General features: G+C 33.5%; 1 long non-coding RNA gene and 1 pseudogene across 3 annotated transcripts; one reads left to right on the forward strand and one right to left on the reverse strand.

The window, feature by feature from the left end:
- The first annotated feature begins 38,868 nt into the window (after positions 1 to 38,868).
- LOC105784445 (ER membrane protein complex subunit 8/9 homolog) lies at positions 38,869 to 50,259 on the forward strand (annotated as a pseudogene).
- A 14,447-nt stretch (positions 50,260 to 64,706) lies between these two features.
- LOC105784418 (uncharacterized) lies at positions 64,707 to 66,854 on the reverse strand. 3 transcript variants are annotated; one of them, XR_001130505.2, is made up of 3 exons: positions 66,279 to 66,853; positions 65,850 to 66,181; positions 64,707 to 65,064 (listed from the first exon to the last, which is right to left on the reverse strand). It is a non-coding gene; the product is annotated as an uncharacterized LOC105784418 (long non-coding RNA). The 3 variants fall into 3 exon arrangements; XR_008192608.1 differs by having other exon boundaries at positions 64,707 to 65,088; XR_008192609.1 differs by lacking the exon at positions 64,707 to 65,064 and adding an exon at positions 65,095 to 65,400 and having other exon boundaries at positions 66,279 to 66,854.
- Between the last annotated feature and the right edge of the window lie 5,235 nt (positions 66,855 to 72,089).

Raw genomic sequence — 72,089 nt, forward strand, 5'->3', positions numbered from 1 at the left:
AATCAGCTATAAAAGCCACACATTGCTGATCATTCAACTCATCCCTCACACTCTCATTCTCTATTCTCCTCTCTCACTTTCTCTCAACTTTTCCTTCCCTTTTTCCCTTTTGTTCAAGTGTCTATTTCTTCTCTTGGGAAAGAGGTCCTCATCAGCCATTTTTGAGCAGAAATTAAAGTGTTCGTAAGCCACCTTGATAGCCAAGGACAACGGAGAATGAAGAACAGAGAAATCAGTCAAGCCACGGAGAAACACCAGATTTGCTTCTTGTTCCCTATCTCTTTAAATTTCGTTGTTGTTTTGACAAACATGTTTATGGATATTTATGCTATTTAAATGGTTATTTTAATCAATCTAGCTTGAATTTAATATGTGTTGGGTTGATTATATTTTGCCTGCTTGAATTACTGAAATTGTGTTTGTGTTGTTATAGGCCTCGGTAAGATGCTTGATTAAGTAAAATCATGCCTAAATTATTCTTGCAATATTAATTGTTAGATAACTAATGAGTTAATTATTAAATCGTATTGAAATTGTAATTAATCGACAAAATACTTAATCAGTGCATGTTTATTCTTCTAAGGTAGCTGAAGTTAATTTAGCATTGTATTTGGCGATACATATGCCTTGCATAACTTGCAAGATTATTGTGATTTAACTGTTTCAAGGTAGAAATACTCTATTACCTCACTTGATCTTTTATATGCTTGTGAAGATTGATTAATCGCTTGGATTGACATTGAAAAATATTCAAGAGATTGATTAATTTAATAAGTATGTATGAACAGTAGTTAGCAGATTACCGAGTTGCCGTGAATTTGTTCGTAGCAGTATAAACACATAAGTTTAATAATTCTAAGTTAAATGAATGTAATTAATCCAACACAATTATTTCATCTTGATTAAACCTTATTTGAAATCATGCATTAGAACCTTTTTATTTTTAATTTTTTTACTTAGTTTTTAACCCTTAGTTTTTAATCATCTTTAAACCAAAATATTTTCCATCACCAAAGTGTTTTAACATTAATTTCATAAATATTCCTTTTTACAGTCCCTGTGGGTACGATAACTCAACATTTACTTGTCACTTTATTACTTGTTGCGATTGTGTACACTTGCACATTTTCGTCATTCCACCATGCCATATGCACGTGTATGGCACACAGTCGTGTGCCAGGCCGTGTATCTGGTCATGTAACTGCATTCACATGTGTGCATAAAACAAACTATTTTATAAAAAAATTTTAAAACTTGGTTTTACTGCAAGCATGCAAGTTAGTTGTAATATTTGTAGTGTTACAATGGAACACTAAAGTATTCCAAGGATCGAACCCAAAGAAGATGAGAATTGAGTGATAAACAACGTAGGCTATAGAGTCTAAGAGGCTACTGATATGATTTTATAATACGGCAAATCGTAATAATAAATTTTTGCAAGAAAATTAAATATGTTAATCTAGGGACCAAATTATAAACAATACAAAACTAAGAGATTAATAAATAAATGACTATGGTGGTTGGTTGATTTCGATGTGGTTCGTCGATCTTCAAGTGAGGGACTTAAATTGCTTAAATTACTAAGTGGCTCCATTTCATTTCTAGATTTTAATTTTACTAATTTAGACAAATTAATTTGATTTATCGCTTTTCTCACCGATTAATCTGTGACGAATAAAGTGGTGCACAACAAGATTACCTCTCAGTTTTACTTGTCTAGATATTCCATTAGGGGCATCACTTCCTAGGTTTTTAGGTCTATTCAATTTAGTCCAATTTACTACAATTTAGTCCCTTGTCCAAAAAAATCAACTTACCCATATCTCCATCAACCAACCTCCTTTTTAGGTTTAGCTACTCATACTAAAAATAAATAGAATGGGCATGGAAATGAAAAACAAAGAAAATATTAAATTAAAGTTTAAGAAAAATATAAAAGTTTGGATTTTTATGTAAGAAAACTTAAAGAACATGAAACTAAAGACATTCAAAAAGATAATCTAAAGCAATAAATATAAAAGGAACAAACTTTAACTAATTTGAAGTAAAAAAATAGAAATACATTAAACTAAAGCTAGAAATATCTTACAGCCAAGTTACAGGGACTGAAAGTGTAAATAAACCTAAGCTACAATGATAACTAATTTAACTAACACTAAGAACACTAAGAACACGAAGTAAATGCAGAAAAATAAACCCTAAAACTAAGAAAGAATAAAAGAAAATAAAAACCCTATAAAAGTTGAAGAAAAACTAGGAGAAAACCTAGAGAAACTAAAGCTAAGAACTAAACTAATGTGTATCCCGTTCCTCCTGAGCCAAAATTGGTTGTTTTAGGCTGAATGCTGATGAATTTTCATTGCCAAAATTGTCCTTACATGGGCCTTGGGAGATCGGTGGATCGGGTGGACAAAGACTACCCTTTTTGTCCAATTTTGTCCCCCTCATGATATAGGTGTCGCGATCCGCAAAAGAGGATATCGTGATACCTCAAGCAGTTTCGAACCTTGGGGTTTTCTTTGAAGGGTGGATATCACGACACCCAAAGTGGATATCATGATACCCTTTGCTTTGGTGTCGTTTGTTTTCAACCTGCAACATGTTCGTACACCACTCAACCACATGTTAGGCCCCCCAATGGCATCATTGGCCAAATTGGGTCACAAAATGAGTAAAAACGAGACATTGATACATATTAACTTAAAATCTAAAAATTACAAAAAAAACTATGAAAAAGACACTACTTTGCTTAAGAATAAGCTCGTTAAGTATACCGAAAAAGCCTAATTTGCCATATCACATTATGGTAGATCACTGTGTCTACTTTTAGTTACCTTCCAAAATAAGCTTTTTTACCCTAAATCATTTATACCACAAGCAACACTTTAAACCAAGTTTCAATCAGTTCAAAAGAATCATTATTATATCAAAAACATTTCTTATATCGACCAACCTATGTGTCTAACCAATATGCCAAAATTGGCACCTGAATCCAACAATTCAAATTCAAACATGAAATCATATTCAAAACAATCCAATGTCTTCCAAAGCACCATAATTCCAACATTTAACCATATATAACAACCTATAATGATTCACTATCAACCATACAAGCATGTACAAATCCTTACCAAAACCATTCAACCATAGCATATGAATACCATTCATTCACTAAGCTCACTTCAAAACATGTCACCTTATCACCATATAAGACTTATAACATACATACCTAACAATCCATAAAGATTACCAAATATAAGGATCATTACCAACTTATTACTATATATCACTAGACATTCAAAATGTCAAATTCATCCTAAACATAACATATACAACCACATAAATTTCTGAGGAACATGGCATGACCAAACCAAAATTTTCACCAACTCTTGAGTCTCAGATTACCACTAGATGCTGAAGTTGATGATCGAATCAATAATTACCTAACCTGTACATGGGAAACAAAATCGCACACTGAGTATAACTCGGTGGTATTTCTATAATCTGAACATTTAAACAATATATAATACATTCAAATGCATAAGTTAAAAATAATAATAAATGATATGCAAATCAACATGTAAACTTTCACTTCTTCATAGCATCATTAATCAATCTTACAAAAGTTCAAACATCACACTGTCATTTCACATTCATTGAAATATCAAGCAGTAATACCCCATTACATTTCAATTTCCACTGTATGCATTCAAAAGTCATAATCATCCTTATTCTAATTTGTTTCACATACCGTAATTCTAATTCCCATTTTCATTTCCCTATTAACATGACTCGGACTCGGATGAAAACACGGATCTAACCAACACACCAATTAGGCACCCAGTGCCTATTGGATAAATCCAAAATAACACGTTGCACCCTGTGCTAGTTGATAAAAATCGACAAATAGATTTGCCTAGTACTGTTCGACATAATCGACAAATGGGGTGCCCAACACTCCCCGACACATAGTTGTATAACCTTGAACTCTTTCTATCATATGCTATACTAATTATACCTGACCCTGCCCGAACAGTTAATAGGCTAACAATTTCTGACATTTATTTTCAACCAATTCTTCATTCCAATATCATAATCTCAATCAACCAAATCCATAATTCTCATATATATAACAACATAGTTCATCACAACATAAGCCTAATTTCACATTTCAAATAGCATTTAATATTTCTAAATCTATTCAATCCTTAATACAAATGACCAATTCAATCACATCATTACAACTCACTGAATCGATAATAGCTCACCTTATAAGCTTACCATACAATGCAATGTAACAATGCAACAATTAAGATATATCAGATTATAGAAACACAAACCGTAAACTCCAAGCTATTTGTCGATAACTTTACATTTTCCTTTCTTTTTTGAGGGATCCCAATCAACGTTAGCTACAGATTAAAACAAACATACAAAATTATTAATACACATCCAAATTCAAATTTAATATTTAATTTATGTAACTTTTTTTTATTTTATTCAATTTAGTCCCTAAAACCAAGACTAACATACCTTTCAAATTTAGCTTCAACCTTTCATTTTGATTGCGCTTTAGTCCTAATTGGACTTCTTATTTTTCATTTCTATCACAAATTTTGAAATTTATGCATTTTAATCCCTATTGAACAAAACCATCAATTAACTTTACAATTTAATCATTTTTCAACTCTAAACTTAAAATATATCAAATTAACCCCTAGAACTTCAATTTGCCATCAATGGAAACATTCTCAATCTTTAATAGTATTGAAAAATACAGCATGGGCTAGCTAGCTTAAGCTATCAGGATTTTAAAAACATAAAAATTACAAAAAAGGACTAAATTTCACTAACCAATTTGAAAGCCAAATATTGAAACCCTTGATATTTGAACTTTCCGTTTTCCTCTTCTTCTTCTTCTAACTTTCATGAGTTTGGGAAAGAAAAGAGATTATGTTTTCTCTTTTATCCCACACATATGTGTTAATTATGTTTTATTTTATTAATTATCATTATTTTATTAAAATTTTAGAACATTATACATATATAAAGCTTACCAACTAGCCATTATAACACTAAGGGGGTTTCCTTGATGTTGTGGTTACGCCATAAAACTTTCACGAGTGGAACACGTTTATTTCATAATTCTTTTAGCTCAGAAGCTAAAATTTCAACCGGCTCTTCCCCGTATGACAAATCGGGCTGAAATTCAATTTCTTCCGTTGAAATGACATGAAACGAATTCAATCAATATCTCCTAAGCATGAACAAGTGAAATACATAATGTATTTTCTGTAACTCCTCTGATAATGCCAACCAATATGCAACTGGTCTAACCTCTTCAACAATTTCATACGGTCCAATAAATCGAGGACTCAACTTTCTTTTTCGGCCAAACCGTAGAATTTTCTTCCATGGAGATACCTTCAGAAATACTTTTTTGCCTCCAGCAAACTCGATATCTTGATGTTTTAGGTCTGCATAAAATTTCTGTCTATTGAAAGCTGTTTTCAATCTATCTCTGATCACTTTAACTATATCTTTTGTTTCTTGGATCAATTTTGGCCCAACTATTTTTCTTTCCCCAAACCCGACCAGCAAATAGGTATTTAACACCTTTGACCATATAATGCTTCATATGGAGCCATTTGAATGCCTGACTAGAAACTGTTATTATAAATTGATTTAGCTAACGGTAAAAAACTTAGTCTGATTCAAAATCAATTACACAGGTTTGAAGCATATCTTCTAAGATCTGATTAACTCGCTCCGATTATCTGTCCGTCTGCGGGTGAAAAGTAGTGCTGAAATTTAGTCTTGTACCTAAATATTTATTTTACTGTCTCCAGAATCTTGAGCTGAATCTAGGATCCTCGTTGGAAATAATTGACATAAGCACGTCGTGCAATTTGACTATTTCTCGAATATATACTTTAGTTAACTTTGGAAGTGACCAATCGATTCTAACTGCAAGAAAATGAGCTGACTTTGTAAATCGAGAAACTATCACCCAAATGGCGTTTCTTTTGCTTGGAGATAATGGTGACCTTGTCACAAAATCCATAATTATATGCTCCAATTTCCATTCAGGAATTGAGATAGACTGAAGAAACTCAATTATCTCTCTTTTCATACTGGGCCACCAATACATTTCACGTAAGTCGCGAGTATTAACTCTTTTAGTTCGGCAATATCTGGATCACAAATTTGATTACGAAACCTTAGACAATCACAATTATCAATGCTGATGTTTTCTACCAAGCCACGTTGGATTATTTCCCTTTTTCCCGACAACATGAAATCAACAAGTTGCGCTTCTCTAATTTGTTCAAACAATGCCGACTTGATTTTCAATTCGGCCAACAAGTTACCAACACTGCTAATACTTAGCTGAGCGAACATCGCCTGTAATTTAACTACTGCCTTTCTGCTTAATGCGTCAACGATGACGTATATGTAATTACATTTCCATCTTACGTCAAAATGTAGCCCAAACCGCTTAACGAGGCATCACTGTAAACCTCAAAAATTTTCCCCAATTCAGGCAAAGTTAAGATCAATGCTTCGATTAACATTAATTTTCGCTTCTTGAAACTCTCATGACATTGTTCATTCCAAACAAAATGGACATTCTTTTGAAACAATTTCATCATCAGCATAGCTAACTTTGAAAACCTGTTTACAAATATTCGGTAGTAATCTACCAAACCAAGAAAACTACGGACCTCTGACACATTTTTTGGTGCTTTCTACTATAAGATAGCCTCGATCTTTTTAGGACCAACACATATCCTATCTGCAAAAAATACATGTCCCAAAAACATGACTTCGTGTAACCAGAACTCACATTTATTAAGCTTCCCATATAGTTGTTTCTTTAGTAAGACTTGCAACATAGTTCTAAGATGCTACTCATGTTCAGCCTCTAATTTTGAGTAGATTAGGATGTCGTCGATTAATACTACCACGAACTGATGCAACTAGGGTTGGAAAATGTGGTTCATGAGTTCCATTAATGCTGCATGAGCATTTTTCAAATCGAAAAGCATTACTAAAAATTCGTAGTGACCATAACGCGTACGAAACATCATTTTAGATGCACCACTATCTTTTACTCAGATACTAACTTGATCTCAAATCAATCTTAGAAAAGATTGGAGCTCCTTTCAATTTATCGATTAAGTCATCGATACGAGGTAGGGGATACCTATTCTTAATCATCTGTTTATTCAATTTTTGGTAGTCTATACAAAGTTGCATTGAGCCATCTTTCTTTTTAACGAATAAAACTAGATATCACCAGGGCAATATACTAGGACGTGTAAAGTCACGATCCAGTAAATCTTGCAACTGAACTTTCAATTCATTTATCTTTGTTGGTGCTATAAATAAGGGGTAATTCATATTGGTGCCGTGCCAAGAAACACTTCGATTATGAATTCCACTTGTCGATCTAGTGGTATTCCCAGTAATTCCTCAAGAAAAACATTAGAAAATTCACACAGAATCTGAATCTTACACAATTGGTTATCGTCAATGTTTGAATTAATGACATAAGATAGAAAAGATTTACAACCTTGATTTAAAAGTTTATTAGCTTGAACAGACGAAATGATCCTAGTTGAACCACTTGTTCTTATGCCATTAACTTTCACGATCTCAGTATTCGGGCCCTGAATAGAAAACTTTTTCTTACGGTAATTTAGAATCACTACATGCTCGGTTAACCAATCCATACCTAAGATTAAATCAAAATCGCCAAAAGGCATAATAAACAAACCTACCAAAAATGCTAGGCTTTGAATTTCTAATAGGCAATGTCTACCATTTCATAAACTAGCAATGTTTGACCCAAAGGACTCGATACAAACATGGCTACTTTTGACATTTCAGGACTCCCAGATTTAACCAGATTAGCATTAATTTATGAGTGAGAATAACTAGGGTCCATCAAAGCATAACTAGGTGTAGAGAATAGTAGAAATATACCTGCTGCGATAGCGGTAGCATCACCTTCCTCTCGAGTTCAAACTACATAAGCTCGTGCCGAAGCTTTAGCCATTGATTGTTGTACCACAAATTATTTTCTCTTTCTAGCATCACCTCTGGCTACTGAACCACCACGACTAATACCACAACCCCTAATTGTAGGTGTAGATCTCTAAGTAATAGTAGGTGCAACATTTTCATCTCTCAGACTATCAAGAGAGAAGTGCTCCAATGATCCGCATCGAAAACAAGCATTTAATAATTTTTAGCATATCCACCAATGTTTCTTCCCACAATACTCACAACTCGGCACTTTAAGAGCTCTAGTTGGGCCTTTTACACTACCAACTTAAACTTTCAATTGACGATCTCACATTCTTTTCAATGTAGCCGATCTGCAGGTGCTTTCCAAGGCTTACAAGATTATCTAGTTTGTTTAGGCATTGGATGTGTGCTAGGGGTTTCAAATGGTTTTCTCGTAACACGAGGAGGTTCAAATTTCTTATCTAATCCCAAAGACTGTTCAACTATCTTTGCCCGCTCTAAAAAATTAGCAAATTCCTTTATCTTCAATGCCACCAAATGTGTTCTAATTTTGTCACGCAACCCATGCAGAAAACGTTTACAACTCGCCTCTTCAGTCAGTATAAGCTCTAAAGTATATTTTCCAAGTCAAAAATATTCTCGCTCGTAATTTATGTAACACGTAGGTTTATAAAAGAGTTATCGTCTCCACAGGGACTGTATTTAAATTGATATTTGTAAAAATTACTATTCACAAATTGGTTAAGAAAAAACTATAATTTTGAGTGATAGGAGTTAAATTAAGTTAATTAACTAAATAAGTTAATCTAAATGCAAATGAAATGAAATGCAAGGTGATCGTTTAGCAGCGATTTTCACGAGTTAACAACAATAACATGAATAAGCTAGAACAAGTACAACATTTGACTCAATTCATTTTTCATCATGCTTAAAAATGTTCCAAAAAAATTCCATAGCAACTCAATCACTCATTAACTTGGAATCTGATATAAGTTCTTTTGAAATCTTATACTTACAAAAACATGTATATTTCTATGTCCATATTTAACTAAGGATTCCTAAGAATTTATGTAAAGTAACAAGGGCGGGTTAGGTTTGAAACAATTTAAGCACACAAATCTAAAAGTTATGCAAGGTAATAGAGCTCTTTCGAGTTATTATGAACCTTTAATTTAATTGGGTTAGGATCTAAATTAAGCATGCACCTACCAATTATTGTGTTCATTAATCTCCATCTAGTTAGGATCAATCAACTAATTCTAATGCATTCAAACATATTTTAATGCATGAAATACATAAATAATTTTAATTGGAAGCATGAACGGCTGAAGCACAGAACGTCAAAAGCATGAATCAAAATGAACTTTATCAAATTAATGTAATCATTCTAGCTAAACAAAATTAAGTCATCATTGTTAATGGGAAAATATCAAAATAATTTACAAACATATTGAATAAAATAAGATTAAAGAAGAAGAAACTCCTAATAATTTTGGCGATTCTCCGAAGATTGATCGTGGTGGCTTCCTCCAATTCTTATGATTGGAAAATGATCCTCAAGGTGGCCAGCTTAAAGTGGTTTTCCTCAAGGGAAAATGCTAGCTAAAGGAGATGGGGAAATAGGAAGGCTTATGCGTGAAAGGGAGAAAAGAAATATGATAAATGTTGTGAATTGAGGAATGTAAGATGAGATATGGTATTTATAGTAGAGAGATGGCTAGGGAGTTTGCTAAAATAGCATGGAGATCCCTTGAAATGCTCCCTTGATTGGTCGTCCATGAAATATAGAGGAAGAGGTTGGTGGTTGCTTGATTCATGCTTGATTTCATGCATGAATCATGCAAGAGGTTGGACAGTTTCTTGGGTATTAGTTGGGGGATAATTTCTAATTTTTTTCACAAGTGTAGGGACCTCCAAATTAATTATCCAAAGATAATTTGGGTTACTCTTGATGCCTTAGCCAAATTGGACTCGTTTCCCCCTACTTGAATGGTTTTGTGACCTAAATAACTATCATACTTGCTCTTCTCAACATGGCAACTTCAACCGAATCAAATTGACTTCTCTTGACTCAATTTGTTGCCTTTGTCGTCCAATTGAGGTGTAGTATAACTCATGTCCATGTATGATTTAAATAAGCTCCCACACTTATTAATTCAATGGTCCCACTGCATCAATTAAATCACATAAATTACTATGCAACATAAGATAGTTAAATTATGCAAAATTTAATACATAAATCCATAAAATTGCATACTTTACTAAAATTATGCCCATTGTCTCAATATGAAAAAAAATTACCCAATTAAATATCCAAATACTCAGGATTAATATAAATTTTAAGTAAAAGGAGATAAAAAAAGTTATAAAAAATCTATATAATTTAGATTTTACAATCTAACACAGATAGTTCTCATTATTTTAGCAGAAGGAATTTTTGTTTTCGGTCCTCTAAGTATAGTTCCACGACATACTTTTTCTAGAACTTTGACTAGAAGAATTCATAACGAATAGAATTAGCAAGAATGTGATGCGTAACAGTTTGCCACCAAGTATAAGCTTCACCCTGTAACAATGAAACAACACAAGTTACACTTTCATGGGAATTATACTCTAGTTTTTGAAGTACTTAGGTTGTTGATTCTAGCCACATCTTGGCTGTTAACGGGTCAACCACTTTAACTCCAGTGAATTCATTCCCACCATACCTCCACAACTATTTAATTAGAGCCCGTCAAACCACAGGCATGGGTACTACTGCAGGAGTAGCTCCCACCACTCTCTGAAGAGCTTCAACTATAGTACATAGTATGTTTGAATCACCTTGACCCTTTTTATCACCTCTATCAACCTTAGGTTGTTGAGCACTAGCTGAATCAAAGTTCGATGCTATCGATTCGACTCTATTTATTTTCTCAGTGGTGTAACCGCTACTATGAATATCTTGATTAACTTCGTTTCTTGATTCCCCCAACATATTTTGATTATAAAATTTAAAATTTATAATCAGCATCCAAATCCTAACTCAGACTCGACTGAACATTGGCATGTGCCTCTAGACTTAATTTTGAGCTTGATTTAGTCCGAGAATTGACTAAACCTATAGCTCTAATACCACTAACAGCACGTTTGGTTCGCTGTATTGGAATAGAGGTAATGGAATAGAGACGTAATGGAATAAAGACGTAATGGAATAAAGACGTAATGGAATAGAGGCGTAATAGCAATTCAAGTGTTTGGTTGAATGTAATGAAATAGAGGCGTAATAGTATTCTTGTGTTTGGTTGAATGGAATAGAGGCGTAATAGCATAAGGAAAAAACTAAAATGACTAGAATACCCTTAGCAGAATTTTTTTTAGGTAGATGATTTATTGTTATTGTTATTAAATTTTAATAAGATTATTAATATAAATAATAAATAATTTAATAATAATTTAAAATAATTATTATTAAATATAATTTAATAAAAATATATAATTTAATAAAATTTCGAATATAATTATTCTTATATTAATTTACTAAAATCATAATATATAATAATATAAAAAATATTTAATCTCAATTATTATTTTTAAACCGCAATATCATTAGTGAATAAAATAATTTAATTATTCTACAAAAAAATTAAAAGTAATAAATAACTTGAGAATTATATTTTGCATAAATATAATATTCAAATATTAACAAAAGGTTACATGATTTCATTAATTTATATGTCATAATCCATATGTTATAAAATTTTACAACCTCAAAAAGTTACAACATTACCATTGAATTTCTTCACAAAATGATGATCCAAACCAACAGGGTCAAATAAACATAAATAAATACATAAGCATGGTCATTAGAGCTCGAGAAGGCACCCTCGTGTTCCATTCAGAATTAATAATAAAAAATATTTCATATGTCATCCATGATGCATGTTGATCAAAACAATTCAACTTTTCTTTTTCCCATTTCAATTGTTGGAAACTCCATCATTCACGTTTGTTGTCCTTTAATTTTCAATAGTAGCAAGCTGCTTCAAATGGCATTAGTGTGGACTGGATGATTGACTTTGCCTTGGAGCTGATATGAAAATTCATCCATTTGCCTCAGCTTTGTAATTTATTTCCCAGCAACGGCCAAATGAAGGTGGATTCCATGTCTTTAATTTTCAGACACTGAATAGATTGGTTCATTTTTAGACAGATACTTGCTCTCTTCACTTTTTCCTAGGATAACCAGATACAATCCAAACAGCTAGAGCTATTTTTGCACTTTGTGCCTGAGGCAATATAAGGACAACCAAATGAAAATGGAATTAAATTATCAAAGAGTCTCACACATATACATATTGTGCTTTACTTCACTCAGGCTAGAGCTATTTTTGCACTTTGTGCCTGAGGCAATATAAGGGTTTTGGAGCTTAGAGTGCGCCTTGTGCCCTTAACAACACTGAATAATATTGAAATGTATTTAAATATTCGAAGAATATTAATATTATAATAGAAAGAGTAGCAACATTTCTTTTCCCTTTTAATTCACAGGCAAGATAAAGAACAACCACTGACCCACTAGCATGACTTTGTAGAATAACAGACAGAAAGTACCTTTAAGGAGTTTCCACGCCATGCTGTTGTGAAACATAAATAATAAACAAGTCTTTCAAGAACCCGTCTTGTCGTTACAACAGTGGTCTAAGTAGTCATAAAACATAATGAAGTTCAGATATTCCTTAAAATTTAAAACAGCAAACGATTGTCTCAATTGGAGAGCAATGTGGTTCAAATATGGAGATCCAGCAATCTACAACAAAAAGACTTTGGTCTGGAGCTTAGATTTGATGAATACCACTAAAAGAAGAACCGAACATATTTGTTATGTGTAAATATTAACTCCGTATATGTTTATTAACTTTAATTGCTTACATTGATGAATTATACAAATATCTGGCTTTTTGCCTATCACTTGTTGAAAGAACATAAGAAGACTTCATGTAAGCTAGGACTAATAAAGAGAGAGGCAGATGAACAGTATCAAGCAATCTGTAGATTTCAGGATCTCAAGGGAAAGACCAAAAGAAAATAACTCACCTCATGGATTATTTGCTTCACCGACTTTTTAAAGGGAACAACTAAATCCACATGTTGTTCTTTAGGAGTGTCCTGCAGGAAATCTTCATCATCCTCTTCTACGTTTGTGGCAGGCTCCAACAGAGGCAAGTAGAACATCGAAATGATCTCAAAGTTGTCATAGCAAATGGCCTCAACTCAAAAGTGAATAAAGAGGCTTCAATTCAACCTTATACTCCTTCACAGCAGTATTTGAGAGCATCATTTTTAAGTTCTTAACATTCTTAACAATATCTTCAGATAATCTTTGTACATTTGAAATGTAATCTTTAGGGAATGCCGCAAAGAAAGACATCACAATGAGAAACCTTAGGATTATCTGCAGCACAATTACTAGGCTAACAATGTCAAATTTATGCACAAACATGTCACACATTTACATCAATAATTTACTAAGCAGTTATAACCAAAGGAGCTGCCTAGTACAGTAACAATAACCAAAATTTGAAACTATTGAACTATTCTAACATAAACCCAATCCTCAGCGCTGTCAATTTTCCAATAACCAAAGCAAATACAGGTATTCTTACACACACAGATGAAGGCATGTAGCCTTCAAAAAATACATCATACATGTACACATGAAAAACGTATATGAAACCGAAAAAAAACCAATTTCCTAAATTCAATGAACAACTATTATACAGTCCAATCAAATTATCATTGTTCACCGAGCATCAAATTCAGTCATGACTCGTGCATACACATACGGACGATGAGAGGACCACTGATAAGTTTGCCTAAATACCATCAACAGCCAAAATTGTTCTGCTAATCACCACTGTCAACCAAGCAAATAACAAAAGAACCACGAAATACACGGATATGAACACACCCAAAAGGAACCGGAGGCAAAAGGGTTCCAAGAAAGACAGTAGCGGCGATCGATGTGGCGGCAATGAGGGAGAGAAGAACCGGAAGAGTGGAAGCTTTGTTGAGAGCAAAAGCTTGGGTTTTTCCTGTATAGATCTAGCAATATTGCTATCCCCACCATTGTTGTTTAGCTAAAAACAATAACAAAACAGACCCGCTTTGATTTATATCACAACCATAGGCTTTGAGGATTTTTTAAGCTTTTGATTAAAAAATAATTACCTCTGGAAATTGATTTCTCCTTCTTGATAAAATGAAGAAAATCAAAGAAACGATGAACAATAACTGATGACAGAGTGAGTGGAAGAGAAAAGAAATTACCTGTGCAAGTAGGCGTCAGAGAATCAGAACGTTGAGGACGAGGGCAAAAAATGGAATAGCAGAAAAGGAAAAACGCGGAATGGGTAATCGGTGCTGAGGGGATGTATTACCTATTACGCGTAATCAAGGTATAGGGAAGTAACTGATTCGGGGGGGATTGGGATTACAGCGAACCAAACGGCCGTTTCCTAGTGGGCCCGCTGCATAGGGGGAATACGCATGCATTCCCCCAACCAAACGCGCTGTAAATGTAACACCCCATACCCAGTCCAGTTGTCAGACTCGAGTTATAATGTAACCTCCTGAACCCGGCCTAGACGTTATGGCTGAATCTTGAAAGCTACATCGACCACCAAGAATAACTACTAAATTGGTTGGGTTTTAAATCGAACTTTGTAAAATGACTAGATTTATGTTGAAGCTAAAATTAAAAAAAAATATATATTTGTTTCCAAAACTTGTTTGCAATTTGAATTCATCATTGTTCTACAAAATTTATTTTCAAAGTTTGTAGCGAAATAAGTTAAAATGGTCGTATTTTTACTCTAAAACATCTTTTGTGTGATAAAATATTTTTTTCAATAAAATAATAAAAATTTTAGAAATCATATGTCATGCATGCAATCAAATTCCAAATTAAAAACCCCATGCCCTAGTCCAAAATAACTTAACATGGTCCAAAGTCCAAAAACAAATCCAAAAAAATTTCAAGTACTTTTATTTGAATAATTCTGAGAATCTCCACTAGATGTTGTGCCCAAATCTTATCCACGTGTGTTATCTAAAAAGTAAAATAAAACTAAATGGTGAGCTAACAAGCCCAGTGTGAGTCTTAACCATAAAAATAAATAATATAGTACAAAAATAAGAAGATCACAGAGAATTTGTAACGTTCAAATTCACAAAATTCAAAATGCGTGATTATGACAATGCAATGTTTTTCAGAAAAATAATGCAGAATCACATACTAGCTGCCAGAACAGATATATGTGGATAAACCACCAGATGGTGCTGATTATTAAACTGCCAAAACTTCCTCTGTACAATATCGTTCCAACCCAATGCAATGTGACATGACATGCCGATACATAATTAGAATAGTAGGCATGGTATTACATGCTTTTTGAAACATAAATAACAATTTTCATGATATAACATGATAACAAATTATCCAAATCAAAACCGAGCCATAATGTCACATGTCATATTAGACAATATAGACTAAAATCAGGATACATACCTTAAGTCCATTTTAATCAATCATTATGGCACTTTCGGACCACATTATCATTTCAATGATATTAATCCATAATATATTATATAACCAAAAACATCATTTCACACAAAGTGCTTAAAGTAAGACGCACACCTTTAACTATTGCCCAAAATGTAATAATTTAAATTGAAACCTGAACTCTTTAGATTTGATTAATCAAGTTTGTATTTGTACTTATTGTAAACAAATCGAAAGTCAAATATCACTTCACACCCAAGTCCATTCAGCCAAAATTAATAGTATCCCTAAACTTATGAAACTTGCTTGAAATTATCACTTACCCTTACTCTACTTTAGTCGGAAACTTTTATTTTGAAATCACAAAAGATTTATGGTATCTGGATTAAATCCTCCAATCTAAACAATCTCATGGTTAGAATTATACTCAACCAACCCAAGAGTCAAGATTTTCAAAACGAAATGGAACTTATGTCTTAAAATACTTACACTTTTGTTAACTAAGAGTCTAGAAATGACAACTATGATAGATACTGATCTAAATTAGTAATAGTAGAGAATCTAGTCAACACAAAAAAAGAAACAAAGTAACATAGAGAAGTTATTTCTTATGAATGGCATGATGAAAAAAAAGGAGAAAGGAAAAGAAAAGAAACTAATAAAATACGGTGGTTGATGGTAATAGACAGTGACATTGAACGGCAGTGGATGACTCAAAAGAAAGAAAGAATGACAAGTTTATTGTAGCACAAGAGAAAAAAAGAAAATAAATTAAGCAGAAAGAATAATAATGGAGTGGAAGGTTAAGAAAAGAGACGATAATAAATGATAATTAGATAAAAAGAAAAAAGGAACAAAGAAATGGCAAAAAGAAGTTCAAAAGTGGAAGAAAGTAGTGGTAATTGTGGTGTTGTGGTGGTGCTAGTGGTGGTATGATGGTGGTGAATATGTGAAAGGGTGGTGGTGGAAATGTGACAACTCAAAATGTTCAAACAAAGAGAAGCAAAAGGAGGAAAGTAAAGGAAGGGCTAATTGACTAGGGCGGCACAAGGTGGAGAAGATGGAGGAGAAAAAGAGAAAAATGAAAAAAAATCAAAAGAAAACATGAATATGGCTAGGTAGGGATGACATTCACACTATAACCAACACAAAAGGAATTCATGAGGGGAAAAATGAGTTAGAAAGAACAAGAAATTAATAAATGAGTTACAAATAAAAAATTAAACAATGAGTTACATATGCTACATGCATTGACGGTTTCACTAAAGATGTTGACCAAGTTTGTTCAAAAATTAACAAAATTTTGAGAGTGTAGAGGCTTAAAATTGGTTCACAATGGAGTTCCATAAGCTACTTAACCACTATGCCATAATACTTGCTTGTTAAAGAACTAACATCAACAACTTAAGACTTGTGGTGTGACATATAAGATGTTATAAGCAAAAACAGAACGTTGATTACATTTCATAGTCCAAATATCAATTATATATCAATTTATTAATAGATAATCAAATTCAACATGAAATCAAATCAATTTTGGGTTTCCATCGAGCTTATGAAAGATTAAAACTAACTCGGCAACAAACAAGGATCAAACTAAATCAAAAACAAAAAGATAGGAAAATTCTATAAACAGGGGTCATATGCCCTTGTCCCCTGACTGTGTGAAAGGTTGAGGTAGCGTGGGATGAGACACACGGACTTGTGGGTAAGCTGTGCAACAAACTAATGTTGTGTGGAGCTAGAGTCACATGACTGTGTCACCAGGCCGTGTAACACATTGTGGCCGTGTGCACAAAAATCACCCTAAACGTGAAGACCACATGGTTATGCCATATGCCCATGTATGGCACATGGCCGTGTGCCAGACCATGTATCAGGCGATGTCTACCTGTAGTTACCTTCCAAAACAACATTTTTAACCCTAAATCACTTATACCACAAGCAACACTTTATACTAAATTTCAATCAGTTCAAAAGCATCATTGTTATACCAAAAACATCACTTCTATCAACCAACCTAAGTGTCTAACCAATATGCCACAATAGGCACCTCAACCCAACAATTCAAATTAAAAAATAACACCATATTAAAAAAAATCCAATATCTTCCAAAGCACCACAATTCCATTTACATGACATACAATAATTAACCATTTATAACAACCAATAATGTAACACCCCGAATTTAGGCCTAGATGGAAATAGGTATTGAGTGTGGGAACACATAAAAATTTATGTGTACAAGAGAATGACATAAATGAATGTTTGCTTCAGTGGTTAAGTGATTTAGGAGTGTTTAGGAGTGTTTGAGAAGTCTTAGGATCAAACCTAGGCTCTAGCAAAATTTTAGTTTTTTCTCTTGAGTAAACCTTGACTCTGAACTGTAGGCCTTATAAATAAGTATTGTAGATTTACGTCACAAATGAGCTTGTGACCTAGTGGTGGTGGCGTGACTTGGCTATTGTGAGAGCTTGGGTTCGAATCTCATGAAATGCAAGGGGATATTTATTTTATTTCTTTGTGGTGAGAGAGGTGGAGTCTGACTGAAACTCTGTGAGGTGAAGTTTGAATTGGTCTTGGAGGGATTTGTGGACCAAATCAAGAAGGAGATTGGGGAGAAAATCAAGGAAATTTGAAAATGGGAGATTGGTAGGGTGTTATGGCTGATTGAGACTCTAAGCTTAGTAAAATTCGGCTAAGGGAAAGGAAGGGGGCATTTTAGCTATTGAGGTGACCAAAATTGTTGCTATTTCCTCCCTTTCTACATTTGCCAAATAGGTAACTTTCTTTTTGTCTCATTTTTCTTTCTCTGCCGAACACTATATTCTGTTTTCTCTACTCTCCTAACAGTGCCACACGCGCTTCTCTTCTCTTTTCCCTCTATTCTTCTATTTTCTTTCAAAACCGAACCTACTCACCATATTCTTCTCTGCTTCCCACTCTCCTCATCCCAACCGATTTCTTTAAGGCTCTTTCGTGTACTTTCAGTTACCATCCTTTCTCTATTGTGCTTGGCCAAATATACCTAAGCTTTTCTAACCGATTTCATTATCATCAATTTTGGGTGTTAAAATCTCGAGAAGAGAAAAGAGGATTCTCTAGTGTGTAGAGGCGTTCCAAATCTTCCCTTCACCAACCGTTTGATCGTTAGGGTAAGTTGGTTGGTAGGCCAAGTATGTTGTGATTTTGTTATTGGATTTTATTAAATCATATTCGAGTAATCATGTCCGGTTGATAAAAATCACTGCTTGAGCAGATAATCATCAAGAACGTAGATTTGTGCCTTGGCCAAGAATCTTAGAAGAGTAGGCAATATTTCTTATAATTGTGGTAGGTTATGATTGTTTAAGTGTGGTTTAAGTACTTGAAAATATTTTTTATTGAAGGGCTGGCTGAATATTCAAATCAATGTAGGTTGGTACCAAAAGGTGTTTCGCTAGCTTTCGTGAAAAGGTGTGTAATCATACTGTCTCTTCTGTGAATCGGTAAAAGTCAAAAAGCCAAAAAGTTAGAAATACGGCCATTAAGGCCACATGGGTGTACGAACGCTCATGTGGTGAACCGAACCCACAAAACATAGTGTTAGACTGTAGAGGCCACCATGAGCGTTCCCGTGCTCTTGGGCCGTTGTGGGCCTCGTTGGGCTAAAATGGGTCATGTGGGCCTAATGGGATCGTGAGCCCCACATGGAAAAAATCCACGTTAAGTGGCGAATACTGGACTGGGTTATGTAGTTCACATAGTCGTGACTGAATTTGGGCTATATGGGCTACACGAGCCTGTGGGCCCACTTGGGCCGAATATGGGCCTTAGGCCCATTTACACCATTATGATTATTTAGGTTTTCTATGTCGTATGAGGCGAATTTAGACCTTCGAAAAGGTTGTTAAATGACCGCAATGCCCCTGAAGGGTAAATGATTATTTTTCTCCTCAAGGGTAAATGACTGATTTGTGCTATGGTTTGATTGACTTGACTGTGAACAATATGACTGATTCTGAGCATGACATACTACATACATGACATATTGCATGGGGTTGAGATCTTGTATTGGAGGAAGTGATTGATATGTGAGGGTCGCACAGGTCACATGAGACGACTGTGGACCCATCGATGGCTTTTAGCCGATTATGTGATTGGCAGCTCTTCTGCAATATTGGTTAGTGCCTCAACCGGTGCTACATAAGGAGTGTAGGGATGGTTGGGTCGATTTAATCCCCACAGAAGTGTAGGGTTGGACAGGAGATGGAGTGCAGTGTTGGTGTGGGTATTTATGCATTGCATATACTAATTCTGATATTGAGATAGGTTTAGGCCCAGATATATGTGATATGTGCCATTTGATATGGGCTCAGGCCCAACCGAGGCTGATGGAGGGTTAAGGCCTTTTGCCACAGTTACCGTAATGGGCTAAGGCCCACACTGATTCTGTTACTGTTAAGGGCTCAGGCCTAGACTGATTCTGTTTCTTTAATAAGGGGATTACACACTGAGTTTTCGTAAACTCACCCCTTTTTTTTAACCTTTTAGGTAATCCCCAGCGTTAGATGGTTCGGAGCTGTGAGGGACTCAGAGAAGGCCACACAACTGCACATGTTTTATTCTGTTTTGCTCATTTACTTAAGCAATTTGATTTTGATTCGGGTTGTAATAAGGCCTCTATAATTTCTGGATTTTAAATTTGGGATTTGTTATGATTGTGATTTATATCTGCTAGAAGTAGAACACGGTTTTCTAAAACAATAACTATTTTCTAACATTACGTTTCCACACCTCAATTTTTAAATATCACATTCTCGTAGATCATTTGTTTTAAATTAAGCTTTCTTTAACAATAAGGTTTTAAAGGTAATAACTTTTTAATAAACCTCGATTGAAAATAAACAAATGCAAATTGAGGTTGTATACAAGTTTTAAATGGAAAAAAGTTTGAAATTTCAAGAACGGTTTTTACTGAAAACATGGTTTTCGAAAAACACTTCAATGTGGCATGCCAGATTCAGGACTAACTTCGAGGCCGGGTTTGGTGTGTTACATATAATGATTCACTATCAACCATACAAGCATGCACAAATCCTTACCAAAACCATTCAACCATAGCATAAGCATACCATTCATTCACTAAGCTCATTTCAAAACATGTCATCTTATCACCATATGAGACTTATAACATACATACCTAACAATCCACAAAGGTGATCAAATACAAGGATCATTACCAACTTATAACTATATACATATTTACAAGACATTTAAAATACCAAATTCATCCAAAACATAACATATACAACCACATAACTTTCCTAAGTACATGCTATGAAAAAACCAAAATTTTCACCAACTCTTGAGTCCGTGATTGTTGTTAGATGCAGAAGTTGAAGATCAAATAAAAAAGTACCTAACCCACGCACAGGAAACAAAACCGTACACTAAGTATAACTCAGTGGTATTTCTATAATCTGAACATTTAAACAATATATAATACATTCAAGTGCATAAGTTAAAAAAATAATAGATGATATGCAAATCAACATGTAAACTTTCACTTCTTCATAGCTTCATTAACCAATCTTACAAAAGTACTAATATCAAACATCACACTACCATTTCACATTCATTGAAATATCAAGTAGTAATATCCCATTCCATTTCAATTTCCATTATATGCATTCAAAAATCATAATCATCCTTATTTCAATTTGTTTCACAGATCATAATTCCAATTCCTATTTTTATTTCCCTATTAACATGACTTAGACTCAGACAGATACACGGATCCAACCAACACACCAATTTCGCACCCAGTGCCTATCAGATAAATCTGAATTAATAAGTTGTGCCCTGCCCTGACTGATAAAAACTGACAAATAGATGTGCCCAACACTGGTTGGTATAATCGACAAATGGGGTGCCCAACACTCCCCGACACAGTCGTATAACCCCAAAACTCTTCCTATTCTATGACATGCCACAATTAAGAAGGTAATAATTTCTTACATTTATGTTCAACCAATTCTTCATTTCAATATTATAATCTCAATTAACCAAATCCATAATTCTCATATATATAACAACATAGTTCATTACAACATAAGCCCAATTTCATATTTTAAATAACATTTAATATTTTCAAATCTATTCAATTCAATCACATCATTACAACTCATTGAATCAATTATAGCTCACCTTATAATCTTACCATACAATGTAATGTAAAAATGCAACAACTAAGATAGTTTGAATTATACAATGTAATGTAAAATGCAACACTTGAGATCATTCGGATTATAGAAACACAAACCATGACCAAATAAAACTCTAAGCTATTCGTAAACAACTTTATCTTTTCCTTTCTTTTTTGAGATATCTAAGTAGACTTTAGATACTAATTAAAAAAATATAAAATTATCAATACATGACCAAATTCACATTCTATTTTTAATTTATGTACCTTTTTCATTTTATTCAATTTAGTCCCTAAAACCGGGACTAACATAACTGTCAAATTTAGCTTCAATCTTTCATGTTAATTGCACTCTATTCGTAATTGCACTTGCTAGTTTTCATTTCTACCACAAATTTCAAATTTTATACATTTTAGTCCCTATTAAACAAAACCATCAATTGACTTTACAATTTAGTCATTTTTCAAATCTAAAATTAAAATCTAAAATACATCATGGGTTAGCTAGCTTAAACTACCGGATTCAAAAACATAAAAATTACATGAAAATGACTAAATTGCGCTTAACTTTCCTTCTTCTTATTCTAACTTTTATGAGTTTGGGAAAGAAAAAAATTATTTTCTCTTTCATCCTACTCATAGTTTTTAATTATGTTTTATTTTATTAATTAACATTATTTTATTAAAATTTTATAACATTATACATATATAAAGCTTACCAGCTAGCTATTATAACATTAAAGGGGTATATTTTCTATACAAGACCCTTTCATTAAATACTAATAGCATATTCCTTAAGAATTAAACTTTTGACACTTTTATGATTTAGTCCCTGTACTCTGATTAAACATTAATTCAATGAAATTACATGACCGAAATTCAATCCACTTTATATATCACCCCATACATATTTAATAAAAATATTTACGAGTTTGGTTTACGAAAATAGGGTTCCAAAAACACATTTTTCAACACCTTTGAATTTTAGGTCGTTACATACGTGGCATGTAACAGCTCGTTTTTAGTGAAATCAAAACAGTGGTTTCGAGACCACAAATCTAAGTCCAGAAGAAAAAAATATTTTAATATTATTTCATGCTCTGCATTATGATACAAAAGTCGTATGAAAATTTTGTTAAGAAAATTTTACTGATTACATGAATAATTTGATGAAAAGGACCAAATTGCATTGAATGTAAAAGTTGAATTCTAGTAGCTAAAGGGATCAAATAGCTAAGAAATTAAAAATTTGAGGTTATTATATGGCAAATAGACCAATTAGTGGGTTAGTAGATAAGTATTATGATTCATCATTGGAAATTTAAGAAAAGAAAAGGATTAAATTGGAAAGATAATAAAATAAAAATGATAAATTAATTAAATAACAAAATATCATCAGTTTTCATCATCTTTCGCAAAATTAAAACCTGGAAATCCTATCCATGGAAACCTAAGCTCAAGCCAAATTATTTTGCTTAATTAGGTAAGCATTATTGTCCCGTTTTTAATAATTTTTATATTTCCGATATCGTAATAACTTAATCTAGCTATCTTGGGGATTAATTTGTAAAGGTATCAAAGTATTAGGGTTTTTCCATGGATGAATATGTATGAATTATGAAGTTTTATGGTAGAAAATGAAAGGTTGTTGATACATAAACAACTTCTGTAAAGCGAATATTGATGAAATTGTGATTTAGGGACTAAATTGTAAAGATGGAAAATTCAAGGAAAAATTCTAAGTTTTGTGAAATACATGGGCTGCTATTGTTACATGTAAAAATCAGCAAGGCTTGGAATAATGATTAAATTGTATGAATTTTATTTTCCAAGCCTAGGGACAATATCGTAACTAATCAAAAGAATAAGGGCAAAATGGTAATTTTTCCTAATATGTGAATTGGATTTAATTGAATATGAGTTATATTAAATTGAGCTATATTTACTCATATAGATTCGGATAAACTAGAACGAGAAAAAGAAAAAGTATCGGATTAGTAGCTTACAAGTCTACGAATACTTATCGAGGTAAGTTCATGTAATTAAATTGTAAATTTATATGTTTGAATTGAATGTTATGTATGTGAATTGTGTAATGGTTATGTATGAAAATCAATCATATATCCGACGATGACTGACAAGTATTAAGTCCCATTTGAATAAATGAAATTCGATGGATACAGGGTTCCCGAATTGGTTGTGGTCCTACATGTGTTGTGGACACACCGCAGCTCGCACGAGTGTCCCGTTATTAGCTCTTATGAGCATTTCGATATTGGCACTCTTGAGCTTCCTAATATATGGCTTTCATGAGCTTCCCATTAGTAGCTCTTCTAAGGATTCCGATCGGTTGTGATCCTGCATGTGTTGTGGCACACCATAGCTCTTATGAGCATCCTGTTATATGGCACTCTGGAGCTTCCTGATTAAAGGCTCTTTCATGAGCTTCCTAATTAATGGCTCTCCGGAGCTTCCTGATATTGGCTCGCATGAGCTTCCCAATTATCGCTCTTATAAACTTTTTGTTACATGGCTCACATGAGCTTCCCATTATATGGATCAAAAGAGCTTCTCGTTTACATGCTTGTATAAACATGCATGTATAAGAATTGACGGTTTACATATTTGAATGATTCAACAGGAAATTTTCTGCTATAAGAAAATGTAAATCCTATGCGAATTATTATCAGTATATATTTGAAATATATGGATATGACTTATATATATTACATGGACAGTTGATGTGGAAAGTACATATGTATGAAAATGTTATTATTATGAGCTCATACATGTCTTGATATTCTTATGAAATACATGACTAACATGGTTGATGAGGATATGTGTTAGGGCTTTTGGCCAATTTGATTTGAATATGCATTGAATACTTATCTTTAATGTGATTAAATGGTAAGTATTAAACTAGATTTTGGCTTGGTTTGAATGCTTTGGTGTGGCTTGATGATATGTTAAAGTGTTAATGTAGGTTGATGTCGAGTTTGGATGAGAAATGTGGTCCTAGAAATGACCTATTTTCGTCCACATGGGCAGAGACACGGGCATGTGTCTCAGCCATGTGTGAGACACGGCCTAGCACACAGGTGTGTGGCTTGGCCATGTGATTTCTGCACCTATTTTTTACAAGCCGTGTGTCCCGACTTGTTTCTAATGCAAATTTTGAGCCTCAAAGGCTCATATAGGGGACAATATGATTGAATGTGATTGATTTATGATATGAATGTTAAATGATATGAAATGTCTGTATTTGATCTATAAATTTTGGTAATGCTCCGTAACTCAGTTCCGGCGACGGATATGGGTTAAGGGTGTTACATTTATTGGTATCAGAGCTACAGTTTAATCGATTCTCGGACTAACGTGGCATATACGAGTTTAGCTATACATGTCATTATATAACCTGTGATAGTGTGATATCTCTTAACCATTTTAAAATATGTTTTTCATATGGTAATGTCATCCAACCGAGTTGATTACGAAGAAGTTGAAAGTAATGCTCAAGCTTCTATGCAAAGAGCAGTATCTAGTAGTAGAAGGCCCATATCTCAGGGCTGAGGAGGAGAGGCTAAAGAACTCTTCTTTCAAATGATGAACGAGTGGTTTACAGAATTTGTAAGAACAAATTCGGCTGTACAACAACCTCCACCCCCTCTTGTTTCCCAACCGGTTCCCGATATGCCACAAGGTACAAAACTTATTAGAACTGGTAAGCCTCCTGTTGATAAAATCCATAAATACAGTGCTGAAGAATTTAGGGCTACAATTGATGATGATCTAGAAAGAGCTGAATTTTGGTTAGAAAATACCATTAGAGTTCTAGATGAATTGTCTTGTTCACCGGCTGAATGTCTTAAATGTACGGTGTCCCTGTTAAAAGATTCGGGTTACCAATGATGGAAGACTGTAATTTCTATTATACCGAAAAAAGGGTTACATGAGAAATTTTTCAAACCGAATTTCGAAAAAAATATATCAGCCAGAGGTTCCTTGATCAGAAATGTAAAGAATTTTTAGACTTTAAACAAGGGCTTATGACAGTATTTGAATATGAACAGGAATTTGTCCGACTGAGTAAATATTCACGAGAATGCATTCCGATTGAAACTACAATGTGCAAGCGGTTTGAAGATGATTTAAATGAAGACATAAAATTAATAGTCAGAATTCTTGAATTAAAATAATTTGTTGTACTTGTTGATCAGGCATATAAAGCCGAAGAGACTAGTAAAGAGAAAAGACAGGCTAGTATGGAAGCCAGAAATACAAGTAAGAGAATGACAGGAAAGTCATATCAGTCAGCCTCGAAGAAATCAAAGAAATATCATGATCGTTCTGTTACCCCTGTGGGATATTTAGGTAGAGACAGATGTACCCGACGCTCTAGTGCAAGATCTCAAACTACATCTATAGCAAGTGTTGGTAGTGTCAGAAACACTAAACCCAGGTGCAAACACTGTAACAAGTTGCATTTTGGTGAATGTAGAATGAAAACTGGAGCATGTTTTAGATGTGGTTCCTATGACCACTATCTCAGAGATTGCCAAGAGAAAACTGAAAAAGATATCATTCAAACTTCAAGGCCGAGCAACCCCACAAAAAGAGGTAGACCACTACGTAATCCTGACAATGTGATTAGTAACTGAGGTACAAAAAAAGATTCAACCATAAGATTTGAAGCACGAGCACCAGCTAGAACATATACTATTCGTGCACGTGAGGATGCTTCTACACCCGATGTTATTACTGGTACTTTCTCTCTTATTGACAATGATATAACTGCTTTAATTGATCCCGATTCAACTCATTCATATATTTGCACGAATTTGGTGTCTAATAAAAATTTACCTGTTGAGTTTACTGAATTCGTGGTTAAAGTGTCGAACCCCCTAGGCCAGTATGTGATAGTGGATAAAATTTGCTAGAACTGTCCATTAATGATACAGGGTTACTATTTTTCAGCTGATTTGATGCTATTACCATTTGATGAGTTTGATGTGACTTTGGGTATGGACTGGTTAACTTAGCATGATGCCATGGTAAATTGTAAACAAAAGCATATTATGTTGAAATGTTAAAATGGTGAAATGCTTTGTATTGAATCTGATAGATTAGATGCGTTGTCTAATGTAATATCAACCATGTCAGCACAAAAATGTGTCAGAAAAGGTTATCATGCTTACCTTGCTTATGTGTTGGATACCAAACTGTAACATCTTAATTTTGGGCCTAGTCGAAAAAGTGGTTTCGGGACAACAAATTCGATGAGAAAAAAATATTTTATTATATTTTTATGGTCTATGATTTCACAAATGGTTTTGTGAAAATTTTGTTCGAAAATTTCAATGTTTGGGCACTCAATTAAGTCAAAATGACTAAATTGTAAAAAGTGCAAAAGTTGAGTTCTACATGTTAGAGGTGTCCAATTGTTATGAAATTTTAAATTGGAGGTCCTTATATGGAATTAGACCATTTTTTAAGTTGGTAGACAAAAATGGACATGGTTAGGCATGTTTCCAAAGTTTTTCATTCAAGGCATTTTGGTAATTTAGTTATTAAAATGAATTAAAAACAAAATTAAAAGCCAATTTTTATCCATCTTCAACGCCATGGCCGAATTTCACAAGGGGAAACCATGTCTAGGGTTTTTCAAGCTTCCAAGCTCGATTGTAAGTCTACTCTAGCCCCGTTTTTAATGTTCTTTACGTTTTTGGAGTCCTAGTGACTTGGTTTAGCTTATTCTAGCAATAATTTAACCTAGGGTTTATATTTGGAAAAATACTAATAGGTGAAATGTGTTTATTTTGATGTTTTATGGTAGAATATAAAGCTTGAAATTATGTTAAACAACTTTTGCTAGTCGATTTTAAGTGAAAACGAGTAAATTGACATAATCGGTAAAAAATACCTAATGTTCATAAGTAAGTGTTAGAGTGGGAATTTGATGTTTCCATAGAAGGGAAAAATGTTCAGCATGTCATAAAACATAAGAATAAGGGATGAAGTTTAATTTCCGAGCTTTGGGACAAAAGTGTAAATATGTAAAAGTTTAGGGACAAAAATGTAATTTTGTGAAAGTTCGAGTTAAGGAATGTTTTGATGAATGTGAGTATTAAATAAGCTAAATTTTCTATTATAGATTAAGAAGAACAAAATCCAGAGTTAGACCGGGGAAAGAAAACGGTTGAGGACTAAAGTGCTAGATTTGATCATATTTTGTACCGAGGTAAGTTTACGGTAAATAAATACAATATTTCTATAATTATTATTAATATTTTTATTTTCCAGCAATTATGCATTTATTTTATGAATTTATTTAATGTTGACTCAAGTATGAGATGACAGAGAATCAGTGTTAAAAGTCTCCGTTGAAACATGAGGAATGTATTAGATACAAATGTCATGACATTTGGGTAAAGAGATCTCATGTAAGACCATGTCTGGGACATGGCATTGGCATCATTGAGATTATGAGAGGTCCCATGTAAGACCATGTTTGGGACATGGCGTTGGCACCGAGATGAGAGGTCCCCCGTAAGACCATGTCTGGGACATGCCATGGGCACTTATATGAGAACTCCCATGTAAGACCATATTTGGGATATGGCACTGGCAGTACAAGTAGCATCCTATGTAAGACTATGTCTGGGACATAGCTTTCGCATGTTATTTTCAGACAGGAGACCCAAGTATCCTTAGTATTCCAAGTGATTCAACGGGCTAGTAAATAGACGATGTTACATGAAAGTTCAGGTAAAAGCCTAATAGACAAGTTTAGGTGAGTTAATAAGATTAAGAGTATCTCAGTTATCAGTTGAGAAAAGAAATTTCAGCAACAAATGAGTAAGTTAAGCAAGCAAGTAAGTAAACGAGTAAGAGAGTAAGTAAAGAAGAAAGTAAAGATCTTAATGCTTAATGAAAATTTATGAATATAATTGTTTATGATAAATGTTGTTATTTATTTACTTGTAAACTTACTAAGTTTTATGCTTACTTCTTTTATTTCTTTTTCTTTCATATAGTATTATCAAGCATAGTCGGGATCATGAAGACGTCGGAGAGCGTTCACACTATCAACCACCACAACTCAGTATTTTAAGATGATAAATGTTTTGAGCTATGGCATGTATAGGGACTTGGTCATTTCGATTGCATATTCTTAAGATATGACCAAAAGATTAAATGTAAATATTTGATGACAAATATTTATTAAAATGGCTAAGTATGAAGGTGTTTGTTGTTATAAATGTCTAGGTGATAAATTATGCATAGAAATCATGAAAAAGTAAAACAATTGGTAGTGAATCAGTTTTGAGACAGCAGTAGTGACATGATTTTGAAAAATCACCAAGGATAGTAGAAAATGAATTAGAGGGTGGATGAGATATATAATTAAAGCTTATTGAGTCTATTTTCATAGAAAAATGATGGTGTAGACAAAGGAATTATGTATTCTCAGATATTTTCATTTTTGTTAGACAAGGTCAAAGTGGTTTTCGGAATCCCTTGTTTTGACTTTGGAAAATAATTAAAAATTGTATAAAAATATTTATGAGTTTTAATTTATATCTATATATTCCTTATTGAGTCTATTTTCTGTAGAAACAAGTGAGAACACCATATGAAGTCTGTACAATGAGATAATTGAATTTTAGTGACAAGAGGTAGGACAGTCGATCAGTGAAACAAGGGAGACTTTAACTAATAAACTATACTAATTGGATAAACTAAAAATTCTGAAAAATTTATGGTAAAAATACATATGAGTCTAGTTTCAGGGAAAATTTACGGATCTAAATTTTGAGTTTCGTAGATTGAGTTATAATTGATTTAGTGACTACCGCGCAGGTGGACAGTCTTACTATGAACAGTGAAATAACTTTTAAAAGTAAATTTTATGCCCCAAACTTTTAAGTTAAGTCAAGTAACGCCTCATGCTCGACTCTGACAACGGTCTCAGGTAATGGGTGTTACACAAAGTGTCTGAATCAAAGATTAAATTAGTGTCAGTTGTTTGTGAATATCCTAATATATTTCTAGAGGAATTACCTGGATTACCATCGGTCAGAGAAGTTGAATTTTCTATAGATATTGTACCAGGGACAACACCGATATCTATAGCACCATATGAATGGCTCTTACAGAGTTAAAAGAGTTGAAAGCACAGTTGCAAGAACTGATTGACAGAGGTTTTTCTCGACCTAATTTCTCACCATGGGGTGCACCGATTTTGTTTGTTAAGAAGAAAGATGGATCGTTAAGAAGAAAGATGGATCGTTAAGATTGTGTATTGATTACCGATAGCTCAACAAAATTACAATCAAGAATAAGTATCCACTGCCCCATTTTCATGATTTATTTGATCAGCTGAAAGGCACCATAGTGTTTTCAAAGATTGATCTCCGTTCTGGTATTATCAGTTATGAGTGAAAGACTCAGATGTGCCAAAAACAACATTCAGAACTAGGTACGGACATTATGAATTCCTTGTAATTTCATTTGGCTTAACCAATGCACCTTCGGTATTTATGGATTTGATGAATAGAATTTTCAGACCGTATTTGGATAGATTTATGGTGGTATTTATTGATGTTATTTTGGTATACTCCCGAGATGAGATTGAACATGTCGAGCATCTGAGAATTGTTTTTCAAACTCTGTGAGATAAACAACTGTATGCTAAATTTAGCAAATGTGAGTTTTGGTTTTGAGAAGTTGGCTTTCTTGGATATACAGTATCTGCTGAAGGCATTAGAGTGGATCCAAATAAAATTTCAGCAATTGTTAACTGGAAACCGCCGAAAAATGCATCTGAAGTCAGAAGTTTTTTTGGGATTAGTTGGTTATTACCAGAGGTTTGTAAAAGGGTTTTCGATGATAACTACACCATGACTCGATTATTACAGAAAGATGTAAAATTTGAATGGATGGATAAATGTCAGTAAAGTTTTGACCGATTGAAAGCCTTATTGACTGAAGCACCAGTTCAAGTTCAGCCTGAATCGAGTAAGGAATTTTTCATTTATAGTGATGCGTCATTAAATGATTTACGCTGTTTTTTGATGCAAGAAGGTAAAGTAATAGCCTATACTTCTAGACAGCTAAAACCACATGAAAAGAATTACCCGATACATGATCTAGAATTAGCAGCTATTGTTTTAGCGCTGAAAATTTGGCGACACTACTTGTTCGGTGAAAAGTATCATATATTCACCGATCATAAAAGTTTAAAGTATCTGATGTCGCAGAAAGATTTGGATCTAAGGCAACGCAAGTGGCTTGAACTGCTGAAAGATTATGATTTGGTTATTGATTATCATCCGGGAAAAGCAAATGTAGTTGATGATGCACTGAGTAGAAAGTCTCTGTTTGTCTCACGAGCAATGAATACCCAATTATCATTGTCTAATGATGGCTCAATCTTAGCTGAGTTAAAGGCTAAACCGATATTTCTACAGCAAATCTGTGAAGCTCAGAAATATGATAATGAGTTGCAAGCTAAACGAGTACAGTGTGAATTGAATTTATTCAAAATTTCAAGTAGGACCCAATGGTTGTCTGTTATTCAGAGGCAGAGTTTGTGTATCAAAAAATTCAGAGCTTGTATAGAAGATTTTGCACGAAGCTCATAATGGAACTATGTCTGTCAATCCGGGGAGTAATAAAATGTACAATGATTTGAAAAAGATGTACTGGTGGCCGGGAATGAAACGTGATATTTCTGAATTTGTATCTAGATGTTTGATATGTAAGAAAGTTAAAGCTGAACATCAGGTACCTTCGGGATTGTTACAGCTAGTGACGATACCAGAATGGAAATGGGAAAAAGTTACTATGGACTTTGTATCGGCGTTACCCCTATCTCTGAAAAAGAAAGATGTCATTTGGGTAATCGTCGACCATTTGACGAAGTCTGCACATTTTATTCTGGTACGTATGGATTTCTCAATTGAAAAATTGGTTGAATTATATGTTTCTGAGATTGTCATATTACATGGTGTGCCAATTTCTATTATTTCTGATAGAGATCCATGGTTTACATCCCGATTCTGGAACAAGTTACAAGAAGCTTTGGGTACGCAATTACATTTCAGTATCGTATTTCATCCTCAAATTGATGGTCAATCCGAACGTGTGATATAGATTTTAGAAGATATGTTTCGATGTTGTGCTTTATAATTCGAAGGCAATTGGGAGAAATATTTGTCGTTAGTCGAATTCGCATATAATAACAGTTATCAGTCACTGTATGAAACTCTATATGGTCATAAATGTATAACTCCATTGTATTGGACTGAGCTCAGTGAGAAAAAGATACATAGAGTTGATTTGATCCGTGAGACAGAAGAAAAAGTGAAAGTGATCCAAGATAGCATTGAAGCAACTTCTGATCGTCAGAAATCCTATGCAGATGTTAAATGAAAAGAAATAGAGTTTCAAGTTGGTGACAAAGTATTTCTAAAAGTTTCAGCTTGGAAGAAAATTCTTCGGTTTATATGTAAAGGAAAACTCAGTCCACGATTTATCGGGTCATATGAGATCACTGAGAGAATCGGACTTGTTGCATACCGATTAGCCCTAACAAAATTCACAATGTTTTTCATGTGTCTATGTTACGACGGTATCAGTCAGATCCTTCACATGTTATCTCTCCAACGGATGTCGAGATTCAGCCCAACATGACATATAGTGAGGAACCGATCAAAATTCTAGCACGTGAGACGAAAGAACTGAGAAATAAAAAGGTAACTTTAGTAAAAATCCTTTCGCAACGACATGGAATAGAAGAAGCTACTTGGGAACCTAAAAAATAATTAGAAAGCAATATCTGAACCTCTTTACTGATAAGATTTTCGAGGACAAAAATTTCTTAATGGGGGACAGTTGTAACAGCCCGTTTTCAATGAAATTGGAACAGTGGTTTCGGGACCACAAATTCGAGTCCGGAAGAAAAAAACTATTTTAATATTATTTCATGGTCTCATTATGATAGAAAAGTCGTATGAAAATTTTGTTAAGAAAAGTTTACCAATTACATGATTAATTTGATGAAAAGGACCAAATTACATAGAATAAAAAAGTTGAATTCTAGTAGCTAAAGGGATCAAATAGCTATGGAATTCAAAATTGGAGGTCCTTATGCGGAAAATAGACCAATTAGTGGAGTTAATAGATAATTAATATGATTCATCATTGGAAATTTAAGAAAATAAAATGATTAAATTGGAAAGATGATAAAATAAAGATAATAAATTAATTAAATAACAAAATATCATCATTTTTCATCATCTTTCCCAAAAATTAAAATATGGAAACCCTAACCATTGAAACCTAAGCTCAAGCCAACTTATTTTGCTTAATTAGGTAAGCATTTTTCCCCATTTTAATCATTTTATATTTCGAGATCATAATAACTTAATCTAGCTATCCTAGGAATTAATTTATAAAGTTATCAAAGTATTAGGGTTTTGCCATGTATGAGTATGTATGAATTATGAAGTTTTATGGTAGAAAATGAAAGGTTGTTGATAGATAAACAATTTTTGTAAAGTGAATTTTAATGAAATTGTGATTTGGGACTAAATTATAAAGGTGGAAAATTAAAGGAAAAATTCTAAATTTTGTGAAATACATGGGTTGTTATTGTTACATGTAAAAATTGGCTAGGCTTGGAATAAGGATTAAATTGTATGAATTTTATTTTCCAAGCTTAGGGATAAAATTGTAATTAATCAAAAGTATAGGGGCAAAATGGTAATTTTGCCTAAGATGTGAATTTCTATGTTATACAAACATACTAAGCATTAAATGCTTACTCTGTTTCACTTCCTCTGTTTTATAGTAATTCGGAAGCTCGTTGGGTTGGAAGCTTGGTGGAGATATCTCACACTATCCATTAGCTCATTTCGGTATATAAAGCAAACTAAATTTTGGTTATAATGGCATGTATAGGTTAAATTTAGCCAATGATGGCATGTAAATGTTTTGGTTGTAACTAGCCATTGGAATAACTTGTTATGGATATGTTTTGAAGTGTACATAAGAGGCTATATCATGTTCAATGTGTGTTTTAAATGATTGAATGATGGAAATCACATAGTTATATTGATGTTGGGTTTAAGGTAGTCAGTTTTGTTATAAATAAGCATATATGTTTATATGATCAATTAGGTAAGTATAATTACTTGATTATATGTGGAGTTATCATATGTATTAAACTAGACTTTGGCTTGATTTGAATGCTTTGGTGTGGCTTGATGATATGTTAAAGTGTTAATGTAGGTTGATGTCGAGTTTGGGAGAGAAATGTGGTCTTAGAAATGGCCTAGTTTCATCCACATGGGTAGAGACATGGGCGTGCGTCTCAGCCGTGTGTGACACACGGCCTAGCACATGGGCGTGTGGTTCAGCCGTGTGTACCCTGTATCTTTAAAATTGCACAACAGAATGCTCAGATATTTTCAAACGGCCTAGCACAAGGGCGTGTGGCTTGGCCGTTTGACTCCTGTACCTATTTATTACAAGTCAGTATGCTCACACGGTCTAGCATACGGGCGTGTGGTTTGGTCGTGTGACCAAGTCAGAGAGCACCCTAATTTGGACACGGGCTGGGACATGGCCGTGTGTCCCTAATTCGAATGCGCACACGGCCTGGCCACACTGGCGTGTGTCCCCTGCACCTTGAAAAAGTTTTGATATTTTTCAAAAAATTTCCTAAGTGCCCGGTTTAGTCCTGACTTGTTTCTAATATAAATTTTGAGCCTCAAGGGCTCATATGAGGGACAATATGATTGAATATGATTGATTTATGATATGAATGTTAAATGATATAAAATGTCTATATTTGATCTATAAATTTTGGTAATGCTTCGTAACATTGTTCCGATGACGGATATGGGTTAGGGGTGTTACATGGCAGGCTTGAACGACCCTTAAACAATAAATGTAACAACCTATTTTTCAGTGGTAATGAAATAGTGGTTTTGGAATTACAAATTTCTATCGTTTCAAATCATAAGTATTATTTATAGAATATTTATGGAGTCATTAAGCTCAGTATTAAATTTTAGTTAAGAAATTTTTGCGTTTAGATAATTAATTAAGCAAAAAGACTAAATCGTAAAAAGAGTAAAAGTTGAGTTCTTTTAGTTAAAGGGATTTAATACATTTGAATTTTTAATCTAAGGGTCTTGAGTGGTAAATATACCATTTAAGGAATTAGTGCATGTGCATGGGCTTGGTTTTATTGAAATTATTCATTAGTGATAAGGGTAAAGTAGTAAATTAACGATTAAAAATAAAATTAAGTAAGAAAAGATAAAAACAAAGTGATCATCTTTATGTTTTTTCCTTTGGAGAACTGAAATTCACCATTTAAGAGGAAATAAGCTTCGGTTTGGATTCTTCTTGCATGATCAAAACTTGGATAAAAAAGACAATAACCGAGGAAAAGGGAAAATAGCAGATTAGTCCTTACGTGTTGTTCGGAATCGAATAGTAGGTAAGTTCATAGCATTTAATTACTATGAATTTCTATTTTTATTTCTATATTATGATTCTTTAAATATTATGCTCATAGAAAATATTTGTATGATTGCACATATGTGCCCCTATTTGTACTTCAGTACCCTTAAACGCACATACGTGCCCTGTTTGTACTTTGATACCCCTGAATGCACACACGTGCCCTATCTTTACTTCGACACCCCTGATTGCACACGTGTGCCCATGTTTGTACTTCGGTACACTTGATTGCACATACGTGCCCCTATATGTACTTCGGTACCCCTGAACACATTTACGTGCCTTAATTGTACTCTGGTAACCCTGAAATCAAATAGTATATGAATTGTGTCTAATTGTATTAGATTAAATGTTATACAATGTCTTTACTAAGTTATGTAAACTTATTGGTTCTTCTGGATTGTTTTGTAGATAACTGTTGCTGACATTTTGGAACGATCAATCAATCGACTCACACTATCCATCGAAGTTGGTAGTTTTTGTGTCTCTTAGGGTAGTGGAATGTATATGTGGCTAAATGTGTTGGTTTGGTACACTTTGATACTTTACTAAACTATGACACTAGGTATTTTACATACTTGTAAATAGGTTCTTTTTGGTGTAACTAGAACTGTATGAAAATGAGTACTTGTGGTATGTTTTGGTATATGTTTGAACTAGGTTACTATGCATGAAATGAAGCAATATTTATATATTTTGATAGTTGATGTTTTGATGTAATTGTGGTGTCTTTTAATGGCACATTGGTTGGTTGATTTTAGGGTGTTAAATGGCATGCTCATGTAGTGGTGAATGTTGTTTAAGTCCCTTAGATGTATGCTAAAATGTTTAGATTTGTTAAGTATGAAATTGATTGTGAAATGGCCTGATTTTAGGTAAATTTTGGGTCACACTGCCTGAGACACAAGCGTGACCTTGTGAGGCACATGGCCTGGCAACATGGTCGTGTGCCATTTGAAAGTTATTTTGTATACAAACACGACCTAACACACAGTCTGTCATACGGGCATATGGGGTAACTCAGAGAGTTACACAGCCTGGCACACGGGCGTGTGACACGGCGGTGTGACCTTACTCAGAGAGTTACATAGGTGAGGACATGGGCTGAGACATGGCCATGTGTCCCTAGTTCAAAAATTACATGGCCTGAGACACGGGCATGTGTATCGGCCGTGTGCTGTGACCCATGTTTTGTATATTTTGCATCTTTTTCCTAAACTTTCAAATTGTTTCCAAGTAGTACCGATTTGCTTCTAAGTTATTTTTAGGGCCTCGAGGGCTCGATTTAGGGACAATATACATGTATGGTTTATGATATATTTAATTTATTGAACGATATTACGTTGCATGGTTTTTGGTTAATCTTTAATACTTCGTAACCCTAATCCGATGATTGATACGGGTTTGGGGTGTTACAATAAACCAACCACCAACAAGTCGGGAGGTCACCTATGAACTCACCCTCCTGGGATGACTACTCGTAGAATGGTTGACCTAATATTTTTGGGAACATGAAGTCGTTTGGTCACCAAACATCACATGGGCTCAACAACTTTATCCCACTAAAGTCTAAATGAATGACAGGATCTATCCCGTCACAAACATTCTCGTCCCATCGAAGACATCCCTCTAGCGTGATTCGTAATGATGGCTAGATGGAAAATCCAACACGTTAAGACCATATTAAATGAGACGTCTGCCTATAAATACCCCTAGAAATGATGAAGAAGGATTAACCCTTTAAGAATACCGAGCCTACTCCTTGTCAATGCATTCTCAACTCTCAATCTTTATGTTCTCTTCACCACCACTCTCCATAACCTTCGGCTCTTCGCCCTAACTGGGTGACTCGACCTCTATAGCAACCAGTCTCCTTTCTTCAGTACTTCTCCTTTGTTGTACATTGTATCAACAATACTTTTAATAAGCATTTATAACCTTTTATTGATTTTTATAGATTTTTTTTTATCATTTTAATTATTTTTATAGAATTTTCTATAATTTCTATTTTTATAATATTTTATTTTTTCATAACATATAAATAATATTTTAGAATATTTAATAGTTTTTGTATTTTTTTTAAAATTTTATGATATTTAACCATTTTCATTGATTTTCTATGATTTTAAAATTTTTATAATATTGTAATAATTTTATAATATTGTAATAATGTTTAGGCTTAAATAATTAAAATAAATAAATTAAGCCCTCTTCAAAAAAATTAAAAAATCAATTAAGCCCTCCACATCAACATCTTTCCATGTTAGCCACCACATAATCAAAATTGTCATCTCAATCGCCATGTCACCTATCACATAAACACTTAACAGTCCATCAGGGGCTTTGGCAGAAAATCATATTCAAGGGGCTTAATTGATTTTTAAATTATTTTCAAATGACTTGTTTTTAGTACTTTAGCATTTTATATTTTGATAAATTTTTAAAAAAGTTCGTATAAAAAATGAGAATAATGAGATTTGAACAAAAGAGACATTATAATCATCACCATCTCAACTTTACCATTTCAACTAAAACCTAATTTAATTTTTATATAAACTAGAAATCCTAATCACATGGAGCAGAGACTACAGATCTAGAACACAGATATGTGTTTTAAAATAACATACAAGAAATAGTGAAATGTATGGTTTGAAACTAATTAATCATAATAACACATAAAATATGTATGATATTAAAATAAAAATTAAATTAAGTTATGAGTAAAATGAAATTTAATCACATAACTACATAAGATAAACAATACTAAATGTACTACAATTATTTATCATGGTTTTATTATCAATTGTGAGTTCTTGTCAAATTGACTTGTTACACTAACTCAATTAACATTATTATTAATATATACAACATGTGGATATAATAAATTGTGCATATTAAAAAAGGAAAGTATTTGCTACATTACTAGTGAAGTTTTTAGATTCCACGAAAGCAGGATGAGAGGGTTAACAAGTGTCCTATAAGGGTATAGTAAAATATTTAAAAAAGAAAGACACATGATAATTTTTAAAGCTACTTATGGATTAAAAAAAGTATACTACCAATGTATCAAATACTAAAATTGTATAAAAAATATTAAAATAAAATTTTGGTTGAGTGGTAAATTTAAAGTTTTATTAATCTAATTAGTGCGTGTTCAAATCTCATTATATGATTATTTTTCTTGGTTTTGTTAAAATAAAAGACTAAAATACCCTCAAATAATATGACTCATTTTAATTACGAATGGGTATTTTCGTAATTTCCTTTTTGTTAAAATGAAAATATTAAAATACTTCAAATAATATGACTCATTTTAATTATGAAAATACATTTTCTTAATTTTTAATCAAGTTGGTATGCGATTAACCCAATGGCACCCATTCCACTAGAAATTTTATCAATAGTATAGATTTTTTTTATAATTTTTTTAAATAAATTATACTATAGAGATTAAATTCGAAATTAACCATTAATAATTGAATGAAAAAAAAAAGAATTTTGTTGTGGTTTGATATTATCTAATAAATTCAAGAGACTAAATGAGTCAAACAAATGAAGAAAACCAAAAATGGCGGTCGAGTTGAAGTACGAGATCTCTCAGAATGCTTATATAAAGTTGGTTCTACATACACTGAAGCATAATACCACGACGGTTAACAGCCTCTTACTCAGCCGAGTCAACCTATAAAATGAAAATGTCGTTTAGATCATTGACTCGGTCCCTCTCTTTCACTTCAATCTTCCTTTATTGCCTCATCTTAAGATTGCCATCATCATGGTAATCTCATTTTAGGGTTTAATATTCAGTTTCCATGGTTTTATTAATAGTTTCTTTTATTTATTTATTTGGTAAAGTTGCTCTGTTGGTAAGAAAAGACCCTTTTGGAAGTTCTTGTCTTTGAAAATTGTTAATTGTATTTCTATATCTAATAACAGTTTATACATAATCTTATGTTGATTCATAGAGCTGATTTCTAGGGATCATAGAATTGATTTGTAGGGATTTGGTTTATTGATTTGCAAGGATTTGGTTCATTGATTTCTTTCCTTTTCTATCATTTGTAACATGTATAAATTCTTCATTTCTGAGATAAATAACACAACAACAATATTCTTTTCTCTATATTTTTTCCTATTTACATAGTATCAGAGCAGGTTTATTCAATATCAAGATTTTTTTTCTTTGTGAGGGTTAATCAATCCCGTCTTTTGTGATTGATTTATTGTACCTTTTTTTTTAAGTTGTGCCTATGTGTTTGAGGTTGTGTATATTTTTTTATGGTACTAGAATCTATAATTCAAGATGATAGACAACATGTCTAACTTTGATTTATGTGCTTCTATTGGAACTACCACGAAATTTAATGGTAGAAATTATGCCCTTTGGTCTGAAGCATTTCATACATTCCTTGGTTCTCAAGGTCGTGATCATCATCTAGTTCAAACAATGGCAAACACTCAAGATCCCAAATATGCAACCTGGCGTCAATATGATTGTGTAATGAAAACTTGGTTGCTGAATTCCATGGAACCTAAGATTGCTGCCTTCGTTGAATTGATGTCAACTACTAAGGAGATGTAGGGCTCTATCAAAGAAATGTTCTCTAATGATGATAATAATTATTGTATTTTCTCTTTGTTTCAACAATTTTTTGATAATAAACAAGGTGAAAAATCCCTTCTTGAATTTTTTTGCTGCCTATAAAGGAATTATCAATAAATTCTTTGAATTGCAGCCCCTCTCTACAGATTTAGAAACTCAAAAAAGTCAATAAGAAAATCTCTTTGTTTGTGAATTTCTTATGAATATGAATGTCCAGTTTAATACTCCTTGAAGTCAATTACTTGGTGAAAGGACCATGCCTACTCATTAAGCAACTTTGTCTCGCTTGCAACCAACTTCTTGAACTCTTTCATCTCCACATATTACTCTTGAATATTCTACTATGGTTGGACAAGGACGTGCGCAGAATAATGGCAAGAGTAAAGGACATGATAGAAAATGTGATTTTTATGGCAAAACGAACATAGCAAAGATGAATGCTGGGAAAATCATGGTAAACCAGATTGGGCTACCAAACGTACCAAAAGGCACAACATTTCTAAGACAGCTGCTGCTACTTTAACTTCTAATGGATTTTTTTTTCAATTGGACTTGAGGATGTTATTCAAATTTCTAAAGTGGAGCAGGAGCGACTAATTCACTCACAACCTAATTTTATGGCCTCTCATACTCTTCAAATAGGTAAGCTACACTAGCAACTCTTTCTAGTAATTCTTGGTTAATAGATTCAGGTGCATTAAATCACATGACTAGTGACCAACGTCAATTTGATAATTTTACTCCTTATCAATCTCTGTCACCTATTACTGTTGCTGAAGGGTCTGTTTCCATTGTCTCTAGTTTTGGTACTGTTCATACCCTTTTCTTACACTTAATCAAGTCTTACATGTTCCCAAATTATCATTTAATCTTCTTTTAGTGCATCAAATCACAAAAGCTATAAATTGTTCTATAATCTTTTTTCCTACTCATTGAATTTTTTAGGATCTCCAAACGAATACATTGATTGGACATGGATTTAAATCAGGAGGTGTTTATTATCTTAATTCTTTTATTGTTATTGTTGTTGGTGGTGTGCCACCTTATGATTGTCATTGTTGTTTAGGTCATCCTAATTTTTCCAAGCTAAAAAAAATAGTACCTTTCCTTGAGTCCATTTTTTTAATAAATTGTGATGCATGTCAATTAGGAAAACATCATAGAGCTTTTTTTTTCCTTCTAGAAAGAGTTGAGGTTTAAGTCCTCTTGATCTAGTTCACTATGGGGCCTTGTCGTTATCCTACTGTGTCTGGTCATAAGTAAATTATTACATTTGTGGATGATTATTCTTGAATGACTTGGATTTATTTGTTAAAAGGCAGGTCTTTTATTTTTTATGTATCTCAAACCTTTAATAATGAGATAAAGAATCAATTTTCTACAAGTATTCATGTTTTTCGATCTGATACTACTTTAGAACATATGAAAACTGACTTCTCTTATTTTTGTTCTGCTAATGACTTCATTCACCAAACACCATATGGTCATACTCCACAATAGAATGGTGTGGCAGAACGTAAAAACAAACATCTTCTCGATATTACTCGTACTATTATGATTCAAATGAATATGCCCAAATATCTTTGGAGTGATGATGTTCTCACTGCTGGATTTCTCATTAATCGGATGTCATCTTCTACTCTTAAAGGTGACATTCCTTTTAAATGTCTTTTCCCAAATTCTCCCCTATTTTCTTTAACTCGTATTTTTGGGTGTGTTTGCTTTATTCTTCTATTTGAAACTGGTATGGATAAGTTGTTTCCCAAAGCTGTCCATTATGTTTTCTTAGGGTATTCTAGAACTCTAAAAGGGTACAAATGTTATGATCCAGTGTCAAAAAAATATTTGTTTCAGCAGATGTTACCTTTTCCGAGTCAGAATCATTTTTTCAAAACTTTAAAGTCAATGAGTCAGTTTCTCTTCCTACCACAATAACACCATCTCCTGTAACTCTTCCTTATTCAAAACCTTTACAAGTTTACACTAGACAAAATAATTTGCAAACTCCTCCTATCTCTCAGCCATCTCCTTCAGTGCATTCTACTAATGATCCTAATGATTTTCCAATAGCTTTTCGGAAAGGTAAGCGCTCTTGTACCCAACATTCTACTTCTAATGTTGTTTCCTTTAATTACCTTGGTCATTTTTTGTCGTTTAGCTTTATCCGTGTTGTCCATATCTATTCCAGAAAATTATACAGAGGCAATTCAAGATCCTAATTGGAAACAGGACATGAATGAGGAAATGTCAACTCTTTTCAATAGACATACATGGGACTTGGTACCTTTACCTAAAGGAGTTTCACTTGTTGTTTGTTATTGGGTCTTTACTTTAAAATACAATTCTAATGGCTCTGTTGATTGGTATAAAGCCCAACTGGATACACTTAGACACTAGATATCGATTTCTTTGAAACCTTTTCACTTGTTACACAACATAACTTTATTCGTGTTCTCACCTCTATTGCAGTCAATCATGATTGGCCATTGTATAAACTAGACGTCAAGAATGTCTTTCTGTATAGATATGTAAATGAGGAAGTTTATATAGAGCAACCACATGGATTTGTTGCTCAGGGGGAGACTCACTTAGTATGTAAGCTCAAAAGGACTATTTATGGATTAAAGCAGAGTCCTAGAGCTTGGTTTGATAAATTCAGTTAGGTTGTTTTTAAAGTAGGATTCAAGCGAAGTTAGGCTGATCATTCGATATTTGTGAAACATAGTTCATCGGGGATTGTAGTACTTATTGTTTATGTTGATGATATACTCTTGTCAGGTAGTAATATAAATGGCATTGAAGTAACCAAGAAGCACTTGCAGCAACAATTTGTCACCAAAGATCTTGGTCAATTAAGGTACTTTCTTGGCATTAAAGTTGCCTGTGGTAAAGGTGTAGTACTATTTCAAAGGAAGTATGCAATTGATCTATTACAAAAAGCAGGTTTACTCGGTGCAAAACCATTAGATACACCAACGGAACCAAATCTAGACTTGTGGACATTATGCATGTTGTGGGCTTGATTAGTCAATTTATGGATAAGCCTAAAAAGGATTATTGGGAGGTTGCTTGCAACATTTTCATATATATAAAGAAATCTCCAGGAAAAGAATTATGGTTAAAAAATAACAATCATGTGGAATTAGTTGGCTTTTCTGATGGAAACTATGCTAGTGACAAGAGTGATAGAAAGTCAACATCAGGTTATTGTAGCTGTGTAGGTGGGAATCTAATAACTTGGAAGAGTAAGAAACAGACAGTTATATCAAGATCTAGTGTTGAAGTAGAATACCGTGTCATGGCTCACACGACATTTGGTTGAAAGCTTTACTCAAGGATTTTGGTATCATCGATTCAGATCTAATTCCTATACATTGTGATAGTCAGGCGGCAATTCATATTGCAAGCAATCATGTTTTTCATGAATGAACAAAGCACATCAAGTCAATTGTCATTTTGTGGTCAATACAATTACACTAAAGCACTTAAGAAGGAAGACTTCCTCAGATTGAGTGACAAGCTTTGCATGATAGACATCTATGCTCCAACTTGAGGGGAGTGTTAGTTGCCTTTCTATATCTAGTAACAGTTAGATTCATAGAGCTGATTTGTAGGGATCATAGAATTGATTTGTAGGGATTTTTTTCTGATTTCTTTTCTTTTTCTATCCTCTGTAATATGTATGAATTCTTCACTTCTGAGATGAATAGCACACAAAAATATTCTTTTCTTTGCAATTATGCTTGTTTACAAAGTTTTGATGCTAATACATATACATATACATATACATATACATATACATATACATATACATATACATATACATATACATATGTTGGAATCCCTATAATTAAGGATAGAAATTTGTTGGAATCCCTATAATTAATGATAGAAATCTTACCTTATTACTAGTAGTTCCCTTGTAAATAGAAACTAATCTCAATTATTGATTCTTAGGAAATTAGGATTTGTTTCCTTTAAAATGATTATTCCTCTTTTTATAATCTGTAAACTAAAGCATAAGAATAAGAACATAATTTTTTCCTCTGAGTTTTTTCATGGCATCAGGGCTTTAGGATTCATTCGATCCTATTTTTTTCTCTAATTTCCCTTCCTAAAAATTCCTTCGGTTTAGTCCTCCAATGGGTGATATCAATGAAAATTTCTTTGAAACTGAGACATCACAAATAACTCAGAATATCAATCAGGGAATCACTCAAGGTGAAAATAATTCCTCCCTTATAATCACCAATCATCGGTTAAATGGGAAGAACTTCTTGCAATGGTCTCAATCAGTTCTTATGGTGATTCGTGGTCGTGGCAAATTAGGGTACATCAATGGAGAAATTTCACGACCAACCATAGCTGATCCAATTTATGCCACTTGGGAACTCAACAATTCAATTGTAATGGCTTGGCTAATCAATTCGATGGAAGGCCGTATAAGCCACACCTATCTTTTTTTCAAAAATGCAAAATACATGTGGGATGCAGTCAAAGAAAACTACTCAGATCTTGGAAACGCCTCCCAAGTATTTGAGATCAAGCTTAAGTTAAAGGATATCCGACAAGGAACACTAGAGGTAACTCACTACTACAACAATCTGAAAATTTTGTGGCAAGAACTGGATATGTATTATGAGGCAGATTGGGGTGAATGCGTAGAACACAATAGGTTATGACCCATCTCAACAATGAACGTCTTTATGAGTTTTTAGCAGGACTGAACCGTGAGTTAGACGAGGTTCGTAGCTGAATTCTGGGGAGATCACCTCTTCCAACAATCGGTGAAGCATTTGCAGAAGTTAGAAGAGAGGAAAAACGTCGTCTTGTCATGATGGGAGATTCAAAGGAACCTAAACCTATGACCCCGATTTCTAACCGTCCTACTGAATCCTCTGCACTCATCTCCAAAGGTCCATAGCCACAAAAACAACGTGCTGGAAATGATTCTGGATCAACAAGACCATGGTGTAGTCACTGCAATCATGTTGGTCATACAAAAGAAAAATGCTTCAAACTCCATAGCTATCCTGAAAAAAAACAGAAGGATAATAAGACTGCCTTGTTATCCTCCACAACTGCTGATGATGTTCTTGATGTTCGCTTAACCAAAACACAACTTGAGACTCTCCATAAGATACTTGGTACTCCCACTACTCATGGATCTCTAGCCACTCAAGGTACTGCCCTCAACATTGCTTTTGAATCTAATAATCAATCTCCTTGGATACTCGATTCAGGCGCCTCCGATCACATGACAGGTGACTCCACGTTGTTTCACACCTACACTCCTTGTCATAACAAATCCCGAATCCGCATAGCTGGCGGTTCTTACTCACCTGTGGCTGGAATAGGAGAAGTACAAATGACAGAGAGTTTTTCTCTCGATAAAGTCCTACATGTCCCAAACTTGTCCTGTAATTTACTTTCAATTAGTAAACTTACTAAGGATGAAAAAGTTCTTGCTGAATTTTCTGCAATCAGTTGTGTGATATAGGAACAGAAATCGAGGAGGATGATTGGCACTGCTAAAGTTGATGATGGACTATATATTTGGAATAAAAACAGTACACAATGGGGATTAGCTCTATCCACTTCAAAAGAGGGCACTAATATGTTATGGCACCGTAGGTTAGCACATCCAAACTTTGTGTATTTGAAAAAACATCTTCCTCTGTTATTTCGAAATAAAAGTATTAATTTCTTGAAGTGTGAAATTTTCCAATTATCTAAACATACCCGTTTGCCATACCCATTAAAACCACATATTCAGTCCCAACCTTTTTCGCTAATCTATAGTGACTTATGGGGAGCCAGCCGAGTGAAAAATATTACAGGGGCTAGATGGTTTATAACATTCATTGATGATCATACTAGGGTCTGTTGGGTCTATCTACTCAAAGAAAAATCTGAAACACCCAAAGTATTCCAAAATTTTCACTCAATGGTTCGAACCCAATTCAACTCTACCATACATACCCTCCGTACTGACAATGGGAGAGAATACTTCATCTCTGTCTTAAGTCCATACCTTTCTGACCAAGGCATTATACACCAAAGCTCTTGTCCTGACATTCCTCAACAGAACGGGATCTCTTAGAGAAAAAATCGTCATCTCCTTAATGTGACTCGAGCCATAATGTTCACTATGAATGTTTCAAAATACTTGTAGGGAGAAGCTGTCCTCACTGCCTGTTATCTCATAAACCGAATGCCATCAAAGATCCTCAATTTCCAAACACCTCTAAATACTCTTTTAAAGGCCTTCCCTCTATTTCATGTTCCTAATCTTCCAGCCAAAATATTCTATTTGTAAAGCTTTTGTCCATAACCATCAACCAAATCAATCCAAACTTGATCCTCGAGCCCACACCTGCATCTTCATTGGATATTCCCCTACACAAAAAGACTATAAGTGTTACTCACCTACATTGCACTGAATGTTTATCTCTCGGGATGTTACCTTCTTTGAAAATGAACCATACTTTGCAGCATCTCATCTTCAGGGGGAGATTTTTAATGAAGATGAGACCCTTAATACTCTCCTCATTATACCTCCTGATCCTACTACTATTATCACAAACAAACCTATCCCAGATTTAGTTGCTGTTTCCCCTGTGCAGTAAGAATTTAACACCGTCATTCTCAATAACAATACCTCCACTGAAGTACAACAGCCACCTGATCAAGGAAAATAGAAAATACAGGTTTACTCCCGACGGAATCGTTCTCCTGAAACTGATACAGCAGTGCCAATTACATCTCCAACCGAGGACTGTTCTGAAACAGAAGTCCCACCTCCGTCACCATCCATCTATCTTCCAATTGCAGTTCAAAAGGGTACAAGGAGCTACACTCAACATCATATTTCTCGGTTTGTATCCTATGGAAATTTATCTAAGTCTTACAAAGCTTTTGTGGCTATTGTTGATTCTATAAAAACTCCAAAAAATATAGAAAAGGCTCTTGAATCAGCTGAGTGGAGACAAGCCGTGATAGAAGAAATGAAGGCCCTCAAAAACAATGAAACATGGGAAGTCTCGAATCTACCTAAAGGGAAAAAATCGTAGGATGCAAATGGATTTTCACTACGAAATTTAAACCCGATGGCCGTATTGACCGATACAAAGCTCGACTTGTGGCTAAGGGATTCACCCAAACTTATGGTCTCGACTACAAAGAGACGTTTGCACTGGTTGCCAAGCTAAACACCGTTCGGGTCCTACTATCTCTTGCTGCCAACCTTGATTGGCACTTGACTCAATTGGATATAAAAAATGCTTTTCTCAACGAGGAATTAAATGAGGAGGTTTACATGGATTTCCCACCCGGGTTTGAAGAAAACAAGGACCAAGTGTGTAAGTTGAAGAAGTCTTTGTATGGGCTGAAACAATCTCCACGAGCGTGGTTCAACCGATTTGCAAAAGCTATGACTAGCAGAAATTACATTCAAGGGCAGACAGACCACACCATGTTCTACAAGCACTCGGAAGAGGGTAAATGTTGCATCCTTATCGTTTATGTCGACGATATAATATTAACAGGAAATGACTAGAGCGAAATTTTGAGATTGAAAGAATTTCTTGGTACAGAGTTTGAACTTAAAGACTTGGGGAGTCTTAAATATTTTCTTGGTATAGAGGTAACAAGGTCGAAAAAAGGTATCTTCATTTCCCAAAGGAAATATGTTCTTGATCTACTGTCGGAAATTGGTTTGATGGGCAAGAACCGGCCGAAACTCCTATGGAGTTTAACCTTAAATTGGGAACTAATGAGGATGGAGAAGAAATCGATAGGGGAGATATCAACGTCTAGTAGGAAGGCTCATCTACCTATCTCACACCCGTCCGACATAGCCTTCAAATGTGAGTGTTATTAGTCAAGATATGCATGCCCGAGGAGAAGCACCGGAAGTCGCATATAGAATACTAAGATATCTAAAAGGAACTCTGGTAAAGGCACTGTACTTCAAGAAGCATCAACCGAAGCGTGGAAGTCTACATCGATGCTGATCGGGCAAGTTCATTAATGATAGACGCTTTACAAGCGGCTATTGTAGTTATGTTTGGGGTAATCTCGTGACGTGGAGGAGCAAAAATAGTCTGTGGTAGCACGCAGCAGGTCTGCCGAAGCGAGTATCGAGCACTATCTCATGGTATATGCGAAGGAGTTTGGATACAAATACTTATGGGAGAACTAAAAGTGCCTTATACCGGACCTATGAAGATGTCTTTGTGACAACCAGTGCTTGTCAAGATAGCATATAATCCTGCATCATGATCGGACCAAACATGTGGAAATAGATCGTCACTTTATAAAAGAAAAAATACACTCAGGAGAAGTATGCATCACCTACCTACCTACTAGACAACAAGTTGCAGACATGTTAACTAAAAGTTTGAACAGAAACATGTTTGAAGAACTTATTGGCAAGCTGGGTTTGATTAACATCTACACTCCAGCTTGAGGGGGAGTGTTGGAATCCCTATAATTAAGGATAGAAATCTGTTGGAATCCCTATAATCTATCCTTACCTTATTACTAGTAGTTCCCTTGTAAATAGAAACTAATCTCAATTACTGATTCTTAGGAAATTAGGATTTGTTTCCTTTAAAATGATTATTCCTCTCTTTATAATCTGTAAACTAAAGCAGTAGAATAAGAACAGAATTTTTTCCTCTGAGTTTTTTCAACATATATCATGGGTTGGTTTTGATTAGGTTGAGGAGCATTATGGATCTCAGGGCTTGATAATTGTGGGTTATTTCATGCAAATGTGAGATTTGATGATACAGAGCTAGGCATTGTGGCAAAGAACATTGGTGATCATATTTGCCGCTACTTTCCTCAAGCTACCATTCTCTTGGTATGTATTTTGATAAATGCTGGAAGTGTATATATTGTTATATATGCTGCTTTGCTTGTTATGGTAGGTTTCAATCCTTTTCTGTTCTGTGACTTTGTCTTCTGTAGTTAGATAACAAAAAGCTTGAAGCTGTGCCCAAAGGAAAAGGCCAGAGTCCCCTGATGCAGGTTCATGTTCACTCGTGGTATTTGTATTTTAATTTTTACCTATTTAGTTTTGTTTGATTTGCGGGCGAACTGAAGGGAGTACGGTTCCACTGCCCGTGTAATACTGTCTGTGGTAGTAGGGAAAAGCTGCATATCTAGCTTACGATTTACGGTAATAGGAGTTAAAATCAGTGGGCTTGAAGGCTCTGTTGCTTTATATATCCATGTAAGGTAGTTTGACGTATCTACTCCCCGTGACTTGAGCTGATTACGTTTTGTGCTGAGTACTTGGACAACCTTGAAGTTTTCTATATTTGGTTTGTATATTTTGGTCTGTGTCGTAGACTTCTTGTCTGATCTATAGTGTTGGCTGCAAATGCAATCGCTATTCCTAATTCAGTAGCATAGAGGTTCCACTGCTCTCTCTGTTAGAAGGTGGATTACCTTAAAGGAACAACGGCTCTTGTTGGTTGGAAGGGTCATTGCCTAATTAGGTTTTTTTGCATTTATATGTGGGTTAATGAAGTACTCCTTTTGTCCATTCCGTGGATGAGGAAGTATTTGGAGATGCTCTTCTACGGGGCACTCCATCTCTATATATCTTCTAGATGATGTATCTTAGCAGTAAACTTGTATGTGCGCTTTGAATGTTTTCACTGACCATCATATTTTGTGCCTCCTGTAGTAATGTTAAACTCGGGGTACCTTTTTTTTTAAATGACCGATACTAGTTTCTGGTCATTTAGGGGCATTTTCCTTTAGAAGTTTGAATGCATTCATGTGTTCAACAATTTTTATTTTGTCTTTGGCTAGTAATGATGTTTATCTTGTCATGTATTAGCTTTATACAAGGGATGCATCCAAGAAATGGAAACTGGCTGTACCTGATGGAGGCAGCCAATTGGCAATCAAGGAGCCAGCAGCAAATGTTACATTTCATCTAAGAAATGGCAGGATATCGTAGACTTGGATGACCATCTTGACGACATTAAGAAGTATCTTATGGGATTCTTTTCTCTTATAACATAAATATCTGATGCACATGTTATCTCCCTGATTGCAGGGACTGGCTGAATCCAGAACTCTTCAAGTAAGATCCTTCATTGGTTGGATTAAGGTGATGGCTGATGCGGAGACTTGTTCTGCGAGACTACGAAGTTGAGAATGAATTTGACAAACAATGCGCTTAGAGATGTATTATTTGGCAGGTGATTTTGTTTGTGATGTATTAACCGAGTATTTGCTTTACGCTCAATAAGATACAGTCCACATTTTTCTTTGTGAGAAACACATGCTTTTTAAGTTGGTATGTGTAGAAACTTGTAAGTTGAGTGCAAAGCAAAAGTAAGTTTTTTTTTTTTTTTTTGTATTGCAATTTTCACCCCATAATTTATTGATTTGAGTTCTGCCAATTAGTGTGTTACTTTGACATTGAACTGATGATCTCATTGATTCTTTTCAGCTCAGAAATGAATATAATCAAACTTATTTTAATATTTGATAGCTTAGCTTGAGTATTAATGTAACTGAATTTGAAGTTAAGCATAACAATCAGACTTACTTTTAATTGTCTTCTTTCTGGTGGTTGGGGCGGATATGCTGCTGCTCCTTCATGTTTCTTCCTTCATACTGTAGGCTCTGTTGTATATGCTTCTTCTTGGTATTTACCATACTTAGACAAAAGGTTGATACTGCCATGGTGGCCACATTGAAAAATAAAGCTGGTTATATGGAAGTCAAGCGTGGCACTAATGTAAGATTAAAGGAATGGATAAAGTGGGTTGTAGCTAAAAAAATACCTTAGATTCTGTGTTGGTGCTTTGTTCATCATCTTGGTGTTTGTCCGCCGCTGAAGGTTCTGTTTTCTCTTCCATTGTAGGTTTGCTTTGAATATGCGACAAAGAATGGATCAGGGGGATTGAATTGGTTTGTTGTTTAAGAATTGTTTGAGAAATTTATGTATGAGGTGATGGTAACCAATGAGTTATATATATTAGTAAAGATTCGAACCTGGTTTTCAGTTTTTTTGCTGGAAACGTATTGACCTCTGCATTAATGGTTGCATCATTTTCCAGTGTAGGGGGGTCATGTTTTGTTGCTGGCCTTCCTTTTTCACCTTCGTTTTGTCACAGTCAGTAGTTTATAGTACATGTTGTCAAAACTCTGGAATTAGTGTTCAATCGGTTAATCGATCCGAACCAGTATTAATCGAATTAACCGAATTTTTTAAATCTTTAATCGTAAATCGAATCGAAATTTTTTTAAAAAAATTAACCGAACCGAATTTTTCCAGTAAATTCGATCGGTTAACCGAATTAACCGAAATTTATATGTTTTTTTTTGTTTTTTAGTTAAAACAAGTATAAAAAAAATTAACTAAATTTAATATATGTAAAATGTATATAACAAATATAAATTTTCAATTAATTCAGTTAATTAATCGATTTTAAACCGAATTAACTATTAACTAAACTTTTAAAAAATTATTAATCAACCTCGACCGAATTAATTTTTTGACCAGGGAAGGCCTTTTTGTCCATTTGGCTGAGTTGTAGGAGTTGGGCAAATGTTGCTCCAGTTAATTTCTCAATGGTGCGGCCCAAGACCATTAACTCCATTTGTGCTGTATGGTCTTGAATAAGTAACTGGACTTTAAGCCTGCATAGAAATTTTTTCACTAAAGATATATTTCAATGAATAAATGAGGGATTGTTCAATTTATGTTTTTACTAACAGTAAGTGAATATATTTCACCATGTTGAGTGCACCAAAATTTCTCTGCATAGAACTGAAAGATAATTTAAACACTCGTTGTAGACATTGTAGAACTATCCATTGCTAGGGTCAACATTTATGATGGTTCCATTATATGTTAATGGGACTTGGGGGCATGGGTGTCCGACACTGATAAGGATTCAAGTGTAAGATTTGTCAAGTGATAACAAAATTTATATGGGGACACCCTCCAAAATTTGGACACCAATACTTAAGGTGGATTTTTTATAATACTATTTTTAATAAAAAACTAAATTAATGATTTTAACGTAGAATTTTTAAAATATCTTAAAAGTATTTTAGGTAAGCTATACTGAAATCATTCTAAAATAACTTGGATTTCTATTTTGATTATAATTTTTTTTATTAATTTAGTCATTACCATTAGAAAAATTAACCAAAATGGTTACTTAGATGTTGAACCCTTAATGGATTGTTTAATAGACCTGAAATTTACAAAAAAAAAAAAAAGGTTCTTTTAGCCTCTTTAAAAATTACAAAATTTTAGTTGACATTATTGCTATACTTGCTAAGTTTTCATTTTTTTTATGTTTAGGCAAAAGAAAATACATCGATTTATCATAGCTTCGCCCTATATGATGTTGCCATTGTCTCTGCTTCGTCGTCCTTCGCTCGAATAAGAAAACTTTATCATGGTTTTACTCTTTGGGTTAACAGAAAATTGTGCGTATTTTTAATTTTTTCATTATTTTTGGCTTGATTTAACTGGAATGCAATTATTGTTTGGTTTCACTGCTTGAGTTAACAAAAAGACTTTGAAATTTTCTTTTAAAAAAATATGTGAAGAATTATCATCTTTTCATAAATAATGGTGCATTTGAAAGAATGGTGCAATTGAAATTTATTTAGTGAGAAAATAAATAAATGGGAACATTAGTGTTGATACCGGAAGTGGAAATAGAAGAGATAGTGGAGGAAGATGACGACAAAAACATATTGGAGACTAGATCTAGCAATTTTTTATGTTTTTTTAACATGGGTTTTTTTATAGGGGTTTAAGGAATTAATTTAAAATTGTTTTAAAAGGACTAAAAGAATAAATTTTTTTTTTTTTGTAAGTCCAATAAGTAATCCGTTAAAAGTTTAATGATTAAGTGGCCATTTTAGTCAAATCTTTTAATTGGTTTAATACTATACCCATATACCTGTCCATGGATCGGGCCACTCAACTAGGCCCGAAGGCCTGCTTAAAAACTGGAAGAGTTGGATAAAAATATAGGCTCGAAAATTGGGATTGGGCAAAAAAATAAAATTTGTTTAGAGAACGGGTCGAGCCTTGGGTAAGACTTTTTTGGCTTAGCTTGGCTTGAATATGAAAAAAAATATATTGCTTTTTATTGCTATTTTTTTATTTTCATTTTGCTATTTTCTTGTTATTTTTTCACTATTTTACTACCATCTCACTATTATGTTGGAACTATTTTGTTGTTATTATTTGTATATTATATAACTCTTGTTTTATTGTTAATTTTATTACTATTTTAGAAGCATTTGTTTGTTAAATTACACATATGCTAGTGTTATTTAAGTATACATATGTTTTTAATTTTATTTTTTATTTATTGGAAAATATTTATTTTAATATTTTTGATATATTATGTATATTTAAAATTTATATAATAAATAATATAAAAAATTAATATTTTTGTTCGAGCTAAACTTGAACAAAATCTTAAACTTATTCTTCGGGCCGAATCAAACTTATCCTAACAAATAGACCTAAAATTTTAATTAGATTTGACCGAGCCCGATTCAACCCGGCCTATGTACAACTCTATATACCCATAACTTATTTCATTTTTTATTTTTTTATTTTTTTATTTTTTTGTCCTTATCAGACTATTCGCCTTCCCCTTTTCTTTTTTCTCTGTCAGACTCTCCACTTCCCGAAAATTGTGCCTGACGTTAAAGTCAAAGCAATTATAGGGTATGTCTTTTTGTTCTCTTTCTTCTATCTTCACCTTCCTTCTACCATGTCTATCTCTTCCCTCATCTCTGCAAATCAAAGCTTTTTCTTCTTTTCTCAGTTTATTACCCACAGCCGTGTCCACCGTTTTTTGCCAGATCTGACCCGTATCCCATGTCAGAATTTGTGTCGGATCGTGTCGACACGGGTACGGCACCCCAAACAGCCGAGTCCGGGTAACGAAGGTTGCGTTTAAAGTGAATATATTGTCCTGAAATGAAAGGTATATCATGTTATGTATGCATATAAAGGAATATAATAGTGCCATGAGTCAATTAAGTATGTATATTAAGAGCACGTTTGGTTCGCTGTATTGGATTAGAGGCGTAATGGAATAGAGGTGTAATAGGAAATCAACTGTAATAGGTTGATTAGAGGCGTTTGGTTCTCATTTATCAACATTACATTACAATTCATTCTTATAATCCTACAAAGCATGATTAATATCATACTCAACTAATCTTCATTTAGCTTTAGTCTGATCATCGTTCCGATAGAGAATTGTGAAAAATGAATCTGCACTAAAATTTTACAACATGGTATTCATTATCTTTTTAGAATATAGGATAGTCATATTCCTCCTTCAAAATTAATCTAATTTCAGTTCAAAGTGCACGTTGAGAGGAAGTTATTTTGGCGTATAATTGGGAAAGCGAGTAGGTTGTCTACCATATTCGAGTTTTCGCGAACAAATTGACATTTCCAGTTAGAAAAAGCTATTTGAATTCCATTAATTGAGATGGTTATGAATTTAAATAACCCACGTGGTTTAGGTTGTTAATTTGAGTTGGGCTCTTCTAGATCATAAAGCTATCAAGATTTTAAATGGTGGAGGAGTGTTACGTGGTTAGATAACCAGTAAGGGTTGGTTTGTAAGTCGTACCGGAACCAACTACACAAGGAAGAGTTGGCGGTTGAGATATCCTTGATTGTTATAACTAGTTTATCGTTTGAAAGTAAAATCCATTTTAAAGGATCGATTCGAGTTTGGAGTGTATTGAGGCTAAGGCTACGAATTCACATATTTGATTTATAAGTTTAATTTAAATTACTTAACTTTATTTTGCAATTATCATTCTATTATTATTATGTTCTATTTATTTTTATTTTTATTTTTATTTTTATTTTCCTTTATTAACTAAAATTTCGTTTTATTTATTTTTTCAGCTCTGCACGTACAAGTCCTGGGCACGACAATTGCTTAGGCTAAGGAATCTGGTCACATAACACGAAAATTAGGAGTCCCAGTCCTTGTGTGATTGACCCTACTTCTCTATACTACTGTTTAATTTTGTCAGAGCGTAGGAAACTTATATTTGATGGTTTCGACGCCAATCAAATTTTGGCGTCATTTACAGAGACTAGAAATAATTCTAATTTTTCATTTTTTTTACTTATGACTAGATCAGAATCGAGGACTTTGGAGTTTAAATAAAAAATTAAGAAGTTAGCTCGACCATTGCGAAAAGAAGTTATTCAGCGCGGAAAACAATTAAAAGAATTCGAATACGAAATAGTCTTACACGAAAGAAATTGACAATGAACCAAAAGAAATGATGAATCAAACTATTCGATAGCTTGTTGTGGCATCGAATGAGCAACAAATGTTGTGCATAACTTATCCGACGAGAGGACCAACATTTGAATTAAAATTTGGCTTAATTTATTTATTTTTTGCTTTCTGTGATTTGCAAAACAGGAACCCTCACTCATCTTAAGGATTTCCACATGGTTTGCCTAAGCATGAAACCTTAAGGAGTAACTGAATATCAAATTAAACTTTAGGTTTTTTTCCTTTCTCACTAGCCGACTTTGCTAGAGAATGGTTCTTTTATTTACCTTCAGAATTAGTTAATAGATTATTTGACATTTATTATTTGTTTCTTAACAGGTTCTTTCCAATAACTCAGGTAGCTGAATTAAGGAGAAATATTGTTGGAATATGACAAAAGAAGACCGAATCACTCTATGACTACTAGGAGCGATACAAAAAATTGTGTGCAAGTTGCCCACAATATTTCCTAACTGAACAATCACTTCTTCAATATTTCTATGAGGGTTTACTCCTTATGGAAATGAAGATTATCGATGCTGCTAGTAGAGGAGCACTTGTTAACATGACTCCTCAAGGAGCAATGAAATTAATTTCAACCATTTATGCGAATTCCCAACAATTCTGACCAACTATAGAATCTAGAGACGGGTTTATAAGCTAAGTACTCCATCCTTAGAAGATAAAATTGACAAGTTCACCAATGTAGTTAAAACTTTACTTGAAAGAAAAATGAACCCAACTCGATTTTGCGGTATTTGTGCCATGCATTATTATCCAATAGACTCGTGTTTGATTTTACACGAGGACACAATAGCACGAGTAGATGCCATTGGAAACTTCTTGAGGCCACCCGAAAGGCATTATAATCCATTTCCAAATACTTATAATGCAGGGTCGAGAGATCACCTAAATCTAAGCTTTGGATCGAATCCTCAGTACAACCAGTCATATCAACTAAGGCCACCTTTGACTTAACAAATTTAACCCCCCAAAGACATCTTTTGAAGCCATAATGGAGACATTAGCTGCTAGTATCGAAAAGTTCCAACAAAATACTGAAGCACACATAAAAATATATTAGCAAATAAGTAAGCTTGCGCTTACGATTAGTCGTTTGGAGCCCTAAGAAAAGTTGTTGTCTTAAACAAAGCCAAATCCACGACAAAATGTAAGTGTTATAACCTTAAAAAGCGAAACAATTTTGGGGCCAACACCTGGCATGAATTGTGACTACAAAACTAGACGGGAATAACAGAAACATGATCCAACAACTACTACGAAGCAAGCTCCACAGAAACCATTTGTGGTACCACCCACGTTCTTTAGAATGTTGGCCAAATGTAAAAAGGAGCAAAAAGAAAAAGAAATCCTAGAGACGTTCTAGAGAGTTGAAATTATCATAGCCCTACTTGATGCAATAAATAAAGTTCCACGCTATGCGAAATTCTGAAAAGAATTATGCATTAGAAAGAAAAAGTTCATGAGTAACAAAATAGTAAGTGTTGGAGAAAACGTCTCTACGATTTTACAAAGGAAAATTTCCCCTAAGTGTAAGGATCAATGTATGTATGCTATATCTTGCAAAATAGGTAATGTTGGCATTAATAAGGCTATGTGTGATTTAGGCGCATGAATTAATGTTATGCCTTTATCTATTTTTAAATTACTAAACACTAGTCATTGGAAAGAAACAGGGCTGATAATCCAATGAGCAGAAATGCTAGTTGTGTATCTAGAAGGGGTGTTGAAAAATGTCTTCGTCAAAGTGAACGAACTAATCTTTTTTATAGATTTTTACATCGTTGAGATGGAGGATGACAACTTAACAAATTCTTCCGATATTCTACTCAGGAGACCATTTTTAAGCACCGCATAAACAAAAAATTGATGTTCAGAGTAAAACACTTACCATGAAATTTGACGGTTAAATGGTTAAGTTCAATGCTTATGAAAACATGGGTCATCCTAGTGAAATAAAAAAATGTCTCTAATGTTGATATAATTGAACTGTTGATAAACTTTCATTTTAAATTTCACAAACAGGATGAATTACAAATTGTGTTATGCAAGAATTTAGATCTCGATGCTATGGAAAAACATGAATTATTTATTATTAAAGAACAAATACGTGAGGCTGACATTCACATGGAGGCCTCGGAATTAGAGCTCAAACCGTTATTGGAATATTTAAAGATTCCAATAAAGGAAAAGGTAAACTTGAATGGAGAAGCTCAAAGACGTCTCAATCCACCAATAATGAAGGAACCCAAAAAGTGCTTTAAAGTCAATTGGTAAAGGTTGAAAGTTTTCTACGAGAACTTCCAAGTGCATGTAATAGAATAATTAATTCTTAAGGATCCAAATAGATAACATTTTCAAGTTGTCGAGCTAACGACGTTAAACAAAAACGCTTTTTACGAGGCAACCAATATTTATTTACTTTATTTTAATTCAGATTATTTTATGTTGAAAATAAATAAAAATTATTATTTAATCTATTTTGATGTGTTGTTTTCTAAGAGACACAATGGAGGCTCAAATCTCAAATATCCTCGTTATATTGCAAGGTGATCACATCCACCACTCTTTGCGAAATTAAGATTAGGAGTACACTTAACCCTTCTCTTTTTTATACTTTTAAAATTGCGCATTGAGGACGATGTGGGTTAAGTAGGGGGGATTCGTAGGACATGTCATGCTATTACTTGTTCTTCGTTGCATGTGTTAATTCTTATACTGAGATTATTCTTTAATTTGTTTTGAAATTGAACTTTTAATTCCTATTCTTAGTTAATTCAAATTTTTGGGTAATTCATGAATAACTTCTTATTACCTAATTTGATTGCCAAGTGTTTTATAGAATTGAAAATATTGTGACTAAGTCAAAATTTCATGAAAATTGTTAGCTCTTTAAACTTACTTAATAAAAATACTCGAGTCTCAGATAAGTAATTTTATCTTCTGTAAAACAAAATGAAATAAGTAAAATATATATACATACTCTACTAACAGCTTAGTTATAAGTGAAGATTTTGGGAATGTGACCAAATTGAGTAACCGGGATGAGGTGTTTAGGTTGTCATCTCATTTCGCATCAAAAGATTCGAGTGACGAAACAAAACTTGCAAACACTCCGCTAACCGAGCTGCCATGAGTAAGGAAAAAATAATCTGTTTGGAAACGTGTTAAATTTAGTAACTGGGGGTAGGGTGCTTTGGTTGTCATCTCATTTCGCATAAAAGGATTCAACTACGTCCCAAACTTATTGAAATTTTTTTATTGAGAATCACTAAAAATTTGACTAAGTTTTAAGTTAGTGAAGTAGTTGATTTTTGTATAATGTTAAAATTTTATGAAATGCTTGTTGGTTAAACTTAGAAACTGTTTCTTTATGCTCCACTTAAATTGTCTGCATTATGCTTGGTGGTGAAAGGAGAATTTATTTTGAAAAAAAATATTATTGAATGGTTTCTAGTATGGGAATAAATAACATGCTTGAGGACAAACATCAGCTAAGTAGGGAGAATTTAATAGTAAGTTAATTTTGTGTGTTTAATTTACTTATTTTTGGTCAAATCTTGAATAAAATGCTATTAAGCTTGTGATTTCTTATTTAAATTTTATTAGGATGCAATTGGAATGCCGAAGTAAAAAAAATCAAGTAAATTGGGCTAAATTGAAACAAAAAACAAGGAAAGGAGCCAAATAGATAAATTGTAGAATTGGTGGCTAATGAAAACAAATCAAATTTTGATGCTGTCAAATTCTATAATTAGAAAAATATTTGATTTTTTATGTTAAACATAATTTTAGGAGGTAGTTGTGTTAAAATTACAAGGTTTTTATACACCTCTCAAAAGCTAATTTTATCATGACTACCTTCTAAAATCATGTTTCACATCCAACAAAAAGTAATATATTTTTCTAATTATTGGATTTGACAACATCAAATCTGATTTTTTCAACAGCCACCAATTATGCAACTTTTCAATTTGACCCATTTTCTTACTTATTTGTTTCAATTTAATCCAATTTGCTTGATTTTTTTAACTTCAGCATTTCAATTGTGTCCTGATAAAATTTAAACAAGAAATTAAATGCTTAGTAGCATTCTTTCTAGATTTGACAAAAAATAAGTACATTAAACATGCACAATTAACTTGCTATCAAATCTCCCCTACTTAGTCGATGGTTGTCTTCAAGCATGTTGTGTATTCTCATACTAGAAATCATTCAACAATTTTTTTTTTTTTTTTGAAATCAAGTTTCCTTCCACAACAAAGTAAAAGGCTAACAATTTAAGCAAAGCATGAATAAATAGTTGCCAAGTTTAATTAACAAGCGTTTTATAAAATTCTAACGTTATGCAAAAATCAACTACTTCACTAACTTAAAACTTATTCAAACTTGCAAGGCGATCGTTCTTCATCAAATTATTTTCAACAATTTTGGATATAATCGAATTTTTTTACGCGGAATGAGATGACAACCAAAGTACCTCACCCCCAGTTACTCAATTTGACACGTCTTCAAACATATTATTTTTCCTTCCTCATGACAGCTTAGTTAGAGGAGTGTTTGCAAGTTTCGGTTGGTCACTCGAATCTTGGCACGAAATGATATGACAACTCAAGCACCTCATCCTAGTTACTCAATTTGGTCACATTTCTAACATCTTCACTCATAACTAAGCAGTTAGCGGAGTATGTATATATATTTTACTTATTTCATTTTTTTTACAAAAGATAAAATTACTTATATGAGACTCGAGTACTTTTATTAAGCAAAAGAGCTAACAATTTCCATTAAATGTTGACTTAGCCACAATATTTTTCATTTTACAAAACACTTGGCAATCAAATTAAATAATAAGCAGTTATTCATGAATTATCCAATTATTTCAATTAACTAAGCATAGGAATTGAAAGTTTAATTTCAAAACAAACTAAAGAATAATCTTAGTATAAGAATTAACACATGCAACGAAGAACAAAGTAATAGCATGACATGTTGTACGAATCCCCCTACTTAACCCACATTGTCCTCAATATGCAATTTTTAAAGAATAATAGAGAGAAAAGTCAAGTGTACTCCTCGTCTTAATTTGATGGTGGATGTGGTCGTTTTGCAATATAACAAGGATATTTAATATTTGAGCCTCCATTGTATCTCCTAGAAAACTATATTAAAATAGATGAAATAATTTTTTTTATTTTTAACATAAATTAAAACGAATTAAAATAAATTTGGGTTGCCTCCCAAAAAGCATTTTTATTTATCGTCGTTAGCTCGATGACTTGGAAATGTTATCAATTTAGCTACTTGAGAATTAATTCTTCCATTACATGTACTTGGAAGTTATCGTAGAAAGGTTTCAACCTTTTCCAATTGACTTTAAAACACTTTCCGAATTCCTCCATCATCAGTGGATTGAGGCGTTGTTAAGCTTCTCCGTTTAGGTTTTCCTTTTCATTTATTGAAATCCTTAAATGCTTCGGTAACGGTTTGAGATCCAATTCCAAGGCCTCCATGCGAATGATAGCTTCACGTATTGGTTCTTTGATCGTCAATAATTCTTAATGTTTTTCCATAGCATCGAGATCTAAATTCCTACATAACACAGTTTGTAGTTCATCCTCTTTGTGATATTCAAAATGAAAGTTTGTCAATTATTGAATTATATCGACACTAGAGACGTTTTTCATTGCACTAGGACAACCCATTTCCTCATAAATATTGAACTTAACCACTTCAGTGTCAAAATCCATGGTGAATGTTCCATTCCAAACATCAATTTTCATTCACGCGGTGCTTAAAAATTGTCTCCCAAGTAGAATATAGGAAGAATTTTTCAAGTTGTCACCCTCCATGTCAACGATGTAAAAATCTATAGAAAAGATTAGTTCATTCACTTTGACGATGACATTTTCCAACACCCCTTCTAGATACAATTAACATTTCTGCTAATTGGATTATCACCCCTATTTCTTTCAAAAGACCAATGTTTAGTAATTTAAAAATAGATAAAGGCAATACATGCACCTAAATCACACATAGCCTTATTAATGCCAACAACCAAATTAAGAGATCTATTACCTATTTTGTAAGATATAGCATACATACCTTGATCCTTACACTTAGGCGAAATTTTCATTTGTAAAATTGCAGAGAAGTTTTCTCCAACACCTACTATTTTGTTACCCATGAGATTATTCTTTCTAATGCATAATTCTTTTAAGAATTTTGCATAGCGTAGAACTTCATTTATTGCATCAAGTAGGGCTATGTTAATTTCAACGCTCTAGAACGTCTCTTGGATTTTTTTTGTTTCGCCCCTTTTTACGTTGGGCCAATCTTCCAAGGAATGGGGGTGGTACCACAAATAGTTTCTGTGGAGCTGGCTTCATAGTTATTATTAGATCATGTTTCCTTATTCCGGTCTAGAACACATACATAATGTCATGGATTTGACTCTTTTTGAGATGACAACTTTCATTGGAGCTCCAAACGACCAATCTTAAGTGCAAGCTTTCTTATTTGCTGATATATTTCTTATAAATGTGCTTTAGTCTTTTATTGGAACTTTTCAGTAATAGCAGCTAATTGGGGATTAAATTTGTTAAGTTAGAGGTGGTCTTGGCTGATACAAATGGTTGTACTGAGGATTCGATCTGAAGCTCAGATTGAGGTGATCTCTCTACCCCGTAGTGTAAGTATTTGAATGTGAATTATAGCGCCTTTCGGGTGGCCCCTAGAAGTTTTCAATAGTATCTACTCGTGTTGTTGTATCCTCGTGTAAAATCAGACACGAGTCTATTGGATGATCAGGTATGGCACAAATACCGCACAATCTAGTGGGTTCATTTTTCCTGCAAGTAAATTTTGAGCTACATTAGTGAGCTTGTCAATTTTATCTTTTACAGATGGAGTATTTAGCCTATGAACCCGTCTCTAGGTTCTGTAGTTGGTCGGAATTGTTGGAAATTCACATCAATGATTGAAATTAATTTCATTGCTCCTTAAGAAGTCATGTTAACAAGTGCTCCTCCACTAGCAGCATCATTTTCATTTCCATAAGGAGTAACCCCTCATCGAAATATTAAAGAAGTGATTGTTCAATTAGGCCATGTTGTGGGCAACTTGCACACAACTTCTTGTATCGCTCTCAATAGTCATTAAGTGATTCGGTCTCCTTTTGTCCTATTTCGACAATATCTTTCCTTAATTCGGCTTCCCAAGCTACTGGAAAGAACCTGTCAAGAAACAAACAAGAAATGTCAGACTGTGTATTAACAGATCATGGAGGTAAATGAAACAACCATTCTCTAGTAGAGTCGGCTAACGAGAAAGGAAAATCCTAAGGTTTAATTTGATCTTCGGTTACTCCCTAAAGTTTAATGCTTAGGCAAACCATATGGAACTCCTTAAGATGAGTGTGGGTGTTCTCGTTTTGGAAACTGCAGGAAGTGAGCAATAAATGAATTAAGCCCGATTTTAATTCAATTAGTGTTCCTCCCGTCAGATAAGTTATGTACAGCGGTTGTTGCTCATTCAGCACCATAGCGAGCTATTGAATCATTTGATTTGCAATTTCTTCTAGTTCACTGTCAATTTCTTCCGTGAAAGACAATGTTTTGTATTTAGATTCTTTTACTTATAATTGTTTTTCGTGTCAAATAACTTCTTTTCGCAGTGATCGAGCTAACTTCTTAATTTTTAGTTCAAACTCCAAGGTCCCCAATTTTGACCTGGTCATAAGTAAAAGAAAAGAAAAATTAAAATTATTTCTAGTCCCTGATAATGGTGCCAAAATTTGATGGGCGTCAAAACCCCAAAATATAAATTTCTACGCTCTAATTGAATTAAACAGTAGTATAGAGAAGTAGGGTCAAATTAACGACCTCAACAGTGTAGGTTGTTTAAATTCGATCACTATCTCTCTTGACGGAATCCATGCAACTTTTTTCCAACTAAACACGCCATTTTGTTCGCAGGAACTTAAATATGGCAGACAACTAACTCGCTTTTCCAAATGTACGCCGAAACAACTTCCTCCCAACGTGCATTTTGAGTTGAAATTGGATTAACTTTGAGGGGAAAATTTTACTATCCTATATTCCGGAGAGCTAATGAGTACTGTGTTATAAGATTTTAGAATGGATTCATTTCTCACAATTCTTGATCGAAACGATAATCGAACTAAAGCTAAATGGGGATTAATTTAGCATGATATTGATCATGCTTTTTAGGATTATGAGAATGAGTTTTAATTTAATGTTGATAGGTGGAAAAGAGAGAGGGGTCTTAAAGAGCAATTGTATAAAAATAAGAAAAATAAGTGATTTGGAAGAGTACTTGACAAGCTACAGATGTAAGAGAGGAAAAAATTATTCTAAATTCAAGGCTTGAGACTGTCATTCCAAGCTAAAACAAGGCTTTTATACACCTCTCAAAAGTTAATTTTAGCATGACTATCTCCTAAAATTATGTTTAGCATCCAACAAAAAATTAGCTATTTTTCTAATTATAGGATTTGACAATATCAAAATTTAATTTTTTTCATTAGTCACCAATTCTACAACTTTTAAATTTGGCCATTTGCTTTTTGTTTCAATTAAGCCCAATTTGTTTGATTTTTTGAACTTCGACATTCCAATTGCGTCCTAATAAAATTTAAACAAAAAATCACAAGCTTAGTAACATTTTATTCAAGATTTGACAAAAGATAAGTACATTAAACACACAAAATTAACTTGCTATTAAATCCCCCTACTTAACCAATGCTTGTCCTCAAGCATGTTGTGTATTCCCATACTATAAATCATTCAATTTTGTTTTGAAATTAAGTCTCTTTCCACAATCAAGAATAATGCAAACAATTTAAGTGAAGCATGAATAAACAGTTGCTAGGTTTAACCAACAAGCATTTTATAATATTCTAATAGTATACAAAATTCCACCATTTCACTAAATTAAAGCTTGATTTCAATCAATTTTTCAAGAAGTCTGGGACATAGTCGAATCTTTTTACACGAAATGAGATGACAACCAAAGCACATCAACCTGTTTACTCAATTTAACATGTCTATCAAACATATTATTTTCCTTACTCATGGTAGCTCGGTTAGTGGAGTGTTGCTAGTTTCGATTCGTCACTCGAATATTTTGACACGAAATGTGATGACAACCTAAGCACCTCATCCTGGTTACTCAATTTGGTCACATTTTCAAAATCTTCACTCATAGCTAAGCAATTAACGGAGTATGTATATATATTTTACTTATTTCATTTTTTGACAAAAGATAAAATTACTCATATGAGACTCGAGTACTTTTATTAAGCAAGTTGAAAGAGCTAACAATATCCATTAAATATTGACTTAGCTACAATATTTTCAATTCTACAAAACACTTGGCAGTCAAATAAGTAATAAGAAGTTATTCATGAATTACCCAAATATTTGAACTAACTAAGCGTAAGAATTGAAGGTTCAATTTCAAAACAAATTAAAGAATAATCTCAGTATAATTATTAACACATACAATAAAGAAGAAGTTATAACATGACCTACGAATCCCCTCTACTTAGCCTATATTGTCCTCAACGTGCAATTTTAAAAGAATAATAAAGAGAAGGGTTAAGTGTACTCCCCATCTTAATTTGGCGGAGGGTGGTGGATGTAGTCACTTTTCAATATAAAGATATTTGAGATTTTAGCCCCAATTGTGTCTAAGTGAGACTTAATACGGTTTAGTCTTTCCTCCACAGCAGAACGAGACTGCTCCTCTTGCTCCCTAGCAGTTGATTTTGTGTCGTCGATGAAAAACTCTGTTGTTGCGAGCAATTCATATACTTGAGGGAACAAAATAAAACGTAGTAAGGGTGTCGAGAAGTAATCCTATGGAATCTAGACCATATTCATCTAAACAATCCATAACATATGCACATGTAAGAGATGAGAAATCAATTCTCGATTGAAAAATTTGTGTGGCTAAATACGTGATATATGAGCCGAGAGTGAGTGATCGATAAGTTCGTAAAATAGCATAGAAGCCACGCGCAAACCAATATACTAAATTGACCTTATAACCGAAGTGCATACACCATAAGAAGAAGAATTTCATCTTTGTTAAGGTAGATAAAGTTTCTTCACGACCTGAATAACTAAAAGCAAGAAATATATGAATGTATCAGGGCTGGTTCATACATTGGTAAAGCTTTAGAGGTCTTAGAATTGTAAGTGTGAAATATAGAGTTAGTCAGAGCCGAATAAGCCGCATCAACATTGAAATCACTAGGTATGTCGAGTAAAGCAGTATGGTATGAATTAGATTGAACATCATCAGGGTCAACAAAACCCATGGTTATGTTGAAATCCAAAACTGACATTCTAAATGTATTACCAAACAATCGAAAGCAGATGATGTTTTAGGTTTCAACAGCCCTCATGGCATTTATATTGAAACAAAATGTTGCATAAAATTCATATATAAGTTCATTGAATGCAACAAATTTAATAGTCGCATAATCTGTTCAACCAATAGCATTGAAATAATTAAATACATCATCTTGTAAATCAAGTATATCGAAGGTAAAAAGAAAGATATTCTTACAAACTAGGATTGGGCGATGTCGAGTTTCGTTGTATCTCGTGTGGTGTTCCAGGATGTAAAATTCAGAAATCCCCAAAGTCTCGCCTCCAGTGGCATCGTGTAGGTATGTCATCGCTGGTCGCGTCTATTATCTTTAGGTGGTTGATACTTTTCTTCAAGCGGAATATTTGGCGAACTCGATATACTAGCAACTTCAGTACTGCTATCTAGAGTTGATATTGGTTGTTCACTTGGTGTGACGGTTGTTGTCGAGCACGTACGGTGGCTGCTCTCTTTCGACGTAGAGGAGTTTACATCATGGTAATCGAAGGTGCTAGTTCCGTTTGAACATCCTATTGGATATGTTAGAAAAAGAAAAATCGGTCAAAAATTTGGGGCGTTGTACCTTACTTTATCGGAAGCATTTGAATTAATTTTTGGATTTTCTACCTCCTCTGGTGTTAAGCTTCTTCGACGGTGGTGTCGACTCAGGCCAACAGCTTGTGTCGGTGGCAGTAGAAACACTTCTGAATCTTTGTCATCAATATCCGTGACGGGCGGGCTGACATTCAGTTGCGACCTCGATTAAGAGAAGTCGAGAAACTATCGACTACTTAATTTCTTGTTCGACCATGGCTATAGCGGTGCCGATGTTTGGATTAGGAGTGGTGGCAACGCACGGTGGTTGTGCTAGGCACGACGATAGTTTAGGATTTTGGGGATCATCGATTCTTGGTGTTTGAAAAGTGCCGATGTTTGGTGTTTTGAAGCGGCGTAACAACATTTTAAGTTTGGTGGTGTGGTGGTTTGGTTTTTTGAGGATGGGGGATGGTAGTTTTTGGACTTGAAGAAGCGGTTGTTCTTATGGGTGAAGGTGCGGTGACGATTAGGGATGAGAAAGAGAGGTGAACGACATCATTTGGTGGTAGCAACATGAAAAAAGGTTTTAATGGAGTTTAAGGTTTTATTAGGAAAGAATGGAGAAGAGAAAGAAAATGGGGAAGAAGAAAGGGAATGGGAGTTTGCATTTCGTGAGTTTTTTAACTGATTTTGGGTTTTTTTATTTTGGGTCAATTTTGGGCTTTTTTTCTATTTGGACCAGATTTGGGTGGTTGGGCTTTTTTAGGCTAGTTTTGGGTTTGGGTAGAGTATGTGGCAAAGAATGGCAGCACTAAGCATGACATGCCCACGCCACAATAAAAATCTGATTTTTGGATAAAAAATGACAGCCTCCACCAACATTCTTAGGAAACAACACGCTAAAATGGGTTAAATAACAATCTTACTAATTTACATTTTTAACCTAAATTAAACTGAATTCAAAATTTAATAAATTTAAATATGGGTTGCTTTCCAAAAAACACTTTTGTTTAACGTCGTTAGCTCGACAACTTGCAAATTTATTTGTTCTCCTCAAGAATTAATGTTTCCACTACATGCACTTGGAAGTTCTCGTAAAAATGTTCCAACTTTTGTCTATTGACCTTGAAGCATTTTTCAAACTCCTCTCTTTTAACTCCCATTGCACCGTGAGGAAACAATTTAGTAATAATGAAAGAACCTAGCCATATGGTTCGAAGTTTACCTACAAAAATCCTTAGTGTCAGATCGTAAGACAACATCTTCTGTCCAACTAAAATTTTTTATGAGATATCTTCTAGTCATGAAACGCCTTGATTTTGTCTTTATAAACCTGGGCATTTTTATATGCATCATGACGAATTTTTTTGAGCTTTTGAATGTGTAATTTTTTATATTCACCTACGGCATCTAACTCCATGTTACATTGTTTTACAGGCCAATATGTGTTGTGTTCCAGCTCCACTGGAAGATACATGGTTTACCGAATACGAGTTGGTAAGGTGACGTGCCTATGGGCCCTTTGTAAATAGTGTGGTATGCCTACAATGCATGATTTAGTCGTAGGCTCCAATCCTTCCTATCCTATTTCGCAGTCTTATCCAAAATCGACTTAATTTCACGGTTCGACACTTCTGCTTGACCGTTTGTTTATGGGTGATAAGTTATGGCCACTCATTATTTTACCTCATCCGTCTTCAATAGTGCATCGATTATCTTGTTACAGAAATGTGTTCCTCGATCGGTGATCAACTGTAACACACCTAACCCGTATCCGTCGTCGAATTAGGGTTAAAAGGCATTACTAATCAAAATACAACTCAAAACAGACATTCATTAAAGTTCAATAATTATAGTAGTTACATTAGATAAGCTAGGTTTAAGATTAAACATGCGAAATTTTAAGCTTTTCTTTTAGTCATTTAAAACAAAACGAAAACATTACAATCCAACTAGACTATACAGAAATAAGCCATTTTCGCTGGCTATGAAACTCATTTACAAAACATTAAAGTACGCTCTTAGAACATTATCTAGCCTATACATGCCTAAGTTAAAATTCAAACAGTTTAATACCGAGATAGTAGGTAGAGTGACGATCTTTGCTGACAATCCCCGAGTTTGAAGCTTGATCTTTAAATCTATAAAATAGAGAGACGTAAAAGAACAAGGTAAGCTTATTTAGCTTAGTAAGTCTATGGCATACCTAAAAAAACACATAAATATCATATAATTTCCTTATTACATTTATAGATGTCACAAATACCACATATTTTACTAACTGGATATTTAAAATGCATAGTCATCTTATTTATATAAAATATATGTAATCGTAGAATGCTTACCAATGAGTATATATATACTCTATATACATACAACCAATTGTATGTTTAAATACTCATCAAGAACTTACAACCAAATAGATGAACTTATCACTTACTTCAAATCAATTACATACATTACTATCAATACTTAGAGCCGAATACAACTACACTTCAAATGCGTATAATCGAACGCATATTTATACATATATACTCAACAATTATTATAACCGAATATACATATATATATATTTACATCAAACTAATATAACAGAGAACATTTATACTTACCCAAAATGCATATCACCAATCACATAGATGCTTAATAAAAGCATATACATAATGCAAAAATAAATTTATCACATGCATATATGTGAATGTGCATATATCTATCATGTGCTTAAAACTATATATACATATACACATACTCATCAGATACGTATAAACGGATGTTTGTATGTTCATCAAATATGAAGACCGAATATGTAATCATATCTTCAATTTCATACCACCAAATCCATATACACATTCAGTATATACATAATATAAACAATATCACCGGCACTTAGCCTGCTAGGCTTAAAGCCTGTTTTAGTAGACCGGCACTTAGCCTGCTAGACATAAAGTCTGATATGTTTCACCGGTATCAAGCCTGCTAGACGTAAAGTCTGGTATGTTTCACCGGCATCAAGCCTACTAGACGTAATGTCTGGTATGTTTCACCGGTATCAACCTGTTAAACATAATGTCTGGATTACTTCACTGTCAATAAACCTGTTAGGCTCGGAGCCTAAAATTTCAATTTCACATATACAAATAATTCCTCATATCATTCATAATAACAATCACATGTTCATTATATACCATATTCAAATCGTAACAGAGTTTACCAATCATACCTTCAATTCAACTCAAGTGCTTATAAATTCATAAATATATATATATATATATATATATATATATACACGTATATATATAAAGTCAAACCTCAATTATAAAAGAGATAGATTTTATACCTTTAATTCTATCCAAGAACCAATACATAAATATACATATATATATTTGAATCCACGAATATATTTAGCATTTATACCATTAACTAAAATCAACAACCCATACATGTATATACATTTATATTCGAACATAAATGTATTTATTTACACAATTTTACCTTTAACTAGGTTCAAAACTTATTCATATATATATATATATAATTGAATCTATCACATACATATATAATTGCATACATAAGTTCAATATAAAACATATACATATATATAATGTGATACATATTTAAAAATTTCATATGAATATATATTGAAACTACTTAAACAATTATAAAATACATACCTTTAATCAACCCAAAAGCTTATACATGTATATTCTTATGTATATATATTGAATCTATATATATATATATATATATATATATATATATATATAATAAACATATCTTTGATTAAACCTAGAATATATGCATATATATACTCATATTTGTTCGAACCTTGTGCACACATATAACTCTCATACATTCAATTAAATTCATCACAAATATATATATACCTATATACCCTTTCTTACTTTAACTAAATTAGAAGATCTATATAAGTATATACCTATATATTCAAATATTGTATATACACACATATACCATTTATACTTCAAATTTATTCAATCAATTATTTTTAATTATAGCTCAACAAAAATAAAATAGATATTCATACATATATACTGATATGATAACATTAAATAACTAATAGACTTACCTCGGACAGTGAAAAATGGAACCGGACGATTAGTCGACGACTTTAGCTTTTCCCTGATCCAACTCCGGTTTCTTTGGTTCTTGATCTAAATATATTCAAAATGAACTATTTTAAATATTATTTCATTCAATTTAGTCCAAAAACACATAAATGAGCAAATTACCATTTTGCCCGTAACATTTACACTTTTTACAATTAGTCCCTATTGCATAAAACACAAAATACACAAAATTTGCCCACACTATAGAAGGGTCGAATATCCCTAGTGCTCATACAAGTTCACATATTTCATTTATTTCACATTTTAGTCCCTCAAAAATTTAATTTCACAATTTAGCCCTAATTACCCAATTTCACCAAAAATTCAAATACAAAACATGTTAATCTTTCACATATCTTTCATATTTCATCATTAACTAACAAAAAGATCAAGCATTCATCAATGGTATATCACAAAATTAACACCAAATTCTAAAATTAAGGTATGGGTCTTGTAGTACACAAAGCAACGATCTCAAAAACATAAAAATTTTCAAAAACCGAACAACAACGAACCTTTAATTATGCAAAGACATGGCCGAACCTTCTTCAAGCTTTAATGGCTTTTCTTTCATCTAAGTTTCGGCTAGGAAGATGATATATGCTATAAAATTATGTTTTTTAACTATTATGTATTATAATAATTAATAATTTACTAATTTAACCTTATTAAAATAATTATAACATATATATATTAAGGTTAGTTTTGACCTTAGCCACCCACTATCGAAATAGTGGTCAAATTATAACTTTAAACCTCATAATTTAAAAGAAAACAACAATTAGATGCTTTTAAATTAAATCCCTAAGTTTTCATTTTACGCGATTAAGCCCTTTTATCAAATTGAGCACTCAAACGATCAAATTTTTATACGAAATTTTCACACATATTAATTCACATACTGCAAATACCAAAAATAATTTTAAAATATTTTTTTGACTCGAATTTGTGGTCCCAAAATCACTTTGTCCGATTAGGGTCAAAATTGGGTTGTTACATCAACGCACTTGGTGTGCCAAACCTGGAAAAAATTAGAGTTTTTCAGAAATTCCACAAGAGTTTTAACATCATCACGACGGGTAGCTTTAGCTTCTACCCACTTATATACGTAATCAACAACGAGCACAATATAAATATTACCAAACAATGAAATGAATGTACCTATGAAATCGATGCTTCATACATCAAAAATTTTGCACACATGTATAAGCGTAAGGGGCATTCCATTCGTTCTGCTCAAATTACCCACCTTTTGACATCTCTCGTATGTCTTACAAAATAAGTAAGCATCATAAAAAATGTGTGGCCAAAATAATCCACACTCAAGTACCTTATGTGCAGTTTAGGGCCGAAATGCCCTCCGCGAGTGTAATAATGACTAAAGGTGAGAATAGATTGTACCTTGATTTCTACGACACATCATCGGATTACCTGATCAGAATAATGTTTCCATAGGTAGGGATCGTCCCAAATATAGTACCATGAATCTTGTTTCATTTTATCCTTTTCAGATTGCAATAAGTCAAAAGATATAATACTTATAGTGAGGTAATTTACTATATCTGCGTACCATGGGTAAACTGCTTGTGCCTTAAATAGATTCTCGTCTGGGAAATCATCCTTCAGAGGCGTATCATCTTTTGAGAGCCACAATCGACTTAAGTGGTCTACTACTAAGTTCTCACACCCTTTCTTTTTTTTATCTCGAGGTCAAACTCTTGCAAAAGCGTAATCCATCTAATCAACCTCGACTTCGCGTCCTTTTTTTATCAAA

This window comes from Gossypium raimondii, chromosome 13, assembly GCF_025698545.1.
Source record: "Gossypium raimondii isolate GPD5lz chromosome 13, ASM2569854v1, whole genome shotgun sequence".
Classification (NCBI taxonomy): domain Eukaryota; kingdom Viridiplantae; phylum Streptophyta; class Magnoliopsida; order Malvales; family Malvaceae; genus Gossypium; species Gossypium raimondii.